This window comes from Podarcis liolepis (assembly GCF_965112155.1).
Source record: "Podarcis liolepis genome assembly, chromosome: 2".
NCBI classification, from domain to species: Eukaryota; Metazoa; Chordata; class Lepidosauria; order Squamata; family Lacertidae; genus Podarcis; species Podarcis liolepis.
Window position 1 is genome coordinate 8,188,666 of NC_139555.1, and position 52,486 is coordinate 8,241,151.

General features: G+C 47.4%; 1 protein-coding gene across 1 annotated transcript; it reads left to right on the forward strand.

Annotated features, from left to right (window-relative positions):
• The first annotated feature begins 1,744 nt into the window (after positions 1-1,744).
• Positions 1,745-14,945, forward strand: CYP27B1 (cytochrome P450 family 27 subfamily B member 1). Its single transcript, XM_083484872.1, has 9 exons — positions 1,745-2,011; positions 5,499-5,689; positions 7,515-7,711; positions 8,842-9,042; positions 10,186-10,349; positions 11,090-11,256; positions 11,971-12,052; positions 13,047-13,244; positions 13,682-14,945. The coding sequence occupies exons 1-9, from the start codon at positions 1,808-1,810 to the stop codon at positions 13,793-13,795; spliced, it is 1,518 nt and encodes a 505-aa protein (XP_083340998.1). The 5' UTR covers positions 1,745-1,807; the 3' UTR covers positions 13,796-14,945.
• The last annotated feature ends 37,541 nt before the right edge of the window (positions 14,946-52,486 follow it).

A 52,486-nucleotide genomic window follows, 5' to 3' on the forward strand; every position in this document is an offset into this window, starting at 1 on the left:
CAAACTGTTGTTGTACCAAATTTGGCTTTGTTTGGACTTTTTTTGACCATAGGAACGCATTAATTGATTTTCAATGCATTCCTATGGGATTTCGTGCTTCGCAAGACGAAAAATTCGCTAGACAACAAAAATTGCGGAACGAATTAATTTCGTCTTGCGGGGCACCACTGTAATTGAATTTAATGGTCTTGTTCTCCTCCCCTCACCCCAAAAAAGCCCATTGGATGTTCATGTGCCTTATTTTGAAATGTGCTAAACCATCCCTGCTCCGCTTGGGAGACCTTTTGCACATTTTGGCTGAGTCAGATCCTGGACTTCTGCCCCTTCCCCCCAGCCCTTCCTTGAAGGCATCACTGATTCTCTCCTCTGTTGCCTCCCCACCAAAATTTTAGATTCTAAACTTGGCAATGCAGGGATCTGTTTTTTGTTTTACTTTCTGAATCCATGTAACTTCTGGGCCGCCTTCTACTCAAATTTCTCTGGGTAGTTTGCAAGGATGAAAACCAACTCAATTGCCATCAGATCAACAACTTGCAACCAGTGCACCAATATTAAATCAGAAATCACCCAGAAACAGAGAAAAGTGAAAAATGCACTTCCTCTTGGAGATTCAACTAAAAAAACCAAAGGCAAATGTTGCCCATTTCTACTATTCAACACATCATCTTCATAATTTATGATACAGTGGAAATGGAGGATTGAAATGTTATACATATGTATTGTATCATAATTCATTGCTATCCTTATTGCAACATTATTTATGGCTAATTTATCCTCAGGAGACTCTACTTAGTTATCATTCCTAGTGATTTTTTGGCATCAGTAGAGATTTCTTACACTCCTCTCTTATCTTAATGTTAACTTCCTGGTAAAAAGACTTCTCTACTCTTGCAGGATATGAAAAAGCTACTTTTGGCAGGCGGCACAAACAGACTTTGGGAATTGGTACTTGGAATTGCTTGCCTCTGCTGGGTCCCTTCCTGCAACTCCCTGCCCTTTTCTAGTCTTATTCTGATTGCATTTCCTTTCACTGCATGACACTGCACCGCAAATCTCTACGAACCATTGCTGACCTTTCTCTTTCGTTTTTATTTGTTTTTATTCCTTCTTTGCGCTGTTCAGCAAAAACCAAAACCAAAAATAAAATCGGCTGGCGCGAAGATAAGAAAAACCGTTAATTCTAACCCTCGGGCAGCCGGATCTTTTGCACGTTCGTGCGGAGGGGTTTACAACCTGTCTTTTGCTTTCTCAAACGGCAGGGCTTCAGAAACATTTTTGGGGTATATTATTCCCACTTGGGGTCGTTCCGCGTTAAGAGCGGCAGCGGAGGTTTGTCATCCGCGTGACGCTCTTGCGGACGGAAGGAATCTGCAAGGGACAGGGACGGTGGCGCTTTTGCGCGCTTGCTTTTATGAGCAAAAAGCTCGGCATGGCTCCTCTCGTGTCCCGAAGAAGCCTTCCCGGAACTCTTCAAACCAGGCGCAATGACTCTTTTGCAGGGTCGAGGAGCCGCAGATCTGGCGCGCCCTCTCCAGTTCATCGCGCGCGCCTGCCCGACTCTTGCAAAAGCGCACGGGACGCCATCCCCACCCACGCGCCCTGATTGGCCACCCTTGGCACCCTGCGGCAGGATGAGGTGCTGGACCAAGAATCGGGGCGGGGACCAAGGTATGAGGCATGGCAGGGGCGTGCCCTGCCGGCTTCCACATGTTTTCTCCATAAATAGAAGGCGCCCCAAGATGCTCTTCCAACAGAACTTCACCACCCTCACCCAACTCTCGAAGTATTTCGGCTTTGGAGAGCGAAGATGCCTCAGACGCTCAAGCTGGCCGGCAGGGCATCCTTGCTGGCGCGGTGCTTTCCTGAGATTTGGGCTGATCCTGTCCTCAAAGCTCCGGTCAGGGTGATCAAAAGCCACAAGACCCTGGACGAGATGCCAGGACCCAGCGCTCTGAGCTTCTTCAGCGACCTCTTCTGCAAAAAGGGGCTGTCACGGCTGCACGAACTCCAGGTAAGCTTTTACCAGCGTAAAAGTAAAGGGTGTTGAATATCCTCTCCCCCACTTTTTCGTTCTTTTTTTTACCATTGATTTATCTAGGGTCGTATGTTTATAGCCGGAAAGGCACATTAAAACGGTCGCTAAGTTCTTCCTCTTAGTGCCTTGATGCTTGGAAATTTTTCTAGTCACATCTGCTTAAATTTAGTAGTGGACTGGTTTGGTTTCAAAGGGTAGGAGGCGATGCAAAGTAGGGTTTTTCTTTTTCTTTAGTTCGAAGTGTCTCTCGAATCAGATGGTGGGGCTGTAGAATTCTGCAAGCTTTTGAGTTCCACAGAAATCTTCCTCTGTGGAATGGAATAACATTACTGTATGTGCAAACTTTGATTCATTGAAACACACACATACTGCATGTTGGAAGTGTAGATTTTGGCGAATGTCCTTAAAAATAGTTCAAAAACTGGTGGTACCCCAGTTTTTCTTTCTCTGTTACCTTGGCTCCATCAAAAAAATTGTATGCTTGAATGTGGTGAGGTAACCAGATATTTTTCATCCTGGAGACTAAGGAGAAAGTGAGCCTCAAAGTTAAGGTCAATTCCTTTAAAAATTCCAGGAGATTCTGATAAAGAACGCTCCAACACATCTGTTGAAAATCCTGACTGTATCTATATATCTGTATCTACATCTATAACTATATCTTCAATGATCACTGGAAATTTTTTTCTAAAAGTGACAAGAACAAGGCACTGCAAACATTAAAAAGTTTCCCAGGGATGTTAGGGATGGGAAACCTGCAGCCCTCCAGATGTTTCTGGATTCTAACTCTCACCAACATCGCTAGGGATGATGGGAGTTGTAGTCCGATAGCATATGGAGAACTCCCCATTCCCCATCCCTGCTGAATGGGAGCATATTTTGTTTTACTCTGTTTATGCAATTTAAACACATGCTCTGCAAGGAGAATAAAACGAGGTACAAGGATCTTCCCTCAGGTGTACTTAACATTTCCGATGAACACCACTCATCTCCATCTAGGCTTGTAAAAAGCTATTTAAATAAGGTAGACTAAGCTTTCCATTCCTTGGCTTGCTTGTCAACACAGCCCTGTGAAAGTTTGGCAGTAAGCCAGGTTGACACAACTCTAGGTGTTTCGTTCTTTTTTTGCTTTGCAGTGTAAACCATTGGTGTCCTTTAAATACCATCTTTGTGTGTTTAAAGTCCACACTTCTGCAGTATAAATGGAGGCAGTTTAACTCATAATGCTTGCTTTGACTGCATGTGTGGAATGAACATGACAAATGTTGTATGATTTAGTCATCTTGACAAGAATGTTAAAACCTTTTCTTTAAAAAAAAAACTAAAAATGATCATTATATTAGCCTTTCCTTGCTCACACACGTTCTAAAAGTGTGAGAATTGCTTGAAGCGGAGGACGAATCTTAATTGGCCAGTTCACTAATCTGGTGACAATTTCCGTGCCTTGTACTCCCAAAACTTACTTGTCTTCCAACTTTGTTGATAGCTTTATACTGTACATTCAACATGAACGGGAATGTATAGTTCAACAGACCTTTGTGGGAATTTAGGCATAGAGAAAGTAACTTGGGCGGCAATCCGAGGCAGGTATGTTTACTCAGAAGTTAGTCCCACTGAGTTATTGGGACTTACTCCAATGTAGTCTTTCCCCTTCTTTTACCTTCTAATAAACATAGTTTTATAGATTCCCAATATATAACAACAATTACAAAAAAGGAAAATAAATACAAAATCCCAACTTATTCCCTTCCCTGCTCCAAGATGGATCAGTCTAATTTAAGTTTGCCAAAGTCTAATCTGTGACCCAATGTAGTCTTATGCACACAAAATCCCATTGAAAGGGAGAGTAAGGCAGGTGTTTAAGACTGCAGTTACATAGGTAAAGGTAAAGGGACCCCTGACCATTAGGTCCAGTCGTGGCCGACTCTGGGGTTGCGGCGCTCATCTCACTATATTGGCTGAGGGAGCCGGCGTACAGCTTCCGGGTCAAGTGGCCAGCATGACTAAGCCGCTTCTGGCGAACCAGAGCAGCGCACGGAAACGCTGTTTACCTTCCCGCTGGAGCGGTACCTATTTATCTACTTGCACTTTGACGTGCTTTCGAAATGCTAGGTTGGCAGGAGCAGGGACCAAGCAATGGGAGCTCACCCCGTCACGGGGATTCGAACCACCGACCTTCCGATCGGCAAGCCTAGGCTCTGTGGTTTAACCCACAACGCCTCCCGCGTCCCGCAGTTACATAATGAGGGGCTAATCCTTGCTTCTTCTTGTCCTGCTGCTTGCTGCTTTCTTTAGCGCTCAAAGTAAGCTCCATGAACTCAGTTTCAGAATAGGCATGTATAGGGTTGTTCAGTAATTTCCTTCCATATATCAGTGGCACTTGAAATGTGTTGAACTTTTCCCTGGATAGTGTTCTGTTGTGAGGATGAGCGTGATACAGCTTGTAAAGCACAATTTGCATGTGAAAGTACTATGTAAATGAAAGGCTGCTTTTATTTTTGTTTGTTGCTGAAACGTAACTCAGCAATGAATAACTTCCCCTTCGGGCTGTATCAGGTGTGATGGTTGGAACCGTGAGTGAGACTGAAAGATTCTGTTTGAAACAGGCCCCTCCCAAACCTAATTAAGGCAATGAATCATTCATTTAGCTTACTGTATCTGGCTCCAGCACCGGAGTAACGCATGTTGCGTCTTTATACAATTTAGTCAGGCTCCTGGTGCCCCAGAGCTATGCCAGGATGTCAGAGTGAGATTTCTTGTGGCAGTTTCTATGGTGTGGGGTTCTTGCAACAGAGCTTCCTGTCCCACCCACACCCCCAGAAAAGGCACCCACTTCTCAGTGATGGAATCACGGAAACGCAGTCCCGTTTGTAGGTCAGCTGATCACCACGACTGCTCTATATGGCCGCAAACAGCAAACCGTTTTTGCCAGAGAGGCAGTGCACTGTGCAAGGGCTGAATGAGATCTCTTAACTCTCACTCTGCAAAGAAGTCTATCTCAATGAATTAATTAATTCCATTTCTGTACCACCCTTCAACTGATGTTCTCAGAACAGTTCACGAGATAAAAATACAGGATAAAAGCTCAAATCAATAGTTAGAACAAAAACAAAACAATACCCCTCTCACCGCCAATACTGCTTCTCTGCTCTGGTACGAGGGACTGAAATTCAGTGCTCAAAGCCTTCCTACTTTAGCTATGGGTCCATGCTGCACACTTTTAAATTCACCTGCTTGAATATGTGCCTTTCCAATGCGGTTATAAAAGAACAGAGAAGATTGCAGGGTGCCGGGTGGTAACCCCACCTGCAATCTTCTTTCTATATAAGATTGGAAGCAATCCAGCAGGTGAAATTAAAAACGTGTGTGCATGGACCATAGTAAGTAGGGAGGGAACTAGACTTCTCCTCTTCTGTGTAGAACGTTCTGTGTTATCTAATAAGTTTTCCTCCTGCTTCTGTCCTAGATCGAAGGCAAAGCCAAGTATGGCCCAATGTGGAAGGCCAGCTTTGGACCCATCCTGACGGTCCACGTTGCGGATCCCAGCCTGATTGAGCAGGTGTTACGGCAAGAGGGCAAACACCCCATTCGCTCCGCCATCTCCTCCTGGAAGGATTATCGGGAGTGTCGAGGCCATGCGTATGGGCTCCTTACTGCGTAAGTGTTAATTCCTCTTCTTCTCTCTCTCTACACTTGGGGCTGAGGGGGGCAGATGTTGCAGGAGAGAGATTTCATTGTCTAGTCAAAAGAGAATCCTTTTTATCCTCTTTCTTTATACCATGACAATTCGGAATTTGCACGCTGGTGTGGGGCTTGGAAGCCCATTCAGCAGCTCTCTCTAGTCTTGTCTGGAAGACTTTCAAGATGATCTTCGTTACATGGAGCCATGTGATGTGGAGGCCATTTTGGGAGCAATCCTGAGACCCTACCATTTCCCATGGGCTGCTGGATAGAATTGAGAGCCTGGGAAACAGTGTGGGATCGGACATGGTTTTCAGTTCCTGTGACATGAAAATTTATGAAAGTCCCCATAGTAGGCAGTTACATAATCTACCACCTACACGCGGTGTGTAAGCAGCTCGCTTTAAAGGAGTTGCACATAACGTCCATTTCCTGCTCTCCCTGTCCTATACGGTATTTGGCACTCTTCCCTGATGAATGAAGTAGCAACCACTTGACTCTTACACAACAGGGGAGGGGAAACCTGTGAAAATACAGCTCTGATCTCCCCCAGCCAACGTAGTCAGGCGTGATGGGAGATCTGGACTAGCAACATCTAGAGAGCCACAGCTTTTACAGGGCGGACAACCTACAGCAGAGGCCTCTGGTAATCCTAAACGGGAGAATTAAGGCCTTTAGGCCTGACATTGGTGTGCAGGTCTACAGGATTGCCGGGTCTCCTGTGAGACATTGGCTGGAGCTGAGGAAGTAGATAGAGCCCAATGACACTTGCCAAGAGAGGGCACCTGTGTCCCCTGGAGTCCTTGAGAAGGATGCTAAAGCCTTGACATTTTAGCTCAAGGGATTAAGACCTGCAACTCTAGCTTGACTTGTCTTGCCTAGTACTACCTTGTGGACTGCTCTGTATCTGAGGTGAAGATTGGTCAGGGGAGGCCTGTTTATGTTCTCACATGCACCAGAGTGACATTCCCCCACACTCTAGACAGGTGGCAGGCTTGCCACTTGTCTGCCACTGTGGTAAGAGTTTGGGCCGAGGAGTCGGACAGCTGGACAAATGGGCCAGAGCTCCTGGTGCTTCACCATCACCATAAAGCTGGGATGGGGGGAAGAGTCCCTCTTCAAAGTACCACTTTCCAAGGAAAGAGCTGCAGTGTTTGCAAGCTGCTCCCTGAGCAACAATCCCTGGCCTGACTCTTATCAGCAGTTTCGCAGAAGCTCTCTCCGTTATTGCTTTGCTTGGGTTTTGTACTTCTCCTTCGGGAGCCTTTAACTCCAGATTCTGAGCTTGCCTTTCCTACTGGTAAACAGATAAAAGGGGGTCCCCCTTCCCCACCTTCCATCCTTTTTTTTGCAACCCTGCTCACTGTGGCTTCCTGTTCCTCGCTCTCGTGGTTTTTTTATTTCCCGGAAATGTGTCAGGCAGGAACTGTGGGATCCTTCCGGGGCTTGCACAAAAGTGCCAGCTGGGAGTGAGAAATAGCTAGAGTAATTCTATGACTCAAGGCTCCCCTTGGTGGGTGTTTTCTCATCAGCTGGGCTGCTGCTTCTGCAGTTTAGACACAGGATGTGAGTAATGAGGAGAAGCAGAAGAACAAAGCCACTGGCAGTTTTTCTCTTTCGAAGCACCGCTCATCAATTTCAGCGGGACTTTTATCCTTCCCTTGTGCAGGGAACATACTTAGATTCCCAAAGCTGAGGACTTGGGGTCCTTTGTTTTGAGGTGCTTGTGGCTGCCCCGTGCACGGGGTTTGGACAGGTCTCCTGCCCAGGGAGCTAACGGAGGCCTCTCTCTTCCATGCAGGGAAGGCGAGGAGTGGCAGAAAACTCGCAGCCTCCTTGGGAAGCATATGCTCAAGCCGAAAGAAGTGGAGTCCTACACTGGCACTCTGAACGATGTGGTCAGTGATCTGATCCGACGGCTGGAGCACCAGCGGAGTTTCCACGATCAGCATGTGGTCAAGAATGTGGCTGACGAATTTTACAAGTTTGGATTGGAAGGTATGTGTTTTGCTTACCGCATTTTGTGTGTCACCCTAGTAAACCACGCAGCCCAGATTTATATCGGTTGACATTTCAGCATCAGGGGAAGCCGGGATTCATCTTTTGTTCTTGTTGCGACAGCTAAGGTGGTCATTTTGAGCAGGCTCTGGGTGGGATTTTTTGGGGAATGTTTTTTGTTTTAGGACAGGGTGATAATTCAGTGAGATTATGTCAGGAACACCTTTCTCCACTGCCCGTCTCCTGCAGTGCCCCATTCAACTCTGCTCCTGCAAAGCTGCACCTGCCACTTCACAAAACCTCAGAACCTCTCCTGGTGTCCCTACTTCCAAATTCCTTTCGTACCATAAGCCAGAACAATGTGTTCTGCAGGAACAGGCACTGAATGCAGAATCCTCCGGCATCCTTTTAAAGAAAAATCCCAGTTTTCATTTTTGTTTCTTAAATGACAACAAATTCTAAGTTTTTAGCCCTTGTGGCTGTAAAGATGGACCTGAAAGGAGAAGCCAAAGTGTGAGGTTTTGTGAAGGAGGATTTACCTGAGCCAGGAGCTGGGACTATGCTTAACATAGTTAATTGATCTTTCTCCTATCTAGTGGAAACAGTTGTGAAAGGTGTAACTGAATTGGCTTAGTTTGCATGAATTGCAAAATCCAAATCTTGCAATGGAATTCTGAGAATTTTTTGGGTTGACCAGGGAGCTGCTCCATCAACACATTCACAATATTGAACTGTGCTTATATGGATATATTAAAAGAGTTCTCCCCCACCCCCACACACCTGTCACTCACCATGGATGTGCCAAACAGGTATTGTGAAAGATCCATATCTTGGTCTGACTCAAGTTGTTGAAGTGTTGTTGAAGAGCTGGGGAAATCTGTGGCCCCCGTAGATGATGTTGGACTCAAACTCCCATCAGCCCCAACCAGCAGGACCAATGGTTAGCGATGATAGGAGCTGGAGTCCGACAACGTGCAGTGTGGCCACATGTTCCCCACCCCTATTGCAGCAGATGTTTATTAGAGTCCCCCTGAAAGTCACATCCACACGGTTGGGCAAAGCAGCAAAAGGAGCCAGGCAAGATAGCATCTCCTCTCGTGGCTTAATCGATTTAATTGCTTTTGTTCTAGGCATCTCTTCCGTCCTCTTTGAGTCACGCATTGGTTGCCTGGAGCCCAAAGTCCCCCAGGAAACGGAGAACTTCATTAGCTCCATCAACACCATGTTCATCATGACTCTGCTGACGATGGCAATGCCCAAGGTCTTACATCGCATCTTTCCCAAGCCATGGCAGAAGTTCTGTGAATCCTGGGACTATATGTTTGAATTTGGTGAGTGTTGCTGCCAGAGCTTGTCAGCACCTTGAAGAGGAGCTAAGTGGCCTGTTGTTGTAGCACCAATCAGAATCTTTGTCGCTCACTAAGCAAGCTTGGCACAAATCGTTGCATTTCATTCTCACTACACCTGTGTGTGTGTGTTGGGGTTATTTCTGCTTCCTGCAGGAAGTTGCACTGTTTTTGTTGTGCTTGGAGACTACAGGTTAAATGTATGTGCTGCTTGATTCCATATGGCTCTGAAGGGTGGTTTAAAACTGATGCAACCACCGTTCCAATTCTGGAAAGATAGAAAAGATTAATCAACGTAGGTTTTAATAGCAGGGCCAAGAAAGCCCCCTGCAACACTTACCAATAATTACAGTGGTGCCTCGCAAGATGAAAAGAATCCGTTCTGTGATTTTCTTCGTCTAGCGGTTTTTTCGTCTTGCGAAGCAAGCCCATTGACGGATTAGCGGATTAGTGCTATTAGCGGCTTTTAGCGGCTTATCTGCTGATCGGATCAGCTGATAAGCGGCTTCGTGGCTTGGGGAAAAGGGGGGGAGGAGGGGAAAAACCAGCAGGAACTCGCAAGACATTGTCGTCTTGCGAAACAAGCCCATAGGAGATTCGTTTTGCGAAGCACCTCCAAAACGGAAAACTCTTTCATCTAGCGAGTTTTCCGTCTTGCGAGGCATTCGTCTTGCGGGGCACCACTGTATATGGCAGAGAAGGCCTTCGTAAAAGGAATATTTTTATAGGGTTTTCTAGATATTGATAGGATCCAGCTTTAATAACAACCTTATTCCAGAAATGCATTAGTACTGCTGCCACTGGCAAAAACAAACCACTAGATTCACCTCTGGGGAAGAAGCCATGACTGTTAAAGTGCTTTAAACATGTGATGAGAACGTGACCCATTCATAACCAGCCATTTAGCCTCCTTGCGGCTAGATCATGCAGCAACTTTCCTGTCTAGATAGCAATGCCATGGGAATTCAAAGAAAGGGCAGCTTATAAGCCCCTGAAATAACTGTTTGAGCTGTCTTCCTGCAAGAAGCAATTGGCCCAGGCTGACATGTCCGCGACGGGTGACTGAATGCCTTGCTTGGCGGCTCTCCCTGGAGAGCAAGTGCTCATCTCGTGCCAATTCCTTTCCAGCCAAAGGACACATTGACAAGCGGATGGCTGAAGTTTCGGAGAAAATCTCACGGGGGGAGAAGGTGGAAGGAAAATACCTGACTTACTACCTGGCACAGGAGAAGCTGTCCATGAAATCCATCTATGGGAACGTGACGGAGCTTCTGCTAGCTGGCGTGGACACGGTAAGCCTTTTGGAAAATGCTGGGGGGAAGCACTTCTTACAGGAGCAGGCTCCCCCCCTTACACAATTGGGCACTAAGTGAAATAGGTCTCTGAGATGGAAAAATAACAGAAGGCCCTGGTAGTGGCTGGCTGGCATGCTGTACTTTCCTGTGAGACAGACAGTGGCTTCTGATAACCCATTCTGGTTATCAGTGCCACGCCATGGAATCCTATATAATGACCCCTAGTTTGAGGATTTTCTTTGCCCTTTGTGCCTCTATCTCCTCTTGCAGGAGGGCAATTTTACAGCTATTAAGTGGAGCTTAATTTGAGCCCGGAACTTATTTTCTGTGCCAAGGCCTAGCCCTAGAATATGAAGTAACTGGGTTTTTGTTTTGTTTTAAAAGAACACCTCTGTGCACAGACAAAGTAATTTCCTGGTTCTGGGGCATGGGACGCTGCGCACACCTCTTTCCCTCTCTAGAAACACTCCCTTTCTCTTAATTGGTCATAATTGCAGCGTAATATCTTGGCTGTTCTGTGCAATGTGGTTGGCAGAACAAGAACCCTATATCCCCTTACCCTATTGAACTCAGTGGGACTTTAACTTCTGAGTAGGCACGTATAGGATTGCCCTGCTAATATTTACTCTCCTGCCACGCAAAGGAGGAATAACTCTGCTGCAGAAATCCCATTCTGACTGGGGTCCTAACTCCTAATAGCCTAATGACGAACCCTGTTCTGGTCTCTATCCCTGCAGATCTCGAGCACTTTGTCCTGGAGCCTGTATGAGTTGTCCCGTCACCCGGAGGTGCAAACAGCCCTCCACAAAGAAATTGCAGCAGTGATGAAGGGCAACGCCATCCCAATGGCAGCTGATGTAGCCCAAATGCCCTTGCTGAAAGCGGTGGTGAAGGAGGCGCTGAGGTGAGCCCCATTTTGGGAACAGATGGGAGAGTACATGGGGAGGTTGCTTGCTGAGGTTGCTGGGGGAAGCATAAAATGTGACCAGGTTCTGCCATTGCCTAGAATACCACTATCCCACCAACCTTATCCTGAGATTCCTGCATTGCAGGGGGTTGGACTAGATGACCCATGGGGTCCCTTCCAACTCTATTATTCTGTGACATTGGCCATGCTGGCTGGAACTGTTGGAAGCTCTATTCCCAACAACATCAGCAGAGCACCAGGTCGAGAAAAGTCAGTCTAATCCTTTAAAAGTTGCATTGAAGCTGACATTCAGGTGAAGGCCAAGGATGGAGCCTTAGGCAGCTGTATAGGAAAAGGAGGCAGATTCCCTGTGATTTGGCCACTAGCTTTCATCCTGATGATCCTTAAAGCCAGGAAGATTTAAACTTATCTGCTGCACTTTTCTAGCTCTGTGCACATAAGTATTTTTACTGTTAGCCGCTCTGAGCTCTGCTTCGGCTGGGGAGGGCAGGATATAAATAAAATATTATTATTATAAGTAAGAAAATCGGGTGCTTCCTTTGGGCTGCAACAGCTGCAGCAGCATAGTCAGCCAGCTGGGAGATTTGCACTCAAACAGGAAAAGGTGAGGGAGCTGAGTAAACATTGCAACATGTTGTGGGGAATCAATTCCTTTATATTCACTTTGGCTGCTCTGTTTTCCCCATGCAGGTTGTACCCTGTGATTCCTGGCAATGCACGCGTCATCTCAGACAGGGACATCCAAGTGGGAGACTATCTGATCCCCAAAAAGGTGAGCGTGTTACAAAATTGGATGCAAAGAGGGGATGGGGACGGATGATAGCCATCGTTCTCTGGGTGGAGCTAAAGAGAAGCAGTAGCTTTAAGAAGGCAACATCCATTCTGGGATATGCATGGCTCCTAAAGGGCCATAGCTCAGTGGCAGAGAACTTGACTTGTATGCAGAAGGTCACAGGTTCAATGCCCCAGCAGCTCCCAGAACGGCCAGCCAAGACTTGTGTCTGAAATCCTGGATAGCCACTGCCAGTAGATGTAGACAGTGCTGAGCTGAATGGACCAGCACCATGACTTGGTAGAAGGAATGTTCCTTTGTTCATAAAGGAAGCAAGCCTGGGAAGTGTAGCTTGGCTTCCTTGCTTGAGTCCTCTGGAGCATTCTGGCTCTGCAGTGCATCTGCTTCTGGCACACTGTGGTCCTCAGCCACATAGGTTGGTGGTGAGCAGATTGCCTTGTCTTCTGCTTCATCCTACACAATGCTCCTCTGGCCTATGATGTGCAACTGCTCCTTTAGGTCAGCAATGCTGCAGGCAGAGAACTGCTGCAAATCTGGAGTAGGAAATCCCAACACTTACAATATCTGGCCAAGAAAACACGTGTGTGGATCAGGTGGGCATTGCTTGGAAGTGTTGGACATGCACTCAATCTGTGCAGGGTCCTGAAAAAAATGCTTCTCAGCATCCTCTTGCAACATCTCAGGCACATAGGTATCCTCAGCAAACTGATGCATGTGCAAAGGGGTCCTTGCAGGAGGGAAAACTAGTGCAGGAGAAAGAGGAATGGCGGCAGAGATGCAGGCGGAATGAGGTTAAGGCTGCAGCGCAAAAGCTTTGCTCTCCAAATGAGAAAGGGAGGAAGCCATTGAAGGAGGACTGGGATGAAGCTATGAAGGCATTCTTCTTAGGGATGGGTTTTTTGACCACGTGCACCCTGACCTTAGGGTCCCTGGGCTGTTTTCCTCATGATGTTCCCTTTTCTTGCTCTTTCAGACCTTGATCACCCTCTGCCATTATGCTACGTCCCGTGACGCGAAGTACTTCTCCAATCCCAACTCATTCCAGCCGGAGCGATGGCTGCGAAAGGACGATGCTCACCACCCGTACGCCTCTATCCCCTTTGGCTTTGGCAAGCGCAGTTGCATTGGACGACGCATTGCAGAGCTGGAAGTGTATCTCGCCCTGTCTAGGGTGAGTGTCTGCAAGGAGAAAACCCTAGATCAATATTGATGGCCCCTAAGGGGCTGTTTTCATCTTATGGAACTGAGACGCAGTGGGCGGGTTTATCCCCAAAGCCCTGTTCTTGGAGGGACAAGAGGTTGCATTCACCTTCTGCCAACTTTTACACCACCATCCCTCTTGCTGACCCTGGTCCTTCTTTAAAGGGACTAGCACAGTCAGGTAGAAGTTTGGCAGGAGCCAAATCTAGTGGGCCTAGATTTGCAAGATTTCCTGAATCCCAGTGGAAAGTGAATGCATTCAGATCTTGTCTCTCTTTCCCTCTTCTGGGCAAGCTCCTTGATCATCTCCTTTGGCCTTTCTTCAAGATGACATCTTCGTTTTATGCCTTGTTGTTCCTTGCTCAGTAGCTGCCCTGCTAACAAGCCATCGCTCCTCTTGTCTTGCAGATCCTGATGCATTTTGAAGTGAAGCCAGAACAAGAAGGCCACATCGTGAGACCCATGACACGCACTCTGCTGGTTCCAGAGAAGGAAATCAATCTGCAATTTCTGAGCCGCTAATCAGGACGAAGCAGGACAACTGATGCTGGTCTTCCCATCAAAGCACACTAGACCTTGAGGCTGAGTGTGACAAAGCTAATCTTCTGGATTCTTTGGAGTCTGCTTGAAGAACGGCTGTAGAGCAGTGACATTGACTAAAGTCAGGCAAAGGGGCCACTGCTGCTTCCTCTCTTAAGTGGCACCCTCCGCTGTGTCTTGGAGGTCTTGCTAAAGGTGATTTCTCCAGAGCCAAAGTTTCCCAGCACATTATATAGAGTATCAATGTGCACTTAAAATAAACAGAGGGGAACTGTGGGAAGAGCAGTTTTGCTCTGAAACGCACCTGCTTTTCTCACTCAGTTTGATAGTTCCCAGAACTTTCGGGAAATCGGATGGAGAGCAAGGAGCCCAGTAACCCAGTGGCAGGTGTGACTGTACTGTATACCAAACTGCCAATGTGATATCTGTGCAACTGTGATTTCAAGGTGTGCGTACCCAATGCTCCATGACAGCAACCTCAAGAAAGGCCATCCAAAAACAAAGCAATACGGGTGAAGTGTTTGCATCTTCTCCACCGCAACATTGTCCATTAGGTGCCGTTGGCATATGTAAATCGTCCATATTAGATCAGTGTTGGATCACTGTCAGAATGCAGTCACCCAGGTTATCTCTCGCTTGTATCTTGAAAGTGATATTTAGTTTCCTTCTCAGGGTGGAAAAGCTGGTTTCTAGATGCAGGCGCAGTATTTATATCCCCACCCAGGTGTGTGAAAAGACCCCCAAAAGCAAGCCAAACTTAATTTCAAATTATATGTGGTTTTTTTAATCACTGAAGTTGAGGCAGTTGTACAGATCTTCCCTGTTTGGAGCTGTGGGAATGGAGAACAGGAATGTATTTAAGAGCCTTATTATTTATTATTATTAATATTGTTATTATGCTAATCTTTTGTATTTTAAATATAATCATTTATATTTAATACCCTTCCCCTACATATTTATATTTTTATAACCTATAAATTATGTGTACAAATGTTCTGTATTTTAAAAACAGCTGCATCGGAACAGTTCCTGTAACCAAAGCTGTCTACCTTAAAGGCTGTTTCTTTGGTGCTATGTTTAAATGTTATTTATTATCTCTGGATAATAAACATGAACTGGTTTTTTTAAAAAATCTGACTTGTTTATCTGTGACTTTGAGCTGAAACGCCAAACAGAGAGATTGTGATTGATTGATTGATTGCACTTTTGATCCCACCTTTCCTCCACGCCGCTCAAGGTGGCATTCATCGTTCCCCTCCTCTATTGTAACTTCACAACAACCCTGTAAGGTTGGGTAGGCTGAGAGTGAGTTACTGGCCCACAATCACCCATCACTGATGGTTAACTCCCAGCACCCATCACAGTGCAACTCCCAAGGTGGCCAAGCCATCATGGTTAAACTGAAGCGGCAGACGTAATTCTAAAAGAGTTCCAACATTACAAAACAGCTCATGACTTGTTCTCTCCTACACCTTATCATTAACCAGTGTGCCAAAAAGCTTTTTCCTCCTACAGAGTTCCATGGAGCAGCCACTCACAGTGCAAAATCCTTTCCCTTCCCCACCCGTAGTGTAGTTATACCAAGTTTGTCTAGGTTAGCGCACCCGACAAACTGAGCCCATTTTTAAACCCCAAGGAAATGCACCACGGAGGGCTCGGAAGGGCTGGCGCCCACATCCAGGAAACCTGGGCAGTTGCTGAAGCCCCATTGGCCAAGCAGGACCCACAGCTGACCCCTGCCCTGAGCCAGGAGGCTGGCTCTGACAAACCCTTAAATTCCCACCCCCCACGCTGGTAGCATCACTCTGGGTCAATGTGAATGGCAGATAGACCCAGCCACCCAATGGTTGCAGCATTGTTGCTCTCCATCACTGCCCATAGCTGTCAAATTACAGATTTGAAAATAAGGGACCAGCAGCCTCGAAAATAAGGGATCAGCAGCCAAAATAAGGGATTTTCGGCAACCAGCTGAAATACGAAGTTAAAAGGGACCAGATAATTTTGGAGAGCAGCGCCGGATTTTAGCCCTTCATTTCCAGAGGTTGCTGCTCAAGACACCAGCCGATGAAACACTGCAATTAAATAACTACAAGTAGCAACCACTTTTCGCGCAAAACGAAGTCCAAGCTACGAAGATGCTGCTGCAGTTCTGTATCTTTTCTCTTGTGTTCCATCTGCAGCTCCCAGTTCCATCAGGTGGGGCGGGAGGAAGGGGGGGGGGGGAAATAGCGCCCAAAGTAAGCCCACAGATCAGACCATCTATGCTAGTCTACCACTACAAATCTATGGGAGAAGCGCTTGCGGTCCTTCCTCCGCTTTCCCCACTATGGTTAGCCCTTGGAACACCTGCCCGCACCTCCGCCACCTCCTCCTCTCTCTGAACTGCTTTTTCTATGGTTGCTCTCGCTCTCCTCTCAAGGCTCCTCAGCAATTCATGGGTCGCACCAGGCTGCCCATCTCATCCGGGTCCTTCAGCGGTGCAGCCGCAGTACGGTCTAGTGGGAGTGGCGGCGGCGGGCAGAGGGGAGACCCCAGGCAGAGACGCTCAGTTTGGTGGCCGCGAGGAGGATGGCAGCGGAAGGGCATGAGGCGCCTGTCAGTCCCGGCGGGGAGGGGCTCCCGGGGGTCGAGGCTGGTGAGAGGAGGCCAGAGGGGGGCGGGCCGGGGAGCCAAGCAACACACTTGGAGTCTCCCTCCTCCCTGGCCGGCAGGGATGGAGGGAGAGGAGCTGCTTCCTTTGAAACCCAGGAAATTTACGGGACATCATCAATAAGGGACAGCAGCGGGACACGGCGCTGGGATAAGGGATTTTCCCGCCAAATAAGGGACGGTTGACAGCTATGTCACTGTCTCCACATCAGACAGTGGAGCCACGCCCCCTGGATCCACCCCTCTCTGGTAAGGCAGTGCAGTGCAACAGGGGCAGGAAAAGAAAGGCTTGTATAAAGGGGAAATAGCACCATCTGAAGCAGAGTGTTAATAAGAGGCCAAGACTTGGGATAAATAAATAATATAAATAAATTTTTATTTATACCCTGCCCTTCCCGGTTCAGAAAACCGGGCTCAGGGCGGCTAACAACAATTTAAAACACTTAATTGATGCAACAAAAAAACAGCATAAAATGTGAATAACAATAAATTCAGAATTCAAAAATCAATTTAGGGGGGAAATACATCCAATAAACATTAGATAATCCCCAGGGCTAGCTGGCTGAATTGGTCCTACTTGGGCCAGCGAGGAGACCAGGGGAGAATTAGCTGTGGGATCCCAGAGTGGGTAATCTTCATAAAAGGGGAGGGGGAGGGAAGGAAGGGGAATAAAAGATCAGGCTAAGTTCAAATTGAAAACCAGGCGGAATAGCTCTGTCTTACAGGCCCTGTGGAAGGAAGTTAAATCCTGCAGGGCCCTGGTCTCATGGGACAGAGCATTCCACCAGGTTGGAGCCATCACTGAGAAGGCCCTGGCCCTGGTGGGGGATAATCTGACTTCCTTAGGGCCCGGGATCTCTAAACTATGATTATTCATGGACCTTAAGGGCATACCAGGAGAGGCCGTCCAGTAAATATAAGGGCCCTAAGCAATAAGCAGTGTCCAGGCTACTCCTGCTACCTCTGATTCAAAGCACACAGATGCCAAGTGGTGCAGACGTCCCCTTGCCTGGGCCAAGCTGGAACATGATTCAACTGCCTTTCCTGCTGGCTGTTCCTTCCAGTCTTTTATAGTGCCTACTTGCTGGAAACATCTATTGAGGAAGGCTCAGCATCCAAACATGCCCATACCAGAACCTTGTGTTACTGTAGCGATACTTTGCACTCAGACTTGCCCTTCATCCCTTGTAGGAAGACAAAGACAAAGAGATGGTGGCTATTTACTTTACTTCCTTGTGTGTTGGACATATCACTGGGAAACCCCCGTGAAGCCATAAGCAAACTCGGCCCTCCAGATCTTTTTGGACTACAACTCCCATCATCCCTAGCTAACAGGACCAGTGGTCAGGGATGATGGGAGTTGTAGTCCCAAAACATCTGGAGAGTCGAGTTTGCCTATGCTTGCCCCAGTGCGTGTGTGTGTGTGTGTGTGTGTGTGTGTGAGAGAGAGAGAGAGAGAGAGAGAGAGAGAGAGAGAGAGAGAGAGAGAGATGAGAATGAGAGGAGGGGAGGGGAGAGAGGGAGAATTTATTTAATGCTTTCATAAAATCATAGAATTGAATAATAGACTAGTAGCTGGAAGGGATCCCAGGGGTCATCTAGTCCAACCCCCTTGCAATGCAGGAACCTCAGCTAAAGCATCCCTGGCAGTTGGCCATCCAACCTCTGCTTAAAAACCTCCAGTGAAGGATTGTCCACAACCTCTACTGTCGAACAGCTCTTACTGTCAGAAAGTTCTTCCTGATGTTTAATCGGAAACACCTTTCTTGTAACTTGAATCCATTAGTTCTGGTCCTACCCTCCACAGCAGGAGAAAACAAGCTTTCTCCATCTTCCATGTGACAGCCCTTTAGATACAGTGGTGCCTCGCAAGACGAAATTAATCCGTTCCGCGAGTCTCTTCGTCTTGCGGTTTTTTCGTCTTGCGAAGCACGGCTATTAGCGGCTTAGCGGCTTAGCAGCTATTAGCGGCTTAGTGGCTTAGCGGCTATTAATGGCTTAGCGGCTTTAAGAAAAAGGAAACAAACTCGCAAGAACTCGCAAGACCTTGCGAAGCAAGCCCATAGGGAAATTTGTCTTGCGGAACGACTCAAAAAAATGGAACTCTTTCGTCTAGCGAGTTTTTCGTCTTGCGAGGCATTCGTCTTGCTGGGCATGTTACAGAAAAGGAGCAATGCGGCAGCGAACTGCAGCTGGCTGGAAAGCAAAACAGGATGTGAATGTTTGGGACTGTACCGTGAGAACAAAGGGGCAGTCTATTCACTGTGCTAAGCACCGGGTGTTAGCTCAGAGTGTCATTTGACCTGTACAGGAAGTACAGGAGGTGGAGTTTTTGCTCTCTGCTGTTGGAGTCTGAAGAGAGCAGACGCGTTTCTCTGTACTGCTGCAAAGACAGAAATAAAGGCATGTAAATACATTTCTGTCTATCTCTTTCCCCTCCCTGGGGGAGGCAGGGAGCAGGGAAGAGTGGTGTGTTCTTCTCACGCTTGAGGAGGATCGCCGATAGTGACCTAGCCTGTATTCTGCCGGGAAATGCAGACAGGGAGGTCAACAAGGAGATCAAGCCGGGTGCCTGGAGCATGGCCAGTTCCTCTGATAAGGCTTGATATCCGACAGGGCACCACTGTAATTGAAAGTGGCTATCACATCTCCTCTCAATCTCCTCTTCTGCAGGCTAAACATACCCAGCTCCCTCAACCGTTCCTCATAAGACTTGGTTTCCAGGCCCTTGATCATCACCCTCCTCTGCGCACCTTCCAGCTTGTCAATATCCTTCTTAAATTGTGGTGCTCAGAACTGGACACAGTATTCCAGGTGGAGTCTGACCAAGGCAGAATAGAGCAGTACAGTACTATTACTTCTCTTTCTTGGAGGTGAGAGGTAGCAGCATTTAATGAACACCCACAAACTTTTTATTGATAATAATCAGCTAAATAGTTTGAGGATCTATACAACTATGTAACATGCAGAAAACAGCATTTTTAGAGAAACCAAAGACTGGAACTGAGGGAAGTTGGGGGGTGGGGGTGGGTGGGTTCTGTGGGGGGAGGAAGGGGGAGGGAGGAAAATGGGGAGGAAATAAGGATGATATGTTTCTGGATAATATGTTTTGTTTTAATTTTGAATAAAAAAGTTATTAAAAAAATAGAGGTAGCAGAATCTATGCTGAGAACATTTAGCACCTTTATTTCATAATTCCATTTACTTCATAAAATTAATACACCGCAATTTACAAAAAAAGGATAAAACAATAAGACTATTACTAAAAAATTTACAACCATAATTTAAGCCATATGGAAAATTAAACCACAATAGAACAGACCTTTGAAGTTTTGAATACAAAACGCACAAATAAAGATGAGAAGCCATGTGATTTGTGACCTGGCTGAGTTCCCGCATTGTCATGCCCAGGAAAGCAAATCTCACGAGTAGTGAATCATCACTTCTAGAAACAGGGAGTGTATCAGGTTATGAAAGGTAGCATATCATTTGGGGAGCTGGTATGCAATTCAGATTCACCCTCTGGCAGTGGTTTCCTGCACACCACTTGCGCTAGCTCCTTTCTGCATCGTCCTCTCAACTTTTAACAAAGAGCTGTTCAAAAGACCTTAAGAATACTTTGCAACTGTTTAGAAGGTGTTGTCGTTTAGTCGTTTAGTCGTGTCCGACTCTTTGTGACCCCATGGACAAGAGCACGCCAGGCACTCCTGTCTTCCACTGCCTCCCGCAGTTTGGGCAACAGATATACAGTGGTGCCTCGCAAGACGAAAAGAATCCGTTCTGTGATTCTCTTCGTCTAGCGGTTTTTTCGTCTTGCGAAGCAAGCCCATTGATGGATTAGCGGATTAGCACTATTAGCTCTATTAGCGGCTTTTAGCGGCTTATCTGCTGATCAGATCAGCTGATAAGCGGCTTAGCGGCTTAGAAAAAGGGGGGGAAGGAAAAAACCCCCGCAGGAACTCGCAAGGCATTGTCGTCTTGCGAAGCAAGCCCATAGGAAATTCGTTTTGCAAAGCACCTCCAAAACGGAAAACTCTTTCGTCTAGCGAGTTTTCCGTCTTGCGAGGCATTCGTCTTGCGGGGCACCACTGTAAAAGGGATGTTAATGAACGCAGAGAGATCTTTCAGGTGGCAACTGCGCTGAAGAATAAGGCAAGGCCAGAGGTGTGGCCTTGCTTACCCTATCGCATCCATCGAAATAAAACATTAGGCCCTTCCCTCCTCACAAGGATGAGTTTTTATGGAGCAGTGCAAGCACAGGCGCACAGATTGCATCTGCAATTTTTACACTATTTAGCGCAGCCTGCTGCTGTTTTAGGATATTTGTGTTTTAAATGCATTGTACCGCTTTATGTTGTGAGCCTCCCAGAGAACGATGTTCTGTAAATAACAGTAAATAAATAGATCAAACTATGCAGCTCTGATCATGCAGGTGATGTTCATGACAGGCGTCCTAGCTTGGAATGCCCCAGGCAACCACCACCTTCGTTCGTGCCACACCTCATAGGATGTGATTGATAGTTACACATATCCCTGGAGGAGAGCGACGGGTTTCTACATGGAATAGCTGGGAGTTTACAGTTTAGGTGAAAATTGAAGTTCCATACCCTCGTGTGACCGAAACCATTTCCTTTGTTTTGCATATTTCCACCCTGAGTGTGGAGGCCCTGGGCTGCCCAGATGACAAGACCTCCTCTCCCCTCGGTCTCACTGATGGGGTCCAAAGGAAAGTAGAGCAATACGTTTGGCACCAGCTTGGCTGCAGGAGTTGCTGGAAGGAGGTATACAAGGCACCATCGAATTGTCTTAGGGACTCCATGAAGATGATGTACAGATGGTACACAACACCAGTCCAGTTAGGGAAAACGTACAAAACTAGTTCTAATGTATGCTGGAAATGTAAGGAAAAGGAGGGGACATTTTATCATATGTGGTGGGATTGTAAGGTAATTAAAAAATTTTGGGAAATGATTTACAACAAATTGAAGAAAATGTTCCATTTAACATTTGTTAAAAAACCCGAGGCATTTTTGTTGGGGATTGTAGGGAAAGACCTGCCAGTGTGGTGTAGTGGTTAAGAGCGGTAGTCTCGTAATCTGGGGAACCGGGTTTGAGTCTCCGCTCCTCCACATGCAGCCGCTGGGTGACCTTGGGCCAGTCACACTTCTTTGAAGTCTCTCAGCCCCACTCACCTCACAGAGTGTTTGTTGTGGGGGAGGAAGGGAAAGGAGAATGTTAGCCGCTTTGAGACTCCTTAAAGGGAGTGAAAGGCGGGATATCAAATCCAAACTCTTCTCTTCTTCTTCTTCTGCCAAAAAAGTTGAAAAACATCTTCATGTATGCGACAACGGCCGTGAGAGTTCTGGTAGCACAAGGATGGAAGACTGAAGAAACCCCAACTAAAGAATCATGGCAAGAAAAATTGACGGACTATGCAGAACTGGCAAAATTGACATATAAGCTACGGGACAAGGATAACTGTGACTTTAAGGATGAATGGGAACCCTTTACAAAGTATCTGAAGATGCAACAAAGCGAACTGGACAACTTGGCAGGTTTTGAATAAACATTCACAAACCTTTTATTAATAATAATCAGCTAAATAGTTTGAGGATCTATACAACTTTGTAACATGCAGAAAACAGCATTCTTAGAGAAACCAAAGACTGGAACTGAGGGAAGTCAGGGGTGGGGTGGGGTTTTGTGTGGGAGAGGGGAGGGAGGAAAAATGGGGGGGGGGGCAAGGATGATATGTTTTTGGATAATATGTCTTGTTATAATTTTGAATTAAAAAAAAAAATTGTCTTAGGGACTCCACTCTGGATTTGTGTAAGATTTACTCCATAGCCTTTTCTTCTCCTGAAGATACCATGCAAGAATGTGGAGGATTAGGATCACAGTTTTCTTCCCTGGGATGGGCTACATTCCCAGGTTGATGAGCGCCATTTGCCCTTCACATACCAATACAGCACGTGCAGAAATCACCTTCTCCACCATTGGACCCATTACTGGTCTCGTTTCCTCAATCCACCAGAGCCGGTTTTCACATGAAAGGAAAGTCCCTAACTCATTGAGGGTTTGAGACCCATCAGGTACCCTCACCTGGTTTAGTCATTCCTGGGTATGACCACTGTTGGAAGTAGACAAATTCAAGGTTTTCACATGCAGGGGAAGTCCCTAACTCACCGAGGGTTTGAGACCCATCAGGTACCCTCACCTGGTTTGGCCATTCCTGGGTATGACCACTGTTGGAAGTAGACAAATTCAAGGTTTTCACATGCAGGGGAAGTCCCTAACTCACCGAGGGTTTGAGACCCATCAGGTACCCTCACCTGGTTTGGCCATTCCTGGGTATGACCACTGTTGGAAGTAGACAAATTCAAGGTTTTCACATGCAGGGGAAGTCCCTAACTCACCAAGTGTTTGAGACCCATCAGGTACCCTCACCTGGTTTAGCCGGCCAGTCCAAGTCATTCTTGGGGTATGACCACGGTTGGAAGTAGACAGCTTCAAGGAGCCACAGATGAGAGCTGAGGGAGGGTGCAGACCAAAGGTGGACAAATTACCCCAGAAGGAGCACATCATGTCCCCCACCAGAGGTACTACCCCGTCCCGAACACGCCATAAACCAGGAGTGACAGCTTGGCCATGGGACCCGGGGCTAGGGGTACTGGTGCATGGCTTTAGTGCTGAAATTTGTGGGTGCCCAGCCTAGTCATGGGGAATTTTGTGGGTGCTTGGGCACCCAGGGAGCCAGCACCTATGCCATACACCCCAACATTTATCTATCTGTTTGTTTGTTCATTAGATTTATAGCCTGCCCTTCATTCAAAGGAGCCCAGGGCAGCAGTACTGATTTATAGCGATTGATGCTGATAACAATGGAACACTGAATGGGAATGAACATCAATGGAGGCTGTTGCTGCTGCAGCCACAGCACCTGGGCCTTCACCGGCTTGGGAACGGCCCGGCAGCCATTTCCCAGGGAGGCTGCAGCAAATCACAAGTTCAACAATTCCCTATCTCAGCAAATTGATGGTGGTGAGACCCTGCAAGCACAGGCTTGGTGTGCTTACTGCAGAAACATTTTTTCCCCTTGGAACAGGCGGGGGCTAGGTAAAGGTGCTGGATTTTGGCTGCCAAAGGATCCCACTGGTTGCTGTGAAGTGACTTGCATGGATCCGGCCCTTTTTCTCCCTCTCCTTGAGGCTCTTCCTCCTGTCTCCTAGAGCACAGCCAGAGAAGATTGTGATCATTTCCTCTTGGCACAGTTTAAGCAACTGAGGCGCCTGCTCTCCATGGATTGAGGCCTACCTCTCCTCCAGGCATCCTCGGCTCCTTTGGGCCTGGGTGGCCATTTACACATCATCGCAACAGGGGATGGGGAAAGAGGATAAACGAGGGCACATTCCCATTAAATGCGAACATGTTATATGTGTAGATGCAGATATAGAAATAGTTACTCAAGCCCTTCTGCATGCACCATCAAGGGGGGGAACTGGGACCGAAGGGACCGCCCCGCCTTCGATCCAGGAGCTAACTGTGGGCTGGTATCTTCAATGCCCTTCCTGCTCCCCTTTCTTAGAGTCATTTATCTTTTTAAGGCTTTCTGGGAAATGATATATAATGAAATGAAAAAAGGTATTTAAATATACCTTCCTTAAGAAACCAGAGGCCTTTCTCCTGGGCATTGTCGGCCAATTGATGCCAAAGAAAGACAGAACATTCTTTATGTATGCTACAACAGCAGCAAGAATACTCATCACAAAGTATTGGAAGACACAAGATCTACCCACCTTGGAAGAATGGAAGGTGAAGGTGATAGACTATATGGGATTGGCAGAAATGACTGGCAGAATCTGAGACCAGGGAAAAGAGATGGCGGAAGAAGATTGGAAGAAATTTAAGAACTATCTTAAGAAACATTGCAAAATTAATGAGTGCTAGATGATGTGGTTTTAGAAATCAAGTGGAGTACAGCTGTAAAGATTAAGTTAAAAGAAAAGAAAGGTTGGCAATTAGATAAAATTAAGGGTGAGGATTTGCTGAACTAAATATGTGAAATGGGAATGCAGAAAGGGGAGGTATGAGGAGGTCGATGAAGTAAGTTTTAAGAAATTAAGGTTCTGAAATTATACATGTTCTTTTTTTGTTTGTGTTTGTATTTTTGTGTTTGATATAATTTGTGAAACTTTAATAAATATCTAATAAAAAAAATAGAGTCATTTATCTTTAAACCAGACTTATACTGGACAGCTGTCCAAAACAGAGGATGTGCTCCAGTAGAGGACTGTCCTCTGGAAGCCCATCAAATAGAGGACTTGCCTCTGGAACAAAGCAGTCCACATGCCCAGCCTCTTCAAAAGGTCATCCTTCTTAAAATGGAGACAAGAGCTGTTGCCTGCTGTGAGCTTGCTGTGTGCACACCATTCCTTTAAAGCACATTCAAAGGATGCTCTTTCCCGCAAAGAATTCTGGGAACTGTAGTTTACTCCTCAGTTCCCAGCAAACCTTGGCAAACCACAATGCCCATAATTCTTTGAGGGGAAAGAAAGCATATACAGTGGTACCTCAGGTTAAGTACTTAATTCGTTCCGGAGGTCCGTCCTTAACCTGAACTGTTCTTAACCTGAAGCACCACTTTAGCTCATGGGGCCTCCTGCTGCTGCCGTGCTGCCAGAGCCCGATTTCTGTTCTTATCCTGAAGCAAAGTTCTTAACCTGAAGCACTATTTCTGGGTTAGCTGAGTCTGTAACCTGAAGTGTATGTAACCTGAAGCGTATGTAACCCGAGGTACCACTGTAATGTGTACACAGACTCAACATTGCCACTGTAGAACTCAGGAGGAAGGCACCTTGGTGTGAAGGCAACAGATTAATCCACTTCCGATTTAATCCACTTCAGTTCCACAAACCTGAAGTTCTGGTTATGTGCTTGGATCCCTCCTGCAAAACGCAGTCTGCATGCACCTTGAGTTGCCATTTACTATCGCTTTTCTAGCTCTGTGATATTATGCACGGGCACTTTGAATAAACCGTCTCCTTGGATCTCATACAAGTGTCCTGCCTACGGTCCAAAGCAAAGAGTAACAGGATGCCACAATAAGACTGTGGTTAATAAATCTACAGTGAATCTTTATTGCCCCTCTCTTTTTTTTCTCTCTGACACATGCTGCCTCTTGCTGCTGCTGACAAGGCAACGTTCTGGTGAGAGGAGGGCAGGGAAGGAGTCCGCCTGGGGTCCCTGCTGGAAAGGTGAAGGAAGGGCCATTGGAAACGATGCGCATCGTTCTTGTGCCAGAGGGCTCAGAGCCAAGTGTGAGAGGTAGGAAGGGAGGTACGGAGTGGTTGTGAAAGGGCATGAGGAGGAATGGAAAAAGAGAACCAATAGCTTGCAGCTGCTGCTTCACCTACCTCTAACCTGCTTTGAGTGCAACCAAAGTAGCTTAGCTGTTCCTATTTGGGTACATTGAAACCATCCCCAAACGCCTGATTTATCAAGAAAATACTAGGATGTAACAAGTTGGTTTGGGTGTGATTTTAACTTTCAGAACGCCCCTATTTTATATTGTGTGTGAGCTTGCCAATTAACCAGGAAAACAACAACAACAAAACCCTGGCCTGCTCCGCTCCTGCACCTTTTAATAGCAATGTAAATGATAAAGATGCCTTTTGCCTGCTGAGAGAGCAGCATTTTTTGGCTGCTATGGGATGCGGGTGGCACTGTGGGTTAAACCACAGAGCCTAGGACTTGCTGATCAGAAGGTCGGCAGTTCGAATCCCCAAGACAGGGTGAGCTCCCGTTGCTCGGTCTCTGCTCCTGCCAACCTAGCAGTTCAAAAGCACATCAAAGTGCAAGTAGATAAATAGGTACCACTCTGGCGGGAAGGTAAATGGCGTTTCCGTGCGCTGCTCTGGTTCGCCAGAAGTGGCTTAGTCATGCTGGCCACATGACCCAGAAGCTGTATGCCGGCTCCCTCGGCCAATAAAGCGAGATGAGCGCCGCAACCCCAGAGTCGGTCACGACTGGACCTAATGGTCAGGGGTCCCTTTACCTTTACCTAATGTCTTCAGACAAAGGGCAGGTGTCTCTGTAGCAGCAGGACACCTGCTTTGCATGCGGAAGGGCTTGAGTTCAAACCCTGATGGGCTCTCCAGGAAGGGCTGGGAAAGATTCTGGCCTGAAACTCTGCGGTCAGTGCAGATGGTGGTGAGCTAGAGGGAGCAATGGTTTGATCTGGAATAAGGCAACTTCTCATGGACCTCCTAAGCTGCTGGTAAAAGCTGATCAAACAGTGTCCTCAGTGGTTATCCCTGGGCATGCAAACCATCCCAACAAAGTGGACGGTAAATCCATACAATACCACTGTCGTAGAAGCAAACACAGTGGAACTATAAACTGCACCACTTGAAGCAGCATTCCTTGGGACATACATAAAAGGCAGGGCAAATTCATGGAGGGAAAGGTTGCTAAGCAATGAGCGTCATTCCTTCTGTTTCCTATGATCATTGCATACTGGCAGCAAGGGATGGAAAGGTCTGACAATTTCAGTTCTCTCAGCTTCTCATTTTTTTCAGTCTTAAATTCAGTTTGCCACATTTCTGCCATAATTTTCAATTTTCTCTTCAGCATTTTAGTGGGAAATTCCTCCTAATAAGCCCATGTTGGCATGCGGTTTTGACTAATGTCCATATCTTTGCTAGAAATTTCTCCTATTTTCTGCATGCTTTCTCCTCATATGTTTGTTGTTGTTTAGTCGTTTAGTCGTATCCGACTCTTCGTGACCCCATGGACCAGAGCACGCCAGGCACTCCTGTCTTCCACTGCCTCCCCCAGTTTGGTCAAACTCATGCTGGTAGCTTCAAGAACACTGTCCAACCATCTTGTCCTCTGTCATCCCCTTCTCCTTGTGCCCTCCATCTTTCCCAACATCAGGGTCTTTTCCAGGGAGTCTTCTCTTCTCATGAGGTGGCCAAAGTCTTGGAGCCTCAGCTTCAGGATCTGTCCTTCCAGTGAGCACTCAGGGCTGATTTCCTTAAAAATGGAGAGGTTTGATCTTCCTGCAGTCCATGGGACTCTCAAGAGTCTCCTCCAGCACCAGAATTCAAAAGCATCAATTCTTCGGCAATCAGCCTTCTTTATGGTCCAGCTCTCACTTCCATACATCACTACTGGGAAAACCATAGCTTTGACTAAACGGACCTTTGTTGGCAAGGTGATGTCTGCTTTGTAAATATTGGTTGGAAAACTGCATTGGAAAATTCAGACAGCTGTGAATTTCAAAGGATGACTGCGTTTCCATTCTCATATTGTTTTGGAACGTGCAAATTTGAATGAATTGGCCTTAAATGTGAACCAAATTGATTTCTCCCTGATTCCTTTGAGCAACCATATGGCTGTATATTGCACAAGGGCCCAGTGGCGTAGCGTGGGGGGTGCAGGGGGGGCCGGCCGCACCGGGCGCAACATCTGGGGGTTAGGGTTAGGGGGCGCAAATCCACGGGTTAGGGGGCGCAAATCGGCAGGGGTTAGGGGTGCAAATTACTTGCCTTGCCCCGGGTGCTGACAACCCACGCTACGCCACTGCAAGGGCCCACAGGAGGTAGCAAAGTCCCCAAACCCAGAAATCTTCTTAAATTATTGTATATGAAATTTTTGTGTGTCATTTTTGAGAACAATTGGGTTTATCTTTTCTCTGATAGAAACAAGCCAACTGCCATGTCAATTAATATTACATATAAAGGAACTCCTGTACATTATATATATTCTGATTACATATCCTCTTCTCATAATGTTTCATCTCTGATTTGAAGGAATGTCATTGGGTACAGGGGTATAATCAAACTAAATTTGATTATATTCCCTGTATTATACTCACCTTGCTTTCTTATGTAGCTGAAAGGCACCATCCATGTGCATATAGACCCATTTGCTAAACACCTATTTGCTAAACAGAATAAACACCTATTAAAAACATATTTGTTCAGGAATTTGCTGTCTGCTAATTTTTCCTGGCTGTTAATCGCATTGCTTGGCCATTTGTTTCAGTATTTTGACAAACCAACAAACAAATAAAAGAGGGAGGTATCAACAGGTTCAAGGAAACCCCAGTTTTCAGAAGTTTTTATTTTTTTATTTTTTATTTTTAAGATTAAGGGGGAAACCCTAAGTGGGAGGATCCCAAAATAGCCCAACTTGTCCAGTGCACATTTAGTGGCCTTAGAAAGCTAACTGAATTTTTGTGGGGAAATGGAAAAGCAGGAGAGAGAAGGAACCACATAAAATATCTCAAACAGTAGAATTCCATGCTGCAATATTTTGCAGCTCCCCTTCTTAGCCCTAATAAGTGTGGTTGGACCTGTTCGGTGGCAGCATTCTTGCAATTACCAGTTGATGGGGACAAGCAATATAAGAAAGCTGTCTCCATCATCCCTTACTTGCGAGCTTCCCAGGGATTATTATGGGGAGAGTGACGCTGTAGTAAAGATTTCACCCGAGCTCCCTTGTCCCCACCAGGGCTCCTGTGTCTCTGTCTGCATGAAAGGGTTTAAGTGCCAAAGGTGCACCTCCCATGCTGTGGGGGGGAAGAGATGCACCTGTTGAATAGCCACAGCATAGCGCTGCAAGGATGGGGGGGAAACCATGGAGACATGATGAACTACGGTGGTTGTTGTTGTTTAGTCGTTTAGTCGTGTCCGACTCTTCGTGACCCCATGGACCAGAGCACGCCAGGCACTCCTGCCTTCTACTGCCTCCCACAGCTTGGTCAAACTCCATGGGACTCTCAAGAGTCTCCTCCAGCACCATAATTCAAAAGCATCAATTCTTTGGCGATCAGCCTTCTTTATGGACCAGCTCTCACTTCCATACATCACTACTGGGAAAACCATAGCTTTTACTATACAGACCTTTGTACTTAATTTGTTCCGGAGGTCCGTTCTTAACCTGAAACTGTTATTAACCTGAAGCACCACTTTAGCTAACGGGGCCTCCTGCTGCTGCTGCCACGCCGCCAGAGCACGATTTCTGTTCTTATCCTGAAACAAAGTTCTTAAGCTGAAGCACTATTTCTGGGTTAGCGGAGTCTGTAACCTGACGCGTATGTAACCCGAGGTACCACTGTACTCCGTTAGGAATGCATCCTGTCAACCTGCAGTGTGTCGTCTTTTTTTTTTTTTACGTTTGGCTATGGGAAGAACTTTGCTTACAGGGAACGCTGAGCAAAGGGGAGGTGGCATTTGCAAATGTCTCTCGGGGGGGGGGAGGAGCAGTGACGTCCACATATGGTTGAATGGGTATCAGAGGGACGTTGCTTTGTAGCAGGCCCGGCTCATTTAGAGTCCAGAGTCCCAGGTAATTGACGTCAGCTAGTCAGCTATTTCTCTCTCGCCTTCTCCCTCCCTCAACAGCACTCAGACGATCCACAGTGTGGCATTAACAGGCTCGGAAGGGCAGCTGGGGAAATGTCAAGTAGCATCCTTTAGGCGAGCCTGGCTGGTTAACCATTACGCAGAGGGTTTTTTCCAGCGTCGCCACGGCTGAGCTTTCCGGTAACCTGCCATAGGATACCGTCAGTGGAAAGACAGAGCGTAGGGATTCTGTCCCCGGCTCAAGGCAGGGGGTGACCCTTTCTTTTCTTTTTTTAATTTTTATTGATTTTAACATATAAATTATAAAATGTACCACAAAACTTATCACTTATACAATCTTTTTAGACTTCCATCAGCACTTCTGATGATCCACCATTTTAACCACTTCTTATGCATTTCTTAACTTTATATTGCCTTTAGATCTCTTAACAAATCATCCTTCCCCTTCTCCAATTTTGCAATACTTCCAATAATACTCCTCACAAAACTTCTGGCAAACCTACAAACGTCGTCTGATCTTCAGAAATACTTTTCAAGTAGTCCGTAAATTTACTCCAGTCTTCCGTGAATTTCTGGTCCCACCGGTTTCGAATCCTTCCTGTTAGTTTATCTAGTTCTGCATAGTCCATTAACTTCATCCTCCATTCTTCAATCGTCGGTAATTCTTCTTGCTTCCATTTTTGGGCCAGTAATATTCTTGCTGCTGTTATTGCATCTCCCCACAATGCCCAGTACAAATGCTTCTGGTTTCCTTATGAATGTATATTTCACCATTTTTTTCATCTCATTATATATCATCTCCTAGAAGCATTTCACCTTTTTACATTCCCACCACATGTGATAAAATGTTCCCTCTTTTTCTTTACATTTCCAACGTTTATTACTGACTCTATACATTTTCGCTAACTTGACAGGTGTAATATACCATCTATACATCATTTTCATCACATTTTCTTTTAGGGCATTGCATGCCGTAAATTTTAAAACTTCTTTCCATAATTTTACCCAATCACTCAGCTGTATATTATACCCAAAATCTTTGGCCCAGTGAATCATAACCGACTTAACCTCCTCGTCCTTCAAATGCCATTCAAGCAGCAGTTTATACATTTTAGACAAAATTTTAGAATCAGGCAGGGGGTGATCCTTTCAACTTGGTTATCTGTCTCCCAAATAAGCCAGGCCTCACAGATCATCTTTTGATATGCATTTTGATATCAAGTGTGGCGCAAGCAGCATCCTGTGTTTGACAATTAAGACACAGGCATTGCCCGCCCCCTAGCCTTTAACGTCATTAGCCATATAGATCGTTTCTCTGCAAATTAGAAGAGGCAGTTGAGAACCCTGGCATAATATAACGGTGAAGGATACAATCTTGAGGGATCTCTGGTTGAAATCTAATCTTGGCCTCAAATTCACAAGGGTGGCTTGAGGGCAGCCACAGGCTACAGTGGTACCTTAGTTCTCAAACACCTTGGTACTCAAACAACTTGGAACCCAAACACTGCAAACCTGGAAGTGTTTCAGTTTGCGAACTTTTTTCGGAAGCCAAACATGCTCCGTTTTGAGTGTTATGCTTCCGTTTTGAGTGCCGCACTTCCGTTATGAGTGTTATGTTTTTGCTATTTATTTTGCGTTTTTGTTTTTGTGACTTTTTGCTTTTGTGACTGTGTGGGACCCAGTTCAGCTACTGACTGACTGACTGTGTGACTGCAGTACATTGTTTATTACTTTCATTTTATGGATCAATGGTCTCGTTAGACAGTAAAATTCATATTAAATTGCTGTTTTAGGGGTTGTTTTTAAAAGTCTGGAACGGATTAATCCATTTTGCATTACTTTCTATGGGAAAAAGTGCCTTGGTTTTGGAACGCTTTGGTTTTGGAACGAACTTTGGTTTTGGAACGAACGGATTAAGTTTGAGAACCAAGGTACCACTGTACTGCTTCTTGTTCTCAGTGCTGCTGATTGAAACATGGGGATAATCATACTGGTCTACCTCACAGCGTTGTTTCATTGCAAGGATTATTGGGGGGGGGTAGGTCCCCTGCTTTGCATGCATACCAGTTTTAGGTAAACCCCCTCACAGGTTTGTGATGATTTGTTGTTGTTGTTTAGTCGTTTAATCGTGTCCGACTCTTCGTGACCCCCTGGACCAGAGCATGCCAGGCACTCCTGTCTTCCACTGCCTCCCGCAGTTTGGTCATAGAATCCTAGAGTTGGAGGAGATCACAAGGGCCATCGAGTCCAACCCCCTGCCAAGCAGGAAACACCATCAGAGCACTCCTGACATATGGTTGTCAAGCCTCTGCTTAAAGACCTCCAAAGTAGGAGACTCCACCACACTCCTTGGCAGCAAATTCCACTGTCGAACAGCTCTTACTGTCAGGAAGTTCTTCCTAATCTTTAGGTGGAATCTTCTTTCTTGTAGTTTGGATCCATTGCTCCGTGTCCGCTTCTCTGGAGCAGCAGAAAACAACCTTTCTCCCTCCTCTATGTGACATCCTTTTATATATTTGAACATGGCTATCATATCACCCCTTAACCTCCTCTTCTCCAGGCTAAACATGCCCAGCTCCCTTAGCCGTTCCTCATAAGGCATCGTTTCCAGGCCTTTGACCATTTTGGTTGCCCTCCTCTGGACACGTTCCAGTTTGTCAGTGCCCTTCTTGAATTGTGGTGCCCAGAACTGGACACAGTACTCCAGGTGAGGTCTGACCAGAGCAGAATACAGTGGCACTATTACTTCCCTTGATCTAGATGCTATACTCCTATTGATGCAGCCCAGAATTGCATTGGCTTTTTAAAAAACTCATGTTTGTAGCTTCGAGAACACTGTCCATCCGTCTCATCCTCTGTCGTCCCCTTCTCCTTGTTTGTGATGATTAAGCAGCGTATAAAATTGTTGTGGAGTGGTTGGACGCAGAGGAATGGTGGGAGGAACCAGATGGGGAACCCTCAAAGGAAGAAGGCTCAGAGCGAGGGGAATGGTGGTGGTCAGAAGGAGAAGACCAGGAAGAGGAGGTGTCAGAAGCTGAGGGGTTAGCAGGGCTTAGTGAGCTGGGAGAGTCTGTGGCAGAGAGCAGTCAAGAATCGGAGGCAGAAGCTGCAGCAGGTGAGTGGCAGGTGGGAGGGAGAGGAATCAGGCTGGTGATGAGTCACGGGTGTTCTTTGCTCAAAATAACAGCAATAACAACATTTTCTCCTGTTGGAAATTTCTGTGGAAATTCTCCCTCATTTCTGTGGAAACTTGGGCACTTTTTGGAAGAAAGTCAGCATACAGATGAATTATAATAAATAAATAAAATTGACCAATTAAAAAAATCACCATACCTTTATGTTTTTTATATTAAAAAAAAAATCTACGAGACCAGCACGTGGTTACAAACAACTACCCCAGATGGAAAAAAAGAAAGGCAAAGAACTGAGTGTGTGAAGGGTTAATTGTGCTGTGTATGCTACTGTCTTCCTTTCCTAAACAGCTAAATCTGCACAGCTGTGCTTAAGCCATGCAGCCAAGGAAGCCCATCTCTTAAAACTGTTTTTATTAATTTTAAAAAATGACAAAGGAACTAAAATCATGAAACAGCAAAGTCATGCTAAGCCAGGACTGTGGCTCATGGCTTAGGGATATTCAAGCATGGTCCACAAAGCATTAAATGACTGGAACTGATGTGCAGCGTGTGGGGAAATAAAATTTTGCCATTGACAAAATATTGTGGTTGGAGAGTGCTAGGAAAAGTGAAAGCCCCTTTAAAAGGAAGCCTGAATGACTCCCGACAGATCTGTATGCTCTATAAATTGACAGAAGGGCAACTGATCACGGAAACCCTGGTCTCTGCTGCCACTTTCAGGACACAATATTCAATTGCAGCCATCCTCCACAGTTTGCATCTCTAGAAGGGTTGCCAACAACCCCTGCCCTGTGCCCCAAATGTTTTTAGACTACAAATCCCACTATCCCTGACCATTAGCTGGGCCTGAGGAGCACTGTAGCCCAACATGTGCCCAAGGCACCAGTTGTGGGGAACCAGAGCCTTGCCCAATCTTAATGAACTATCATAATCCCCAGCCAGTGGTGATGGGATCTGTAAGAGGCTAAGGGTGTGAGGAAATAATAAACGAAAATCTGGCCTTATTCCCATATGGGGGACACAAGAGCCATTTGTAGGTTCTCCATCGGTCGGAGAAAATAACAGAGGCCAACCAGAGAATATTGCAAAGCAAAGCAGCTAGTAAGCCTGATCTTTATTGAACTGTTTCAACAGGGTGCCCCCTTCACACGCAGGAGAAGGAGGAGGACCCAGAACCCAGATGTGCCCGCCCTTGTATAGACATTTTAAATTGCCCGCCTTAGAGTCCAAGACCACCCCCAGAAACATCATACCTACATCACAGAAAGGGCGGTCTACAACAGAGATCTGAGTGGGTTGTTTACCTCCTGTCTGGCAAGTTACCGTATTTTTCGTCCCATAGGACGCTCCGTCCCATAGGACGCACCTAGTTTTTTGGGGGGGAAATAAAGGAAATTCCCCCCCTTTATTTCCCCCCCCAAAACCAGGTCGGGGAAACTGAACCAGGTCAAGGAACAGCGGGATGGCGGCGCTGCGCCTCCTTGCTGTCCCCCAAGCTTGTGGGGCTGTCCGATGCCTGTCCGGCGGGCGGGGTGCTCTGCTTCAGGGCGCCCCTCGCGCCGGGCGGCAGACTGCTATCCGCAGCGTGGGGAGCCCTCAGGGGAACTCCCGCAGGGCTCCAACACGCTGCGGATGTCTGCCCGGCACGAGGGGCGCTCTGCTTCAGGGCGCCCCTCACGCTGGGCAGCAGGATGCTATCCGCAGCATAGGGAGCCCTGCGGGGAACTCCCGCAGGGCTGCCTAGGCTGTGGGTGTGTTCCCGAGGCGCTGGGCGCTCTGCTTTCAGCGCGCCCGGTGCTCCGGGAAGCAGGCTGCTATCCGCAGCCTAGACCAGTGTTTCCCAACCTTTTTTGGGCAAAGGCACACTTGTTTGATGAAAAAAATCTCGCGGCACACCACCATTACAGCCCTGTGACGTCAGCGCGCAGCGTCACGCCGGGAGGGACGCATGAAAGTGAAAGTTTTCAATTTTTTCCCTCCCCCTTGCCGGGGAACCTCCAAGCTTTGGGGGTGGGGGGGGGAGGAGGCAGCAAAGCGAGGGACTGAGGGACCCTAACCCTAACCCTCACCGATCACCCGGGAAAGCATGCGAATGAGGAGCCCCCGTGTCCTGCTCCCGGCAGCGGACGGCACAAAGCGAGGAGGCCTGGACAAGGCAGCACGCTCCCCACTCTCGCTGCTTCGGGGCTTTTCTCCTCCAGGCCGCTTTCGAAGTCCCCTTCTCCGCTCCCAAGAGCCGGAGCCGCTGCTTCCAGGCCCTGTCCGAGCCCCGACTTGTGGCCTCACTTCGAGGAGCGCCTGTTGCTGGGGACGGGGCTGCATCCCCCTCAGCCGCCGCCTCGCTTCCTTCCAGGAGACCCGACGGCTCCCCCTCTCCCGCTCGCCCTCCTGCACCCGCAGCAGACCGAGACCTCCCCGCCCCCGCCCGGCTCGGCCCTACCTGGGCGCCTCCAAGCCCGGCCGGCTCCGCGTCGCGCTCCACGCCGGGCAGCTGCAGCGGGGGCGCGCAGCAGCCCGGCTGAGCGCGCCCCGGAGCCGCCGCGCCGTCGCTCGCGAGTCCCTCCGAGAGCCCTCGGGACTGACTCCGGAGTCGCGAGGCGGCGCGTCGCCCAGGGAAGGGGCGGCTTCCCACAAGTCCTCCGGGAAGCAAACGCCCTCGCCCGCCTCCCTCCAGGCAACATCTCGCGGCACACCAGGCAACATCTCACGGCACACTAGTGTGCCGCGGAACACCGGTTGGGAAACACTGGCCTAGACAGCCCTGCAGGAACTACCGCAGGGCTACCTAGGCTGCGGGTGTATTCCCGAAGCACCGGGCGCGCTGAAAGCACAGGTCGGGGAAACTGAACCAGGTTGAGGAACAGCGGGATGGCGGCGCTGCGCCTCCTTGCTGTCCCCCGAGCTTGTGGGGCTGGCTGATGTCTGTTCGGCGGGCGGGGCGCTCTGCTTCAGGGCGCCCCTCGCGCTGGGCGGCAGGCTGCTATCCGCAGTGTGGGGAGCCCTGCGGGGAACTCCCCAGGGCTCCAACACGCTGCGGATGTCTGTCCGGCAGGTGGGGTGCTCTGCTTCAGGGCACCCCTTGTGCCGGGCGGCAGGCTGCTATCCGCAGCATGGGGAGTCCTGCAGGGAACTCCCCAGGGCTCCAACACGCTGCAGATGTCTGTCCGGTGGGCGGGGCGCTCTGCTTCAGGGCGCTCCTCACGCCAGGCGGCAGGCTGCTATCCGCAGCATAGGGAGCCCTGCGGGAACTCCCGCAGGGCTGCCTAGGCTGCGGATGTGTTCCTGAAGCCTGGAGAGCGAGAGGGGTCGGTGCGCACCGGCCCCTCTCGCTCTCCAAGCTTCAACGAAAGCCTGCATTCGCCCCATAGGATGCACCCAGATTTCCCCTTCATTTTTGGAGGGGGAAAAGTGCGTCCTATAGGGTGAAAAATGCGGTGCCTGTTAATGCTTACTTGATTGGATACCGTGGGGAGCCTGGCCAATCTTTTGTAATGATAAATACTTAGTTCCTGAGCCAGGTCATAGGCTCACCCTATTCATACACAGACACACCCTTAAGACAGGATTTGTGAAGGAAAAGACAATGGCGAGGCTTTTTCATTTGACTTTGCAGAGAAAACATTTGGTCAGTTTGGGAGTCAAAATGGCTTCATGGCTGCCCCAGACATGTGGTTTACATATTTATGTACGTGCTTGCTTGGTACATTTATGAACCTTTATTATACACATAAGACCTTAATTTTTTTATTTCGTGTATTTCTGCTTTCTTTGTTCCCATATCGGTTTTCTCCAAACCGCTTTCGGATGCCAGGGTCTTGAATGACATTACTCCGAATGAAGATATAGCTTTCTCACTCTTGGTTGCTTGTTACTTTCTGGGATGCTGGAACAGAAAGTGCATTTTTATCTCCTTTTCTCTCTCGGAGTATAGGTCTGGGTCTGCCTTTCATCATTCTCAAGGAAAACCAAGTCCCTCTAGGCTCCACTAGGTGGAGGCACTTCCTTGGAGGAATAGGACATAGACGGTGTCACCCTAAAAGTAAAGGTAAAGGTACCCCTGACCATTAGGTCCAGTCGTGACCGACTCTGGGATTGCGGCGCTCATCTCGCTTTATTGGCCGAGGGAGCCGGCGTACAGCTTCCGGGTCACGTGGCCAGCATGACTAAGCCACTTCTGGCGAACCAGAGCAGCACACGGAGATGCCGTTTACCTTCCCACCGGAGTGGTACCTATTTATCTACTTGCACTTTGACGTGCTTTCAAACTGCTAGGTTGGCAGGAGCAGGGACCGAGCAACGGGAGCTCACCCACATCGCAGGGATTTGAACCGCCAACCTTCTGATCGGCAAGTCCTAGGCTCTGTGGTTTAACCCACAGTGCCACCCATTAAACTACGGCATCTTAGTCTGACACAAGGCACTTGCAGATTACATTGGGAAACCATGAGGCTCAAGTCCCAGGGTCTGACACCTACTGGACTCTCCTGATGTGATGAAGACTTGCAACTCTTCAAGAGATGATTAGGGAAACAGCCTTTGAATCCGGAGCCTTCAAGAAGGAGGAAGACCTTTCTCTGCTCCAGACCTTCTTCACAGAGGAAGTGGGAAGAGAGACCTTGCTGCAGGCTCTGACATCATACACCCTGTTGTCTCTGCCCCATTGCTGCGCACATGTTCAAAGAGGCGCCTATGTGCCCACAGCTGCACACACACAGAGAGACACCGTGCTGCACGCAGATGGGACTCCCAGGGTGGTGGCCTTTTGCAATGTTGCCATGAATGCACGGGATGGGGCAGTACTGTGTAGCCCATGGGGGTGGGCCTTGGGTCATGCTCCCAAGCAGAAAGGTCTGAAGAGGCTTGTTCCATCAGTCCAATGGCAGGGTTGCGAGAGACGCTGTACTTTTAAAAGACACCTCGCCAAGGAGCCTAAACTTGCTCACGAGCCATTTTGTAGATGTTGTAAGGGAGGCAGCAAATCTTCCCAGCCTTTCATTCTGCAAAGTAAGCCACTCAAGGCTCAAGCCGCTGCTTTTGATCTGACGGCATAAATATACAGATTTGTAGCATCTGTCTTGCTCACTAAACCTACTTGGGTGGTTGAAATAATGGGATTTCCTTCCGAGGGAATCCTTTAAGAAGCAGTGGGGATAAGAACAGGAGTGGACACACAAGCACAAAAGGCTTCTCTGGTGCATCTTTCCTGTGGCCTATGGAATCTACTCTCCTTTGATGCATGTATCACGTGGGCCAAGAGCCCAGCGCATGTGAGTGCAGTTGCCAACTTTACAATTGGGGCCTGCAGCTGTGCCTCTAACAGTAGCAGAGTGTGCAGACGTTAGCAGCTCCTGGGAGTCATTTTGGACTCACAGCTGTCCATGGAGGTGCAGCTTAATTCTGTGTCCAGGGCAGCTGTTTACCAGCTCCATCTGGTACGCAGGCTGAGATGCTACCTGCCCCCAGCGTGGTGCATGCTCTAGTTATCGCCCACTTGGACGACTGCAATGCGCTCTACGTGGGGCAACCTTTGAAGGTGACCCAGAAACTACAATTAATTCAGAATGCGGCAGCTAGACTGGTGACTGGGAATGGCCACCGAGACCACATAACATCGGTCCTGAAAGACCTACATTGGCTCTCAGTACGTTTCAGAGCACAATTCAAAGTGTTGGCGCTGACCTTTAAAGTCCTAAACGGCCTCAGCCCATTTGGAAACGAATGAGTCAGCCTTAATTGAAAGCCCCATTGTGCAATGAAGAGAAGGACCTGTGCACACCAACTGAAGCAGGACCCTGAGCCCATAGTTGGGCTGGATGCATCACTGACTCATCCCTTACCTCCTTTGCTAGGGAGGTGGAATGTGAACTGGTTGAGCCTGATAGTTACAGCCTAAATGATGGAGACTTGGGCAAGGGGGAAATAGTGAAAACTGGCAAAGACTTTGGGCAGTGTTGATGGGTAAATCAGTCATCCAACAGTTATAGGAACAGAATACTTATTGAACTACCCAATAGCTGATTTGCTCTGAAGTTGTCCCCAGGTGATCTTGTCATTGTCTCTTTCCAAGAATTTCCACAACCAAAGATAGATTGTGTTTTCTTAGAGTCTTTGGAATAGGTAACAAAGGTAAAGGCAAAGGACCCCTGGACGATTAAGTCCAGTCAAAGGCGACTATGGGGTTGTGGTGCTCATCTTGCTTTCAGGCTGAGGGAGCCGGCGTTTGTCCACAGACAGCTTTCTGGGTCATGTAGCCAACATGACTAAACTGCTTCTGGTGCAACAGAATACCATGATGAAAACCAGAGTGCACGAAAATGCCATTTACCTTCCCACTGGAGCGGTACCTATTTATCTACTTGCGCTGGCGTGCTTTTGAACTGCTAGGTTGGCAGGAGCTGGGACGGGGCAATGGGAGCTCACCCCGTTGCAGGGATTCGAACCGCCAACCTTCTGATCAGCAAGCCCAAGAGGCTCAATGGTTTAGACCACAGCGCCACCTTTGGAACATGCTCAGAAGAAGACTCCTTCTTTCTTGTTGGTAGCATTGGGACTGTTATTATATGTATGTTGATGCTGCTTGACTAAATGTTTGAATTTTTTACTGATTCATAATTTCTGTAAGTTGCCCAGAGGGATAAAAATGCCACAAGTAATTAAATATATAATCCTGCACAGAGACCAAGCCAGCTCAGTTCCTGATTCCACTTGCATCATCATAGAGAGGACAGGCTCACATTCAGTTGAAAGCTCCAGTAGTGCATTTAAAGTACCGTATTTTTTGCACCATAACATTCACTTTTCTTCTCCTAGAAAGTAAGGGGAAATGTCTGTACGTGTTATGGAGCGAATGCCTACGGATGGCGGGGGGATCTGCTGCAGTCGTGAGCAGAGGATCCATGGTTCCCCTTCCTTCCCTCCTCCGTGGCTCGCTTTGAAACAGCAAAGCGGGAGAAGAGCCGCTGAGTGGGGAGGAGAGAGAGACAGAGAGCCTGCTTCTTTAAAGGAGCAAAGCAGTGTAAGCGGCTCCTGTCCAGTTGGCTCCTTTAAAGCAAGCAGGCTCTCTGTCCCTCTCTCCTCCCCACTCAGCTGGCTAAATAGCAGCAAAGTTTTTCAGTGAGCCGGGGAGGAGGGAGAGAAGCAGAGCCTGCTTGCTTTAAAGGAGCAAAGTGGGAGAGGTGAGGAGCCTTCTCCTCTTATACCCCTCTTCTGCATTATTAGCAGCATCCTTCTCCACACACCCCACGCGTGCTCCTTGTCCCTTGAGTGCTTTTCCTTCCCTCCCCACTTAAAATGTGGTTACAAAGCATGGATCCACATGGATCCTCAGGATTTTTGCACTGGGTCACCCCAAACTCACCGTCAGATCACATGTCTGTGGCCACAGCATGAACCACAAAAATCATACATCCACTGTTTCGTTTAGATTTTTTTTCTTGTTTTCCTCCTCTAAAAACTACGTGCGTGTTATGGTCTGGTGTGTGTTATAGAGCGAAAAATACGGTAACTTTAGACTCTACCTTACCGAAGGCTCCCCACAACCCTTTAGATCAGTGGTGGCCAAACTTGGCCCTCCAACTGTTTTTGGACTACAATTCCCATCATCCCTAGCTAACAGTACCAGTGGCCAAGGATGATGAGAATTGTAGTCCCAGAACAGCTGGAGGGCCAAGTTTGGCCATAGCTGCTTTAGATAGTAACAATGTGAATGACTTACGGTAATTTACTTTAAACAAGCTAAGCCAGCCATGCTGCTTTGCCCACCACCCCCCAGCTCATTTTGCTGTGGGTGTCCTGGGCAGCTCCCAAATTGTGCCCTTAATAAGCTCTGGTATTGTTCCATTAGTGATGGATGAATCTGTTGTTTTTGGCTTCTCTCAGTTTCCCACATTTCCACAGCAATTTGTGATTTGTTTTATTTGGGTTGGGGGGCGGAATCCTTCTAAAAATTTGCTAGCATTTAACTGTGGATACCTCCTGATATCTGGGACGCGGGTGGCGCTGTGGGTTAAACCACAGAGCCTAGGACTTACTGATCAGAAGGTCGGTGGTTCAAATCCCCGTGACGGGGTGAGCTCCCATTGCTCGGTCCCTGTTCCTGCCAACTAGCAGTTCGGAAGCACGTCAGAGTGCAAGTAGATAAATAGGTACCACTCCGGCGGGAAGGTAAACGGCATTTCCATGCTCTGCTCTGGTTCGCCAGAAGCGGCTTAGTCATGCTGGCCACATGAACCGGAAGCTGTATGCCGGCTCCCTCGGCCAATAAAGCGAGATGAGCGCCGCAACCCCAGAGTCATCTGTGACTGGACCTAATGGTCAGGGGGACCTTTACCTTTACCTCCTGATATGCATATTTTTTTTCAAACAGGTCCCCCCCCCCAATATAATGTTGCTTTGTATGTTATTTTCACCAACCTATGCACACCTTCCCCTGACATGCGCATCTTCATAAACATGTTCTGGTTGCAGAAATTCATTGCAAAATTCAGAGAAGTGCAAATTTCGAAAGATGCTTGTGTTGCTGTTTGAGACGCCCCAGTGGCAAGTCCTTCAAATGTTTAGACAAAGCATGAATGATACACTGGGCAAAGGATTCGGGATATAATATCCAAATGGCAGGTTGGGAAAGGTTATGGAAAACAGACTTGAAATTTACGGCATGTTGTACATTGAAAGAAAATTATATGAAAATGATGTACCGGTGGTATTTGACTCCTAGTAAGTTGGCAAAAATGTATAGGACAAGTACAAATACCTGCTGGAAATGTAAAGAAAAAGAAGGTCCCTTTTATCATATGTGGTGGCCGTGTAAGGTAACAAAAGCTTTCTGGGAGATGATATATAATGAAATGAAAAAAAATGCTTAAAATAACCTTTGTTAAGAAACCAGAAGCGTTTTTATTAGGAATTACAGGTAGCAACATTACTTTTTTATGTATGGAACAACATAATGGATGTTATGTATGGATGTTACTAGCCTAGAGATGGAAAGAAGACAAAGTCCCTGCCAGAGAGGAATGGCAAACCAAGATGATGGACTATGCGGAGATGACAAAACTGACTGGAAAACACAGAAACCAAGAGGACAAAAACTTTATAAAAGAACGGGGAAAATGTATAAGTTACTTAGGAGACCGTTGTAAGCAGATGGAAACATTGGCAGGATTTTGATTTCACTTGTATTGTAATAATTACCATGGATAATAAGAATTGATATAAAAGTCAGAGTGTGGAAGAATGTGCAGTTCTAAATGTTTAAAATGGGACCCCATGGAGGGGGTGGAGGGAAGTCATGAGATTTGGAAGAATCTCTGTACAGTGGTACCTCGGGTTAAGAACTTAATTCGTTCTGGAGGTCCGTTCTTAACCTGAAACTGTTCTTAACCTGAAGCACCACTTTAGCTAATGGGGCCTCCTGCTGCCGCCGTGCGATTTCTGTTCTCATCCTGAAGCAAAGTTCTTAACCCGAGGTACTATTTCTGGGTTAGCGGAGTCTGTAACCTGAAGTGTCTGTAACCTGAGGTACCACTGTGATGGCCTGGGAATCTGATTCAGAGGCTGAACCGGAGGAACCCCAGCCTGCACAGGAGTCCCCGCCTCCAGGGCCGGCTGAGCTGGGGCAGGGCCTTGTATCTGAAGCGCCAGCACCTGTGCCGGATCCTCAGGAGCAGGCACCAGGTGATTCCACTCTGGCTCCGGAGGTGATTGAGGACACAGTGCCTACCGGTGCGCCTCTCCGAGCCCTGTCAGGGGAAGGTGAGTCTCCCCCTGGGTCCAGTAACCCTCCAGCCTCTCCTGAGCTGCAGAGGCTCAGGGCAGAGAGGTGGAGGGAACTGGTTTCTCCCAGGAGGAGTGCTCGCCTTAAGGCCAGGAGAGGCGGGTCTCCTGGGGGCTGGGACCGCCCCTGGCCTCAGAGAAGATAAAGGCCAGTCAGCCCGGTCCCAGGTTGCGGGAGCAACGTCGTTGAATACCTGCTTCTGCCCGGACCCAGACCTGTCCTTCCAGAGTTCCCGTCCCCGCCCGGCTTCCTGCTTCAGACCCCGCCTCGCTCTTTGTGAACTGTTTCCAGACTCGTGGCCCAGGACCAGACTTTGACCACGCCAACAGTAACCTTCCCCCCGGGACCAGCACAACCACTCTATATGGATATATATCTGGTTTTTCAAAAAATAATTTTGTATTTGTAAAACCAAATAAAAATGTTTTTTAAAAAAGAGAGACAATGTGTGAATGGGGCAGGCTTTCATGAAAAGGCAGATGGAACTGAATTTCTCCCCCACAGACTGGAGATGGGACTCGACTCAGCTCCTGCTCATCTCAGATTTGGTCCGTCATACAAGCCACACAACGGTCACATCCCAGAGATTAATAAACAGTAGGAAGTGGCTGGCCTGGCCTGTGCTCTGGCAGCCTTCCTGCCCCCCCCTCAGCCCCCTGCACTCGTGCCTCAGCCTAGGGATCGAGGGGTCTCTTGTGCAGTCTCATCATCTGGAAGATAATTGGATTTTAGCAAAAGGGAAAAAGCATTGGAGACGGTGCCCCTGGAGCTGAACTTGCTCGTGTTGCCTGGGCAGGCGGCAAATTATCCCCTGCCCAGAGGACCCAACTCTCTTCTCTTCTCTCTCTCTCTCTCTGAACCAGGGAGTCCATTAAGTTGAGTCAGTTTCTGTCTCTTCAATTTCCAGGCAGGGAGGTTTAGTGCAACTTGATGAGGGGGAGATAATAGCATAGTAATTTAATCGTCTCCCCAACCCCCTCCTTCCCTCCCACCCCCATCTTGTAGCATCAGGAAATTAGGAGGGAAGGAGACAGTAATCCGGATGGCATCGACTTTAACCCTTGTAATGTGGAGCGAGGCCAGTTCCCCTCCAGAAGCAGCAGCGGCCGTGAGAGGGAGGCATAAGGCAGGCCCCACGAGGCTCCCTGTGAAATGACTCTTGACCTCTTGGCGCTTGGTGAACTCTTGTGAACTGGCTCCGTTGGAAAGCCGTGCTTTCCAGGCCGCCCCAGGGCATTTGGGCACCTGGAGCGGAGCTGAGACTTGCTGCAACATTCGGACACCAGTTCCTGCGTTAATCCAATTAGTATTGCTAACAAGGATACTTGGCTCTTGCTGCCCAGGAGTTATCTTTCCTTTCCTTTCTTGCTTCCCACTCAACAAGAACCAGTTGTAACAAGAGGGCAAATGTGGAGGACCCCTTTAAGAGGAACTGTTGACCATAGCACCCTATCTAGCGCTACATACTGTGGGTTAAACCACAGAGCCTAGGACTTGCTGATCAGAAGGTCGGCGGTTTGAATCCCCGTAACGGGGTGAGCTCCCATTGCTCGGTCCCTGCTCCTGCCAACCTAGCAGGTCGAAAGCACGTCAAAGTGCAAGTAGATAAATAGGTACCGCTCCAGTGGGAAAGTAAATGGCATTTCCGTGTGCTGCTCTGGTTCGCCAGAAGCAGCTTAGTCATGCTGGCCACAAGACCTGGAAGCTGTTTGCCGGCTCCCTCGGCCAATAAAGCGAGATGAGCGCCACAACCCCAGAGTCGGTCACGACTGGACCTAATGGTCAGGGGTCCCTTTACTTTTACCTTACCCTAATTTGCAGCAGCTGGAGGAAAATACAGTATTCAGATGTACGCAAGGATCTCTGTGCACCTACTCACACACTTATATATATATATACCATGCCTTTTGTGGAATAATGGCGTTAAAAGCTACCTCAAAGGTAATCTGATCCAACACCATGCCAGTACAGGAAACCCATGGCTGTAGCATTCCAATTAAAATGTTCAGCTGGTTGAGAAAGAGAGAGAGAGAGAGAGAGAGAGAGAGAGAGAGAGAGAGAGATTGTAATAATGATGTAGGGCAGTAACTATACACAGAGACCATTCTCCATCAGTACAGAAACACACACATACACACCACCCCTGAGTAAGATGGGAGCCCAAGCTAATGATGATGATGATGATGATGATGATAATAATAATATACCCCACCCCACCCTCCCCGGCCAAGACTGGGCTTGGGGCAGCTAACACTAGTAAAAACATTAAAAACAAAACAAAACAAAAACAGTTGATTAAAATATAAGTTAGAATACAGTTTAAAAGGCAGCTTAAAATGCAGCCTCATTTTAGTGGTAGCCTATAGATCAAAGCCATAATGGGAGAAAATGTCAAATATTCACCAAATATCCATGGTGGTCCTACACGGGCCAGCAAAAAGAGCTGAGAGAAAATTTATATACAAATCCCATATAAGGGGTTCCATTAAAAAAATATATGGGGGGGGGGGTTAGGCTGAGTCCAGCCCAAAGGCCAGGCAGAACAGCTCCGTCTTGCAGGCCCTGCAGAAAGATGTCAAATCCCGCAGGGCCCTGATCTCCTGCAGTAGGGCGTTCCACCAGGCAGGGGCCAGAGCTGAAAAGGCCCTGGCCCCGGTTGAGGCCAATCTAACTTCCTTGGGGCTCGGGACTTCCAAAGTGTTATTTATGGACCTTAAGGTCCTCCGCGGGGCATACCAGGAGAGGCGGTCCCGTAGGTACGAGGGTCCTAGGCTGATGAAGGAACAAGTGAATTAAGTACCCAGGTGACAAGAGGGAAAGTACCACCTCTTTAATTAATGAGTGCTGAAACAGTTTGCTGCACTCGCTGCCAAGGCAGCACTTTGGGAGCAGAAGTTGAAGAGGAGGAGAACTAGTAGGGTCCCCAAACTCAGGAGGGCTTGCTTGTCTCTGTTGCTTGGAATGGCAAGCGCTGAAGGTGCTGCTTCTGCACTCGAGTCTGGTTTTTGGGCTTCCCAAAAGAGGCATTTGGCTGGATGTTGAGCTTAGAGGGGCCTTTGGCCTGATCCAGATGCTCACCATTCACTCATGTCTCCATGCCCATTCTCTTTTCTGACCACACCTCCAGCTGTAATCTCTTTTAACAGCTTTGTTTTTTTAAAATAAATAAATAGCATTTTCTTTGTGTCAGGGGAATGATGGGAGGCGCCGCCCCCTTCTCCTGAACCTTCCCAAGGGCAGGAGGACAGTACTGATTTAGAACAGTGGTTTGCAGAGGGGCATAGTCCAGAGGGGGAAAGCTGGGAAATACTGGGTGAGAGACAGCTGGCAGATTCAGTGTCCTTGGACAGTATTCCTGACCATAGCTGTCAACTTTCAGATTTGAAAATAAGGAATCAGCAGCCTCACCTGTCCCAGGGACAGTCTATGGGATATCTAACAATCCGGGATAGCAGCGGGAAATGGCGCTGGAATAAGGGGATTTCCCACAAAAAAGGGACGGTTGACAGCTATGTTCCTGACCCCCCTTTGCCTAGGACTAGATGGGATTTGAGAGTGATAGAACAAAGAGCTCAGTGGCAACAAACTCAGATTACCTGACATAGAGGTGACATAGATTAATGGGGACGGAGAGAGTGAGCCTTTACTGGGAGCAACACCATCTCTAGAGAGATATGCACTCCTTTGTCTCTCGCTGTGATTATGAAAGAAACTAACTGGTAAGAACACTCCTTTTCATTTGATCTGCTTATTTACTGCCACCGGGGAAAGGATCCCGTTCCCCGAAGCCTGACACTTTGGTGCAAAAATGAAAAGAGGTGGGTTCTTTTTGACAGTGCAGAGTATGAACCACCTTGGTGGTGGGAGCAAAGGAAAGGATCTGGCTATTCATCCAATGGGCAGGTGAGGTCCATCTGCCCAGGGGCTTAAACCTCCAGGGTGTACTTACCTGCTAGGCAGCCATTGCTGCTACCTGTGCAACCTGCTGCTGTGGAGCATATTGTGGTTGACTAGCAACTGCAGGTCTTCACAGCTCCAATCCAGAAAATGTGGCACTAGGCTGGCAGATCCGTGAGGAGAAGAAAAGGTCCAACATACGTTTCTGTAATCACCCTAGGAGAGCTTGTTAACATGAGCTTTCCAAATACCATATTTAGGATTTGCACAGCATTTCCCTTTAGGTCAGACTAAAGGTGACCCTGCCACTCATCCATTCTCATCACTATGCAGCTGGGCTCACTTGCCTAAGATACCTAGAGCAGAGGTGAGCAGACTTCAGGTTTGTGGAGACTTGGGCTGTGCATGCACACCATTTGTCTAAAACATATCCCTCCACCTGCCCAAGACCCCTGGGAACTGTAATTTAAGGATGCTGGGAATTATAGCTCTCTGGGGAGTAAACTACAGTTCCCCAGATTCTTCTCACAATCCCCGAATCCTGAAATTCCCCCAAATAATAATAATAATAATAATAATAATAATAATAATAATAATAATAATTTATACCCGCCCATCTGGCTGGGCGGCTTCCAACAGAACACTAAAATAACCTATTAAACATTAAAAGCTTCCCTAAACAGGGCTTCCTTCAGGTGTCTTCTAAAAGTTTGGTAGTTATTTTTCTCTTTGACATCTGGTGAGAGGGCATTCCACAGGGCGGGTGCCACTACCAAGAAGGCCCTCTGCCTGGTTCCCTGTAATTTGGTTTCTCATAGCGAGGGAACGGCCAGAAGGCCCTCGGAGCTGGACCTCAGTGTCTGAGCAGAACGATGGAGGTGGAGACGCTCCTTCAGGTATACTGGAATCAAATGCAAAGTAGTGTTCTATAGGGAACAACAGACTTTTGGAATTTACGAACAGGGAGCCTCTGAGTCCAGGAATTTGTTTTCAGTACCGGAATTGTGCTCATACTCCTGTCACACAAAAACGCACCGCTGGTCCCCCCCAATCCAAGCTCTCTTTATTTCAGCAGCCTAATTTAGATGGGTTGGGGGGGAAGGAAAAGCATTTCTGCTTCTTCTACACATATGTTTAAGAACAGCCATTCCCAGGAGCTGAGTCATGTCAGCGCTGAGACTTAATGGGCTGACTCATTCAATGTATCATCACCTGTTCTTGCCAGGCATGCAACCCTGTTTTCTGGGTTAGGCACCATCACATGGGATGGGAAGGTGTAAATAAAAATGCCTTGCATGTTGTTGAGTGCTTCTGGGTGTTCACCCTGCCTCCCAGGCTGCGGACCAGATCAACGGTGCAAAGTTAGCCACGAAAGAATTATTCTTTTACTGTATCACTTTGAATGGGTGGCGGTGGAAACGACACATTTAAATGCTCCCCCATATAAATAAATCTAAAACTTAGCCCATCGAGAAAGGCTTTTCCTTAATCTCCTCCCTATATGTTTACTTTCTACCCACCGTGAGAGAGTTGTGGGGGGTGTGTGTTTTAATGTGGGGGCGCAGTTAAGCATATGATCTCCCCCAGCTGCAGTCTGAAGTGGGAGAGCCAGGCAGGCTTCTGTTGCATATTTCTCATGACCATTGATAAATTTGGCCCTACTCATCAGGCCAGAGATCTAGCTTGGCCAGCCATCCCCAAATATGTGTCCCTTTACTAGGAGAGGAGCTCTCCTTACCCTTTCACCATTGTTGTTGTTGTTGTTTACTCGTGTCTGACTCTTCGTGACCCCCCTGGACCAGAGCACACCAGGCACTCCTGTCTTCCACTGCCTCCCACAGTTTGGTCAAACTCATGTTCGTAGCTTTGAGAACACTGTCCAACCATCTCGTCCTCTGTCGTCCTCCTTGTGCCCTCAATCTTTCCCAATATCAGGGTCTTTTCCAGGGAGTCTTCTCTTCTCATGAAGTGGCCAAAGTATTGGAGCCTCAGCTTCACAATCTGTCCTTCCAGTGAGCACTCAGGGCTGATTTCCTTAAGAATGGATAGGTTTGATCTTCTTGCAGTCCATGGGACTCTCAAGAGTCTCCTCCAGCACCATAATTCAAAAGCATCAATTCTTTGGCGATCAGCCTTCTTTATGGTCCAGCTCTCACTTCCATACATCACTACTGGGAAAACCACAGCTTTAACTATATGGACCTTTGTTGGCAAGGTGATGTCTCTGCTTTGTAAATATTGGTTGGAAAACTGCATTGGAAAATTCAGACAGCTGCGAATTTCAAAGGATTCGTTTTCCAAAAACCAAGCCTGTCTGAAAGCCTTGCCTTATCCAGCCACATGTGAATGCAAGGGTGTGGGTGGGTGTGAAGGCATTCTGCACATGCTCAGAAGCACTCTTGGACTACTTCACATATCCCAAGGGTTGACATTTGAAAGGAATCTGTAAAGTCCTCACACCCCACCATTACTGCCTGCCAGCCTTGTTAAGGTGTTCTCTACCTTCATACTTCAGGGGCAAATATACTCATAACCTTGCTCTGTCTTTTCCAGCAACAATAAATTTCCTTCCAGGGTTAATGGCTCAGCCTCAGCACCTGCCTTTGTGAGAACTTGAAGCTGGGAGATAGATGAGCCACCCGTCTGTTTTCTAATGAGGCTGTCTGGGCTTACTTCATTCAGCCACCTGCTGCCTCCCACATCAGCCGATTCCTGATTCTCAGCTACTAGGTGACTCCATCCTACGCTGCTGGCATTCCCCCCAGCATTACATCAGTCTTTGGATGAAAATGCCTGTGGGCCTCTTGTTGCTACACGAGGCTGGGATGCTAAAGGCCAGGCAGAGGACAAAAGTGGTACCCGGAAAAGGGGCCATACGCTTTGCATGCATAAGGAAAGTGAGGAGATTGTGGTCTTGCAAGGGTGCAGGGAACATTGTTTGAGCTCTTGCAGAACTACAGGTCCCAGAATAAGTGGAAGGGGGAAGCCCTGCCAATTATATCAGAGGACAGCTCTAGAAGCAATGTGTACATAAGCATTCAACAGAGTTTAGCATTGCAGCTAAACTTGCTTTCTCTTGTGTATGGTCTTAGCTCACAACAAAGGGCCTTCTTTTATTTTAGGTGACAGCATGCGAAATTGTTCCCTGCCTGCATCGATCTGAGTTACTGACACCTTAGGAATGGCAGCTGTTCTGTCCCCTATGGATACCTGTCCATGGCTTCTGGTTTGCAAATGTATGGAGATTGGTACGATTTGTGGACACAGACAGCTGTGCAATGAACCAACGGGACACAAAAATTAAATGACTACAGACCTCACCTTTTGAACTAGAACCTGGTCATTGCAGAAATGCATTTATTAAAGTCTGGCTGGTGGTTTGTTGTTTGATTTGAATTATTATTATTTATTATACAGCTTATACTGATTTTTTATGCTTCTGATTTGCTGTTCTTTTTAAAAAAGATTTTTTTATCATCCTTTTTTTCTTGGTTTAGCTTGTAAGCCACCTCAACAGTCTGCAATACACTTACAGTCAGTGTATAAATCTATTTATCAACCAATTACTTCAAGAAATGGGATGGGGTGGGGAAGAGGGAATGTGCTGTCTAATGAAGTAGTCAGATTTTGACTCTTTCCTATCCATCTTCCTGTGTTGTAACACACACACACACACACACACACACACACACTCTTACACCATTTCCCATGAAATATGGGTGGGTTTTTAAAAAGCACATTACAAGTAATTCAAGATGGCACTGGCCTATGCCAAATTAGTATAATGATATTACAGTGGTACCTCGGGTTACATACACTTCAGGTTTCAGATGCTTCAGGTTACAGACTCCTCTAACCCAGAAATAGTACCTCGGGTTAAGAACTTTGCTTCAGGATGAGAACAGAAATCATGCGGCGGCGTGGCGGCAGCAGGAGGCCCCATTAGCTAAAGTGGTGCTTCAGGTTAAGAACAGTTTCCGGTTAAGAACAGACCTCAGGAATGAATTAAGTTCTTAACCCGAGGTACCACTGTATGTTTATTCCCTTCAAATGCTCAAGAGTATCACTGCGGGGGAGGGGGGAGAGCACAGAAGAAAAGTGCATTCTGATTGGGGGGGGAGAGGTTTGTCCCACATATTAAGATTTCTGAGAGATCATGACAGATTTCACGTTTCTGCTCCCAACCTTCCTCTAACACAAGTCCTATTGATTTGATTGCTAATTTTCAGGTGAGCACACTTACGACTGCAGTCTTAATTTCCAGTTTGTGATTCCGTTATCATTTGTATGGGGAGAGTACCATTCCTTCAAGTAACCACAGAGGTCCAGCAATGGGTGGGAGGGCAAGCTACTTGCTTGGAGTGGATGGGGGTGGAGAATGCTCGCCTTGCCTCCACTTGCTTCCTCTGTTGCCGCCTCTGCTCCCAGTTGCAGCTACAGGTGTGTTCTAAGGTACCACCATCTTGATTCAGAGCCACCTGAAGCCAACAGGCCAAACATCTCTGTGAACAGCTGACCATGGGATTTGCAGAGGTGTAAAATGAGAGACTGTTGCACAACCCTGGGATCCAGCTAAGACTCCTGTTGTCTGTGCACTGCTTTCAATACACTCCAATACACAGTTAAGCATACCTATTTAGCTGCTGTTCATCCTGCTAAGGTGTCTAATATTGCTACTGTACAGGAGTTAGCACCATGGGGTTCAAGGTTAGCCAATTCTGTGCTGTATTATGGCTTTATAATTCATAACGAAAATTCACAACTGGCTGTGTGGGACGCTGCCATCTGGATACAGCCATTCAGAGCTGGTACACAGAGAAACTTGTGCAATATCAGCAGACCTATAATGCTGGTACCATTATCTCACCATTGTTCCAAAGCTTGGTTCTTAAGGATTGCCAACCAACCTTCCCATCCCTATCCCTGGTAGAAGAAGCAGTCATGGAGAAAGGCTTGCATTTTGCCCTGCAACAAGGGAACCGGTTTCCTTCTCATGAGCCTAGCTGCTGTTTCAGCACCACGGACAGCGCTTGCCGTTTATAGCAGATAATTCCTTCTTTGCCAAGCGCCTCAATCCCTGTTGACATTGGTTAAGAACCCATTGGGCAAAGGACGCGCATTGTACATAAAAAATGTCCAAAGACGTTGTTACACTGAAGCCTTGAATAGCCTCAGAGCAGTTTCATGCATCTCTGAATGGAAACATTCTGAAGCCTACCCTTCTGTCTTTTTAAGAGATTTGCAAAAACACAAAGAGAAATAAACCTAATGGGCAGAGGTGAAGAGGGTAATAAAACGACCCTCAGGCATTAGCTATTAAAAGCCACATGAGATGCAAAAATCCCCTGATGTGTGGGGCTAAGATTAAGGGGAGGAAATTAGGACTTGCCAAAGCCAATCAACTCAATGGTCCAGTTCAGCCCTTGCCTCTTGCTTATCCAAATATTTTCTGAGCACTTTCTCTCTCCGGGCTATCCCACCAGCCAATGGCCTAGCTAGGAACCAGCTCACCAAGACACATGCTGCCAAAAGGCACACACAGTTGCTCCCTGCGAGTCATAAACAAAAAAATCAGCAATGAGGAAAGCGGGAGAGGTCATTGCGAGGAGTATGGGATGGGGGGGGGATGAAAATGGCACAGATTAGGACACTGCTCTTTGCTGGTTTGCAGACTATTTAAAGCAACTGGACAAAGAGAAACATGGTGAACCGGCAGCGCAATGACCATTTCATGCGGCACCAATAGATTCCTATGATGTGACCATTGCTCTCAAATTTTGCTGCAACATCTAATGGAGCTGAATGTTGGAAAGGACTTCTTCACACAACGTAAACTATGGAATTCACT

Excerpts from the sequence above, each read along its gene's own strand:
- CYP27B1 (XM_083484872.1), top strand. The coding sequence starts at position 1,808 with ATGCCTCAGACGCTCAAGCTGGCCGGCAGGGCATCCTTGCTGGCGCGG. Across the intron at positions 10,350-11,089 it reads TGCTAGCTGGCGTGGACACG|ATCTCGAGCACTTTGTCCTG; the intron begins GTAAGCCTTTTG and ends CTATCCCTGCAG. Across the intron at positions 13,245-13,681 it reads TGTATCTCGCCCTGTCTAGG|ATCCTGATGCATTTTGAAGT; the intron begins GTGAGTGTCTGC and ends CTTGTCTTGCAG.